The sequence below is a fragment of the Juglans microcarpa x Juglans regia genome, chromosome 5S (assembly GCF_004785595.1).
Source record: "Juglans microcarpa x Juglans regia isolate MS1-56 chromosome 5S, Jm3101_v1.0, whole genome shotgun sequence".
NCBI lineage: Eukaryota > Viridiplantae > Streptophyta > Magnoliopsida > Fagales > Juglandaceae > Juglans > Juglans microcarpa x Juglans regia.
In genome coordinates, this window is record NC_054603.1 from 9,545,853 (window position 1) to 9,607,345 (window position 61,493).

General features: G+C 35.3%; 3 protein-coding genes and 1 long non-coding RNA gene across 12 annotated transcripts; 1 reads left to right on the top strand and 3 right to left on the bottom strand.

The window, feature by feature from the left end:
• Positions 1 to 6,187: 6,187 nt before the first annotated feature.
• On the bottom strand, positions 6,188 to 9,524 carry LOC121267076 (LRR receptor-like serine/threonine-protein kinase GSO2). The gene is made up of 5 exons (XM_041170953.1): positions 8,961 to 9,524; positions 8,262 to 8,869; positions 6,728 to 7,193; positions 6,409 to 6,575; positions 6,188 to 6,251 (listed from the first exon to the last, which is right to left on the bottom strand). The coding sequence occupies exons 1-5, from the start codon at positions 9,522 to 9,524 to the stop codon at positions 6,188 to 6,190; spliced, it is 1,869 nt and encodes a 622-aa protein (XP_041026887.1).
• Positions 9,525 to 10,077: 553 nt separating this feature from the next.
• LOC121267728 (CBL-interacting serine/threonine-protein kinase 23-like) lies at positions 10,078 to 39,508 on the bottom strand. Of its 9 annotated transcripts, none has more exons than XM_041171749.1 (16): positions 39,311 to 39,508; positions 38,352 to 38,414; positions 38,053 to 38,124; positions 37,832 to 37,939; positions 37,550 to 37,630; positions 37,287 to 37,340; positions 37,066 to 37,191; positions 34,907 to 34,996; positions 34,703 to 34,822; positions 34,475 to 34,600; positions 33,827 to 33,943; positions 33,623 to 33,664; positions 33,226 to 33,282; positions 32,876 to 32,950; positions 32,540 to 32,612; positions 10,078 to 10,103 (listed from the first exon to the last, which is right to left on the bottom strand). In XM_041171749.1, the coding sequence occupies exons 1-16, from the start codon at positions 39,488 to 39,490 to the stop codon at positions 10,093 to 10,095; spliced, it is 1,395 nt and encodes a 464-aa protein (XP_041027683.1). In that variant the 5' UTR covers positions 39,491 to 39,508; the 3' UTR covers positions 10,078 to 10,092. The 9 variants fall into 9 exon arrangements, 8 of the variants coding, with proteins under 8 accessions (XP_041027683.1, XP_041027682.1, XP_041027681.1 ...); XM_041171748.1 differs by lacking the exon at positions 10,078 to 10,103 and adding an exon at positions 12,016 to 12,312; XM_041171747.1 differs by lacking the exon at positions 10,078 to 10,103 and adding an exon at positions 30,635 to 30,876.
• LOC121267730 (CBL-interacting serine/threonine-protein kinase 23-like) lies at positions 12,016 to 39,648 on the bottom strand. The gene is made up of 16 exons (XM_041171755.1): positions 39,507 to 39,648; positions 20,690 to 20,885; positions 19,087 to 19,149; positions 18,795 to 18,866; positions 18,568 to 18,675; positions 18,279 to 18,359; positions 18,014 to 18,067; positions 17,800 to 17,925; positions 16,609 to 16,698; positions 16,404 to 16,523; positions 16,175 to 16,300; positions 15,529 to 15,645; positions 15,325 to 15,381; positions 15,112 to 15,186; positions 12,787 to 12,862; positions 12,016 to 12,312 (listed from the first exon to the last, which is right to left on the bottom strand). The coding sequence occupies exons 2-16, from the start codon at positions 20,867 to 20,869 to the stop codon at positions 12,287 to 12,289; spliced, it is 1,371 nt and encodes a 456-aa protein (XP_041027689.1). The 5' UTR covers positions 20,870 to 20,885; positions 39,507 to 39,648; the 3' UTR covers positions 12,016 to 12,286.
• LOC121267731 lies at positions 28,441 to 49,887 on the top strand. The gene is made up of 2 exons (XR_005941070.1): positions 28,441 to 28,792; positions 49,816 to 49,887. It is a non-coding gene; the product is annotated as an uncharacterized LOC121267731 (long non-coding RNA).
• The last annotated feature ends 11,606 nt before the right edge of the window (positions 49,888 to 61,493 follow it).

A 61,493-nucleotide genomic window follows, 5' to 3' on the forward strand; every position in this document is an offset into this window, starting at 1 on the left:
TCCAGGAAAAGAAAGTGGGGGGAGGGGTATTGGGGCGCAGGGGGAATGTTAGAAAAAAAAATAGAAAGGGAAACTGGAGAAGGGTACTAGGCGCAGAGTGAAGTGAGAGAAGAAAATAAATGTGGGGAAAGGGGCATGGGCTGCGAAAGGGGAGAAAAGAAAAAGAGAAAAAAAAAAGAGAGGGGAGAGGCATGGGGAAGAAGGGAGAGAAGGAGAGGAAAAAAAAACCACGTGGCACACTGATAATGTGTTACATCAGTGTGTGGAGTTCTTTTGTAGGATCATTTTATGTCTATAGTGTTTTCTATTGACATATATAAGACCCGACTCATGGCGAAGAGCTATACCCAAAGAGTGGGTATAGACTATGAAGAAACATTTTCCCTTGTAGTGAGATTTGTTTTCATTCACCTTATTTTAGCTATAGTTGCACATCTAGATCTAGAACTTTTTCAAATGGATGTGAAAACTATATTTTTCAATAGAGAATTAGACGATGAGATCTATATGAATCAACCTGTTGGTTTTGAGGTTGAAGGAAAAGAGCGCAAAGTATGCCAATTGAAACGTTCTATTTGTGGCCTTAAACAATCGTCTAAACAATAGTACTTTAAATTTCATGAGGCCAATACTTCAATTGTCTTTGAAATGCTAGAAGAAGATCATTGTGTATATGTCAAACGTACATAAAAGAGTTTTTTAATTTTATCTTTGTACATGGATGACATCTTATTAGCTGGAAATGATATGGAGATAATTATCACTACAAAAGAGTGGTTTGTCCTCTACTTTTGAGATGAAAGACATGAGTGAAGCAAATTATGTGCTGTGAGTTAAAATTTCAAAGGATCGATCCAGGAAGTTTTTTAGTTTGTCTCAAAAAACTTACATTAAAAAAATTCTAAAACAATTTCGTATGCACAATTCCAAACCTATAGACACTCCAATTGAGAAGGGTTATACTTTGAGACTAACATGGCCCTAAGAATGATGAGGAAAAGAAAGAAATGACCATAGTTCCTTATGCAAGTGCAATTGGAAGTCTGATGTATGCTATGTTGTGTACATGACTTGATATTTGTTTTGCAGTTGGATTAGTCAGTCGTTACCAGAGTAACCAAGGATCTGTTCATTGGCAAGTAGTTCAAAGGATTTTTCGATACCTTCGTGGGACAGCAAGCCTCATTCTTTACTATCAGGGTGGAGACATGAAACTGAATGGTTATAGCGATACTAATTGAGATGGTGACAGAGATGAGTGAAAATCTACGATAGATTACGCTTTTATGCTTAGTGGGGGAGCTATTTCTTGGTGTAGCAAGAAACAATCATGTATTGCTTTGTCCACGATAAAGTCAGAGTACATTGCTTGTTCAATAGCTGTACAAGAGACTGCTTGGTTGAGGAGATTTTTTTAGCTCCTAGAGATTATGACTCTTGCAGATGAAGTCATTAAAATATACAATGATAGTATGACAGTTTTGACATATGCTAAAGATCCCAAATACCATGACAGAATTAAACATATAGACATTTGTTTTCACTATATTTGAGATGTTGTTGCACGAGGTGAGGTGATCCTACAACATATCTCTACTAGCAAGATGGTAGATGATCCTCTTACTAAGGCTACTAGTAGAAATATTTTTCAAAGTCATGTTAGGAGTTTGGGACTTCATCGGATTTGATATATATTGTATTGAGGATACCTTAAACTTTATTGTATATTTAACACTGTTAATATCTATTGCAATGAGATTATTGTGTTTATCTCATATTATTAATTAATTGATACTAAGTGAAAAGCACACATTATAAAGAAGTCATAGGCAAAGATCAGTCCACTCACATAGATGATCATCTTGGTGCTAGAGTAGCGAACAAGATGAGACAAGTTGATTACTTTGGCATTTGAAAAGCGAGCTAGTAAATATCTTAATGCTTTCATTTAATATAAATTTAAAGAATGTTATCTTAACTTGGCTAAGATGAGACTTATAAAAGTCGTATATGAAGTATTTGCACAACTTCATGATCCTGATTAAAGTGGAATGTGAGGTTTTAGGTAGACGTTGGATGAGTGACTGTGCTAAGAAACTCAAGTTAGAGCGCATTTGTGGCGACTAGACTAAGATTCATATGACGTTTTTAATGTGACAAATCCAATTAAGTGGGAGTTTTGCCATAACATACATTTCATGATGTATGTGCTGTAGACAACCATATGAGGGAGTGATCAGATGGGTCCATACTGCATCACTATGCGAGCCCTAATGGATCAATAAATGATCTATTTATGTGCCCTTGAACCTAGAACTATGCCATGAAATGAAAACTTGATATTGCTATTTTAGTATGTTTTCTTAGGGCCAGGAATAATACGGTCTCACAGAGCATGTCTAGGAAAACAGTCAAGTCTAATTAAATTGACATGAGTGTTTTGGAAAGATTGTTTGGATTCTTACTTGTTATTTTATGTCTCGTTGCCTAGGCGATTGTGTCATTTTGACTCGATATAATCATGAGCATATTATATATGTGAGGTCAAGAATTGCTTTGAGTTATAAACTCATGAGGGATTAAGGACACTTGACCTGACCTGGTGAGATCAAATAATCTGGGGCATAAACGAGATATAATGAGTTATGTTAGTATGATGATGAATTAATATAATACTCATACCCTTTGTCTTCTCATCAGGTTGTACGTTTCATTTTTTGTATGAGGGATAATTGATTAAGAGATCAGGAGGAGATTGTTAATGGACATAACACCCATAATGGACAAGTGGGAGATGTTGGTAGTGGGTAAATCCCATTACTAAGTTGTGTGCACATGGGTGGAGAAATTATTTATTAACTCTCCATCACTACCACAACTTTAGGGAAGTTAATTAACTTCCAAGTATGAAAACTCTTTAAATAAGAATCTATGTACATTAAATGTGGTGAGTGAATAATAAAAAGATAAAAACTCTCATCTCTCTCTTCATCTTCCTAGAGAAACTATCTAGATCTCTTGATCTTGAAGCTTGAAATTTTCTAGGAGACTCTAGTAGCCTCCTAAGCACCGTAGAAATGCAAACAACAAAGTGACGTGAGCTGTAAGACGAGTAAAAATCCGACCTTGTAGAAATTTCGTTCCTTGAAGTAATTCGATTTAACCTTATTTAATACCAAGCAACAAGAACCTTGGTACGGTGCATTGGCTCCAACTATAAAAAGCGAACTTATGATATTTCAGCCTTTCTCATTCATCAATATCCTTTTCTTTGACAATGTTTTAGGATCAATTCAACGTTCCCGACTTGGAATTCACCACCCAACTCAAAAATCTTATCAAGAAAATACTTAAGAGGGGAATCCTATATAACCTCAATTGACTATGATTAATTTTTTCACAAAAATATAAGAGATAGATGTGTAACAAAGAATTCAAACTTTCCACTGCTTCATTCCCTAGTTCCCGAACAATGTCTCTTCAGCCCAGCTACAAGAATATTATTATAGAACCACAATGTTAAGATGATTAATTGCAAACTGAGCTGATAAGGGGGAAAAACGAAATTGTTTTATAATATGGAATAAGAGCACTATCTAAATGAAGGTTATCCAGTCCACCCAATATGTTGGGATAAAGTTTTGTTTTTGGCTAATGCAATGCAACTTAGTAGCCACTGTAAAAGATAAACTCTCTATGCTGTTGATATCAAAGTTTTTGGTACCGTACCATACCGAATATCGGTCAAAATACCAGGTGTACCAGCCGGTACTTGATGTTTCGGCCGAAACATATATTTCGGCCGGTACGAGATTCAACAGCTAGTTTGAGTCTTGACCGTTTGATGGCATTTTTGAAATTTTAGTAAACGCTTAGGGGCAATTTTAGAATTTCACGTAACATCCTTAGGTTTTGTTTCTCTCTTTTCAGTTTCTCATTTTTAGCCTCTTTCAGTTTTCACTTCCAGTTCCAGCGATTTCCTTCAGCTAGCAGCAGTAGAAGTGCAGCACCCCTGCACTTGAGTCCCAGACGGCCAGCCAGCAGTACGTCAACTCCACCATCGTCTCCTCCATCTCATCGCACATCGCTCGGTCGCCGTCTGCCGTCATCTCGAATTCTCGGAATCTCGATCGGTATTTTTTTTGTTACTTTTTTTAATAAATAAATCAAAATTGTATTTTTATAAATGTTTTAGATTATATTGTTATAGTGTTTGTTTGTATTTTTATAAATATTTTAGATTATTTTTTTATAGATGTATTAGATTATATTGTTATAGTATTTGTTTGTATTTTTATAGATGTTTTAGATTATATTTTTATATATGTTTTAGATTATATTGTTATAGTGTTTCTTTGTATTTTTATAGATGTTTTAGATTATATTTTTATAGATGTTTGAATCTCTGATTAGTTCAGTAGCTTTAATCCAGTTTTACTAGAAAATAGTTCTTTATCCAAAAGAGAATGTTAAACTGGCTTGTTTGTTTTCAGAGATGGCATGAGATGAGTTGAGATTAAAGTTAAAAAGTTGAATAAAATATTGTTAGAATATATTTTTAATATTATTTTTATTTTGGGATTTGAAAAATTTGAATTGTTTATTTTATTTTGTATTAGAAGTTAGGAAAGTTGTAATGATTAGATGAGATGAGATGACATGTTTTCTGAAAACAAACGAGGCAGTTTTAACTTTTAAGAACCCTGTTCGAGTCTAGGATGCATATATGCCTGGTGTTTTTTTAAAGCTAATCATGTTTAGATTTGATGAGTTTCTTCTTAATGGCTTACTTATAAGTGTTAATTTTTTATACTTTAATAGATAAAAATATCTAGTTGTCAATCAACCGGTGGTATGACTTCAACTCCAACACTTGCTCCTGTAAGATCAGAAGATCCAGTATGGGTCCATGCACGTGCTGTGCTAGGGGCAAGAAATAATACTGCATGTTTATATTTTAATAAAGTAATTAGTGATGATATTCCAGGTGATGTAGAAGCATGTAAAAAGGTCTCCGAAGATGTAAAATGGCAAATGAAAGAGTTGCTTGATGAGATGAAAAAAAGTAAAGAGAAGAAAAAGAAAAATAAGGTCAGAGATTGGAGGCGATATATATTTAACATCTGATGATATTGATGATAGTAATAGTATGGAGGGACGGTCTCAGCTTTCAAAAGGTAAGGGGAAGTCGAAAGAATCTGGAACTGGAAAGTCAGTAGGAGGATTGAGTAGATTTTTGGCTCTAAGAACAACTCCTGGGACCTAACCTTCAATTAAGAGTTATATGCGTTCAAATGAGATGATTGTAAAAGCAAAGAAAGTTGTAGCATGCTGGTGGTATGATGCTAATCTGCCTTTTAATACGGCTCAATCCAAGTTTTATCAACCAGTTATCGATGCCATGACTGCCATTTGACCAGGATTCAAGGCCCTTCTTTGTATGGGTTGAGAGGAAATTTATTAAAGATGGTTGTGGATGAGATTCAAGATTATTTGCAACAAATTAAGAAGGTTTGGAATGAGATCGGTTGTTCACTAATGGCAGATGTTTGGACAAACCAGAAGCAACAATCAATAATCAACTTTCTAGTTTATTGTCCGAAAGGTACGATGTTCTTGAAGTCTGTTAATACATCTGGCCTTAGAAAAGATGCTAAAACATTGTTTAATATTTTTGATGAGGTTGTTCAAGAAATTGGAGTTGAGAATCTTGTGCAGTTCATAACGGACAATGATGCAAGTTATAAAACTGCAGGAAAAAAGTTACAACAAAGTATGGCTCTTTCTACTGGTCCCCATGTGCAGCTCATTGCATAGACTTCATGTTGGAAAATTTTTCTGATCCAAGATATTTTTTTCCTTATTGATGATACTATAAAAAAGGCAAAAAAGATAACAAAGTTTATCTATAACCATGGTTGGATTTTGGCATTGATGATTTGGATTGGGCAAAAAATTGTTTTACAATATGCAATAATAGCACTATCTAAATGAAGGCTATCCTGTCCACCCAACATGCTAGGATACTGTTTAATTGGTTTTCAGCCAACAAAGCAATGCTACTTTACTATAAGATACACTCTCATAATATTGCTTTATATCAACTGTGTGGAGGGTGTATCCTTTACACCGGTTTGTAAATATAATTTTTTATTTTAAAAATGCACAAGCTCACTCTATCTTAAACTCACAACCACCGTCGATAAGTCACAAGATCTTGATCTTTCTCATCTTTAGGTATATCCATTTCTCTAGAGATAAATAGGATTAAGAAACTCAAAACTTTCTATTACTCAAGTCTTTGGGTGTTTCTATTTGAGCCATACAAACTCAAATACTATTCTCAGAGGGAGATCAGTTCGTTGAGTTAACTCATATCAAAATATTACACTTAAAATCAAGACATACTGCAGCTTGCTCAATTTTTGGATGTGAATATCAGAATCTACAAGTGAATTTAGAGCATAAAGCTTAGCACGTATCATGTGCTTAAGCTTAATATCCGGCCTATGCAAAGAGGTGAGTACATCATGAGTAAGACCAGCCCTGATCTCCTCAGTTAGCAACACAAAGTACTGGAACAAAAAACAGAAAAAAAGAAAAGAAAAGAACTACTAAAATAAATAAAGTAAGAAGGAACCATGCATGCATATGAAGGAAGTTTCCTTTGTCGATAGCCTTAGCTTCTTCTCCCCAACTTCCTCTGTAAAGGAGATATTCCTTTAACCATAATGAAAATAGCAATCTTGTCTTTCAAATTATCAAACATCCGAAAGTAAGCGAGCCTCCATGATGTTTTAACAATAAGGGTCCCGCAAACTCCCCAAAATCCAACAACAAAACCAACTGCCACAATTAGGTAGAACAATAGTGAGTCAATTCTATCTTCATTATCTTCGTCCACCTTGCCGTCATCAATCGGTGCTGCATGACCAGGTTCAGTTTCATCCCACGGGCACTTTGTCGGAAGAGGATGACCACAAAGTAAAGAGTTGCCTTGATAGATAGAAGGGTCATTGAGTGTTTGAAGTTGACTCCCACGTGGAATCTTTCCAGACAAGTTGTTGAATGACAAATTTAAGTAGCTTAAGAAGTGCAAAGAAGATAAACTGTCGGGGATAGAACCAGAAATCCCATTTCTAGAGAGATCAAGTGATTCTAAAGCATTCAAATTTCCAATAGTCTCAGGAATCCTTCCATTCAAATGATTTCTTGATAAATTCAAAAATCACCAAACTTGAAAATTTTGTTATGTTATCAGGTATTTCTCCTGATAGATTGTTGCTTGAAAGGTCTATGGAACGAACAAGATGAAGAGTTGCTTCATACAAATAGTCTCTTCCCTTTGAAACCACCATCATTTGCTCGTAGTTAATGGCAATAAACATTTTGTCACGGTGGCCTTCACTAAAGTCCCCCAAACATGGAGGGATTCCTCCTGAAAACTCGTTGTGTGCAAGGTCTAAAATTCGAAGACGAAACAGAAGACATAATTGTTGAGGTATGTGCCCACTGAAAAAGTTTGACCTAAGGTTTAAGCGTAATAGAAAGGGTAAGCTTTCTCCTATCCACGTTGGTAGGTTTCCAAAAAATCTATTTCTTGAAACATCAAGGCTTTGCAATCGAAGGTAGTTTCTAAAGAAAGAAGGGAACTCTCCTTCAAGATGATTTTGTCGCAATGATAACACATAAAGTGAAGTCAAATTTTGCATCGAGCTTGGAATATTTCCAGATATACTATTATTTGATATAACCAAGAAATATAAGTGTTTTAAATCTTCCCAATGAGGAGGGAGAGGCCCGGAAAGGTTATTGTTTCTCAAAACAAGAGCTTGCAATTGTATCCGCATTCCAATACAAAGCGGAATTTTTCCATTAAGAAAATTTGAAGAGAGGTCCAAATCAGATAACATAGGTAATAGTTCACCTATGTTCTCGGGGATAGGCCCAGAAAACATATTATCATTAAGATATATCTTGCTCAAATTACTAAAAAAAAAAGTGGGAGGGGACCCTCAAAATTATTGGAACTCAAATCGATGTAATAGGCCAAAGGGTGAATTTGAAAGTATGGTACCTGTCCATATAGCTTGTTACCAGACAAACTCAATTTGGTGATAGTGGAGCAGGAATTCCAAAAGCCATGTGGAATAGTGTCAGAAAGACCAACATTGTTGAGGTTAAGGAATTGGATTTCATCTTGAGTTTGAAGCCATGCAGGAAACCGTGGTCCAATATGTACGTTATGCAGGTCAACATACCGTATCTTGAAAGGAGGAACCCAGTCCTGATGTACTTCTAAAGCCAATGTATTTGTAGGCAAATCTGATGACAAATCCAACCACTCTAATCGAGAGAGGTTCTGAAAATGTGCTTCTTTTAAGATACCGTACCAAAAGTTTTGGCTCAAATCCAACGACAAAAGCTGTGATAGTCTCCCAATGCTTTCGGGAATGCTTCCATTCATCTGATTGTTCAGGAGGTCAAGTCTTCTTATGGATGACAAGTTCCCAATAGAAATGGGAATTAAGCCCCAAATAGAACAGTGCCTGAGACGAATAGATTTCAAATTCTTCAATCCTCCCAATGTGTAGGGCATGTTTCCCCCAAGTAATTTATTACCACTCAAGTATAATGATTCTAGGTTGCTGTTGGAACACTGAGACAAGCCATGCAAAAGCTCAGTCACCTCCCCACCTATATCGTTGAACCCCAGATCAAAAGTTCGCAAGTTGCAGAGGTTGGCAAATGATCTTGGTATTACACCGGTAACATTGTTTCTAGGTAAAGACAATTTATGCAAATTGGTGAGATTTCCCAGACCAGCTGGTAGTGGACCTTCAATAAATTCATTCCTTGAAAGATCCAACTCTTTGTAGGGAGTAAAGATTAGCAAATGCATCGGGAATGGCGCCACGAAGGGAACTGCTAGCAATATTGAGTATCGAAAGGCTACTCACATTTGACAACCAATAAGGTATTGGGGAGTGAAATTTGTTGCGAGAGAGATCATGGACTGAAAGCAAAGTGAAGTTGATGAAAGAAATAGATTGGGGAAGACTAACAAGGCCACATTCTCGTAGGTGTAACTCCATTAAGGAAGGGAGCATATTCACCGCTTGTAGCCAATCTGGCACTTTGTCAAGATCAGCATTCCCCATATTAAGGTACTCGAGAGAAGGAAAAGCAGTAAGCCATTGTAGGCTTTCAACTTGCAATCTCGTAGAATCCCAAGTACTTGGACTAAGGTCAAGCTTGACCACATGTCTTGTGTGGTAGTCACATTCAACACCAGCCCATTTACAACAATCTTCACCAATCCAAGAAGAAAGTTGACCTCGTGGATCTTTGGCACTTTCTTTGAAGGTAAGAAGTGCTTTCCTCTCCATCTCCAAGCATCTAGGATTGAGGGTCTCGGTGCATGAAGCCTGTTTAATAACTTCTAGGTGGGGAGGTCCCAACAGAAAGAAGAGAAAAATGGGAAAGAGATAAGCAACGCACATGAAGTTGAGGGTGCTAGCCATTTTTCTAAATACTTGAACAGCTAATTAAAGAAATCATCCCGTGCGAAATCTGCATATAAAGGTGGGAGGGACGGCCTTACAATCGCCTTCGCATGCAGGAAATTATGGACGTTTTCCAACAGATGGGGTTGGCTTTATTTGCAAGTTTAATGCATTTGACAGCTTTGGAACCATTGATGAGCACTAAAGTGACTTCCATAAAGGCCATTCACTACAAACAAAATTTGACTTCTCTACCCAATAAAATTTCAGTAGTGATCTTACACAAATTAATAGGGCACTGGCACATGTCAGCACCACATTAGTCCATGTGAAAAAATCAGGAATTTGAACATAATAAACTTATGGTGGATGTCAGGTTATTTGAGAGAAAAATAAAAAAGCCATTGCAGGCTTCCGACTTCCAATCGGTGACTTAAGTCAAGCTCGATTGCATGTCCTCTTCGGTTGTATCTTGCAGTGTTAATCCATCTACAACTTCGACCAACCCAAGAAGAAAGTTGACTCGACGGATCTTTCACAGTTTCCTTGAAGGTAAGATTCAAGAAGTCATGTTTTCCGATCTCAATCACAGAGCATCTGAGATGGAGGATGTCTGTCTCTGGATCAGGCTCGTTTGACAACCACAAAGTGTGGGAAAGTTCCAACATAAGGCCATTTACAACATAAAAAATCAGAACTTTTTTAATGCTAATCTTTACTTTCTTGTGACGCCCGCCCTATGGACTTGATGCTTTTCTGCTTGGTTGCTTTTGCGACTAATTCTCGTTTGGTTACAGATGAGATCAGAAATCAATAAACAGTAGGGAGATAGTTTATGAATAATAAAATGATTTAAATTAAAATATTTTATAAAATTTTAAAACATAAAAGAAAATAAATTGAATAAAAATATTATAAAATTATAAAATTAAAAAATTATTAAAATATAATTTTTTTTTTTTTTTTAGATTTGAAAAAGATAAATTATTTTTTTTATTTTGTTTAAAAGTTTAAAAAAATTGTAATGATTAGATAATGGTTACATTAAAAAGTTGAAAATTGAAAAATTTAAAATTGAGAAATGTTTGTGTTTGAATGATGATTAGATTTTGAAAAGAGATGAGATATGTTAAAATTAGGGGCGGCACCGACTTAGTCGGAGTCAAATTCTCCTAAATTTGACTTCAACTCCGATTTCAACTTGTGTAGCCTCCAATCTAACTCTAACTTTGACTTGTCGAAGCGAAATTAGATTTGGACTTTCAGCTTTGGGATTCATTTTTTTAGCTTCATATTTAGTCTATTTAAAAAAAAAAAACTTTTTGTGGGTTTTCAAATATCAAATTTTCAAAAAAAAAAAAAAAAAACTAAATCATTTGCTATTAATTTACTTCTATACTAAAATCTAATTTATTTTTATGTTAGATTTATACTATACTGTCTAATTACATGTTATCATACTATAGTATTACATATTATTTTTAGTATCTAATTACATGTTATTATACTATAGTATTACATGTTATTATAGTATACTAATATCTAACTTATTTCTATACTAGACTTATTTCTAGTGTCTAATTACATGTTATAATAATTTAGTAAATTTGTATTATGTTGTTTTAACTTTTCAAAAATAAAAAAAGTAAATTTGTATTATGTGTTATGTACTTATTAGACTAGACTTATTAGTTATTTATATACTCGTGTCTAATTTTTTTCTGTACAAGATTTATACTATATTGTCTAATTACATGTTATTTTACTTTAGTAAATTAGTATATGTTTTATTATCTTATTATACTAGATTTACTTAAATAATAGTGTCTAACTTATTTCTATACTTAATTAGATATGGTAGTAATATTATGATGTTTACATATACTTAACTATCATTAGTCTATTTATATTAAAGTATAAGCATATTATTTTATAATAATTAGCTCGTACTAATATATTATTGAATTTAACTATATAAATTCTAGTTATATAACTATACTAGTATAAATGATAAATATATAGATAAATATATATATATATATATATATACACAATAATGAAGTTGGATTCGAAGGGTAAAATTGAAGTCGGAGTAAGGAGGATAAAGTCAGACTTAGATCGAATTGGAGTCAGAGTCAGTCCAATGACACCTTCGACTCCGACTCTAATGGAAAAATTAAAAAGAAATCCAACTCCAACTTTGTCAGAGTTGAAACAGAGCCGGAGTGGAGTTGGAGCGGAATCGGATTCGGAGCCAAATTTTCGGATTTTTTTTTCTCAGCCCTAGCTAGTTGAAACCGTGTGAAACCAAACGGGTTCAAAAAAAAGTCATGGCAAAGTGTTCCTTGGGTTGTTTAATGAAACTAAACTGATCCGAACACTGAATTGATTAGAGTTTAGGGAGAGAGATCATTTTTTATACAATAAATTAGACATAGTAACGTACATCTCTTATCGGCCATATCTTTTCTTTGACAGTCTCGTATGGCCACTTTAACGTTCGCCAAACTGAGAAGTAATACCAACTTAATACTCCAATCCCAACCACAATTGGGTACATCAACTTTTTTCACAAAAATATAAGAGAGAGATGATACCCAATTGAACAAAGAAGAAACATCCACAGTGTCTTAAGAACCCAGTTCAGAATCAGAGGGCCAAGTGATCAAGACGACACACTCAAGATGCAACACTGCAAACCATAATATATCAATTCGAGTAATTTCAACCGGAAGCTCAGGGAAAACAATCACAACATAAATGCCAGATGAAACAACCCCTTATCCAGATGCTACAACACCTTCATCTGTAGAATCAAAGCCAAGGGGAAAATAGGAAGCAAATTAACCAGATATTTGGAAAGCATATGTAATTTGCTTACTTTTCTGATACATAAATTCATCAAATGCACGACACTAGCAGACGTCCCGAGATCTATGTAAGCCCCTGGGAGTTCATATGATATAACGTTTGCTTTCAGGTTAAGAAAACTTGTTTTTTTTGTTAAATCCTATTAAGAGCAATTCACAGCAAGTTATTGGCTCAGAAATATTGAAAAAAGAGGCTCAGAAATATTGAAAAAAGAGCCATTCATAGCAAGGTTACACATCAACTGGCAGTTAACCATAAGAAAAGCACAATCAACGATACTCCAATCATTTAGAAATCTAAGGAGGCTCTGTTTTGAGAATCTTGCAACGGCCAATAAGATGCAATAAAGAAGCCCTGTGAATTAAAAACCAGCCCAATGCAAAATTAATGAACGAAAATGAAAACTAACCTTCTTTTCTTGCCTCTGATTCATCATCAGTTTTCCAAACAATATCTTTCAGCCCAGCTGCGAGACTCTTATAGAACTGTAATAATAAGACGATTGATTGCAAACATGAGCTGATGAAACAGAAAAGAAATTATTTTACAAGATGGAATAATAACAAATATCTGAATGAAGGCTTATCCGGTCCACCTAACATGCAAGGATAAAGTTTGGTTTCAGCCAACATAGAAGTACCATGGACTCAACAATTTGGATTCCATTTCCAAATTCATGCATTTCTATAACTTGGGCAGGGAAGTCCAGATCCAGAGCATGCACTGGGTCCCAGTCTTGCTGTGAATCTCATGTACCATGATTAGTGGAGGCCTAAAAGCTGCCATGGTTCATCTCTGATGGAAGCAGGCTGAGCAGGCCTGGAGCATAATATATTTAAAAAATTCTCAAGCCTTTATGACTCCACGGCATTGAAGTAGTTAGTCACACACTTGCACCTGGTCTAGATCAGCAAATACCTCATACATGGACGAAAGGAGAGGATTAAGGTCCAAGGATATGGAGGGCTGTGTCAGTAGAAAGAACTTTTCAATCTAATGTACTACAACAAGCCACATCAATTTATGAACATACTTTTGTGAGATCTTTTTGTGAACCAAACATCTCTTTTGATATATATATTTCGGAAACCAAAAGCTCACTCTCTCTTACACTCACAATCACCATCGGGTAAGCCACAAGATTCTCTCTCTCTCTCTCTCTCTCTCTCATCTTTAGATATATAAGTATCTTTAGAGAAAGATTGAATAAGTTCAAAATTTTCTGTTACTCGTATCCGTTTCTAAGAACTTCTTGAAATTCCAGGCAATTGCAGATATATAAAAACAAATGTTGCAGAGATGGGATTAACAAGTTGCCCATCCTCGGTTTGGAAAGATATGCGGAAGAATGAGTTGTGGCACATGCAAGCTGATGGAGAAACACGCCCTGCATGCTCATTTCTTTTATATCCCTAACCCCTGGGCCTATGTACTCATATTGTCCATTGGCTACACTACACATGCATCCATATTAGGTGGCAGAGAAATCAGTACTATATTTGGTGGGAAGTCTAGGGATATGCCTGGAAGAGTTATGGATATTTTTAGATGTTGGACAGGCATTGGGGGAAATAAGAGGTGTTTTGAAGATCGGGAGCGTTCCTTGGAAGAGCTGAAGAGATTCTTTTATAATATATTATTTTCTTGGGCTTTGGTCATTCTTTGTAATGAGCACAATTTTCATAATTTGCTTGTATCTCTCACTAGTGCTTAGTGGTACTTAGGCATATTCTGTGTAGGGGTGCTACCTGCCCATGCGGGGGTGGTGTAGCCCCTTCCCCACACCCACATGTGCGGGTGGTGGGGTTTTCACCCCCGCACCCTACCCCTGGGATGTGGGGGCGGGGCATCATCCTAGGGGTGGGGTCCCTCGCCCCAGTGCAGCGGGTGGGGGTGGACCCCTTATCCGCCCCGCCCCTTGCCCACTCCAATAGTGCCTATGGTCCACTAGGCACAAAATTTATTCTTGGGCCCAAAAGTGACAACAAACACTTTATTTTTTTTTTTTAACCTAAATTGTAAATTTAAACTTATAAATATGACCATAATTTAAAAACTAATAACAGAGTTTTTAAATTCTCAATATTCTCAAGGCATAATATTGAGAATACTCATTGAATAAGCAATTCAATAGTGCAAGTTATAGTGTGGCATAGTGTATGGCAAGGCAATAGAAGAGTCTCACATTGCTTAAGCGAGACACTTGTATTGCCTTGGCCTCCTATATAAAGGAATAAAACTATACCACTCTATAACTTGCACAAAGTATTAAGTAAAAATTATACTTAATACATATTACTATATTTATATATAGTAAAATTATCAACATATATTTAGAAATATGTATAAATTTATATATATATATATATATTTGCATAAAATATATGGTAAGTAGGCGGCGTGGGGGGCCGGGGTAAGGCCCCGCTGGGGCTAGCCTGCCCCCGCCCCCGTATGTGTGGGCGGGGTTGCCAGGCCCCCCCCCCCCCCCCCATGCAGAGGATGGGCAGACGAGGGTGGGGTGCGGGCCCCTGCTGCCCACCCCTAATTCTGTGTATACTCCCTATATACTTGGGTTGTGCTTTTTCTATTAATAAAGTTTTACTTTTTTAATTATAAAAAAAAAAAGGAAGTCTAGGGACCATGGCCTATAACATTTGAGGAAAGAATTCCTCTCAAGAGATAAATAGTTTCGTAACAATTGATGCCACAAAGCGCAACGCATCATAGACTATACCTTGTGAAATTCTAGTGTATCTCCTCTAGACTTGCGAACCTCAACCATGTAGAGTGAAGGCGCCACCTCAAAAATCTGAAAGATAGATATTTTAGACTGTTCTGGATCAAACTACTTCTAACGATGCTCATAGGAAGAGAAAGAAAAGAGGGGGGGGGGGGGGGGGGGGGGGGGGGGGGGGGGGGGGGGGGGGGGGGGTTAGAATAAATATACCTCCGTTGCCACAGCTAAATGACCTTTACGTCCAGTTTTTTCACCATGAAGCTTCAACTGAGACAGGTAAAAAATGAGGGAGAGAGAAGAGATTATCAGAAGTGGAAGATAATTGAAGACTTGACTGATTTAAGACTAAAGTTGAATTTCTTTACATTTAGAAGACAGTTACAATAATTTCATGGTAGAGAGAGAGTAATGCACCTTGAAGTTACTTTTCTTTACATTGAAACCAAGAGGCATTGCTGCTTGCTCAATTTTTGAGATTATCTCGTTAGCAGGAGATTTGGATGTGAATCTTGTTTCCCTTTTAACAAAGCCCTGGTACCAAGGAAATGCCAGCCAAATTTAATGTCTATGACTCAATCCAAAAATAACAAAAGAGGACAAGAAGTTAGTTACCTTTCAAAACTATAGAATTTTAAAGATAAAATTACATGACTATTTCTATCAGCACTTACTTTGAAATCTCAACCAGGCTTAATTTTCACATTTAATTGGAGAATATCAGAATCTACAAGTGAATTTTGAGCACAAAGTTTATGATATGTCAAGTGCTTAAGCCTGGTAACAAAAGGAGAAGAATCAATTGCATCCTTTTGAAAAGCCTTAAGCAATTAAGCCCAGCAATCATCATTTTTTCATATGATATAATTTTTTTTATAAGCAATAATCAATTCATTAAAAACAAAAATCCACAATCCATCTACAACGAGGTGTGACAAGAGATTATCTCACATGATATATAATGAGGTGTTTCCTCGACACAATTAAAATATCAGGTTTTCATGACAAGTAGAACCAAGTCAGATATCTTGATACCAAGTCCAACAGCCAAAGACAAGCATACCATCTGCTTCTCAAAGAGACTACTGAGGTTGAGGCCCTGAGATGTAGAGATGAGCTGAAATGCATTCATGGTGACTGGTGCCACGGGCCCTTCTTCCCGCCTCTCAACAACAAGCTCTCTGGAATCCTATCCAAATGGGAAACAGCAAGTACAAAATACATGATAGCACCACATAACAAATAAATTAAACAAAAGCCTAAAGTTTATGTATGTAGAAGGCCAATCTTACTCCTATTTCATTGAAGATAGCATCCACATCGACAAGACTGACATCAGGTTCCTCAAAACTAGGCGGCATGTATCCTTTCTTAAACCACTCGTTCTCAATGACCTCAGCAATTGTAATCCGCTGTTTCATTCAATTAGCTCAAATATTCAATACACATGAACTACATGATAGTAACAATAAAATTGCGAAAGAGACAATGACATACTGTTGAGGGACTAGGGTCCAGAATTCTTTTAATTAGTTTCTTTGCACTTGAGGAGAACCATGGGGGACATGTGAAGTCAGCCTTGAATATCTGTAGTTTACAGGTAAAGATCATTAAAGACAACTAAAAAAAATTCCCACTTCTCTGGGAGCTGTACTCTTTTTCCATGAGTATTGTATCCAGAGCATTATTGAAGAAAGGATGCAAATGCAATAAGATTTATGAATTCAAAAACTAAAGCTTCACACTTGAAGGGAGAATGTCCTATCAACTCTACACAAGACCACTGGAACCTAAAAACTCAATGTGGGAATGCAACTTGGATTGGGCTCAGTCAAGGTCACATAAGTCAAATCAATATTTACGTTGAGTCTTGACTTGGAACAAGGAAGCAAAACCTCGAGAACAGATAAATTGGGTAAAATTTCAGTGAGTGGATTGATAAATTATTATTATTTTTTTTTTATAAGTAATTGGATTGGTAAATTAATTCAATCCAAAGCATAGTTTCAGAGTGCAGTGAACATTATGCACTTGTCAAAAAAAAAAAAAAAAAAAGGCTCAGCAATAATGTTAAGCCAAGAAAGACCTAAGGACGGCATGTTTGCAAGAATACTATATTTTTCTTTCCTAAATAAAAATGAGCAAAAGCCGACCATTGTTTTTCTCCCTTGCTCTGCTGCCTTACAAGAAGCATCGATTCCAGAAAGGGGAACACAGTATTTGGTTGATAACCCCCAATATTCTCACACTCACTCTCTTTGAGGTCAAAAACTGGCACATGTTAACCCTAACCTTTGCCAAGAATGCAATATTCTGCACTATTTGCTCCACCCTCAAGTTACATCACAAAACATGTATGAGCCATATAGCATGTAAATAGGATTTCAAACACACAAAGTCACACTCTCAATAACACAAAACATTGTTTTATTCTTAAAATTAGATAATGCACTAGAATACAAGTGCAAGTTTGATTGCTCAAAACGTTGGGAATCCTAACAAAGATTAAAAAACATTACTATGGATTTGGATGAGATTCTCGCTCAGAAAAAATTCGTAGCAATATATTTGACTGTACAAAAAGCTAATTGTTTAAACAGAAAAATTTAGTTCACCAGGATCAATAGGAATTTAGACACTACTTAAACTATGAAGAATGAGTCAATAGAAACAGAGACAGCAATTAACCTTTTTATATAATGCTGCGAGGTTGGATTCTTCAAAAGGTAAATAGCCAGCCATTAAGACAAAAAGAATCACACCGCATGACCACAGATCTGCCTTTGCTCCGTCATAGCCTTTGTTGTTGATCACCTAAAAAGGCAAGGTGCCAACCAAAAAACCAAAGGTTCATGAGATTAAAGAAATGGTAGTTTACACTTTGAACCAAAAGCTAATATACCTCTGGAGCAACATAATTTGGCGTACCACATGTTGTATGGAGCAACCCATCTTCCTAAAGAGAGAGAAGATTATCAGAAACAAGACTACATAAATTGCTTACGTAAATCTACCAAATAATTCACCATAGTATCAATAAATCCCAAAGCATCATGGTAGGCATGAGCAAGTCAGAATGAGAAGTGGGGCTTCTAGGGACCAGTGGCGACCAACAACTCTTCAAATTAAGTTCAGGATAACATTTTTTATGATATGCTTTTACTCACTCGAACTTGTTGTGGTAGCGCACTCAATCCAAAATCTGAAACCTTAAGAACTCCATTAACATCCAGCAGTAAATTCTCTGGCTGCAAAATGCCAAACCGTGATAACATCATATTTCTCTTCTTTTAGGGATAGGTGCAATAACATTGGAACGAACATACATAAAAACCAGTCTATCACCTTCAACTGCACTACTAATGTCAAAGCAAAAATAAATAAGAACGTGACGGTTAACATTATCAAAACATTAGCCAGCAAGTGGATAGCAAATGCAACAATGAGGAATCACACCTTTAGGTCTCTATGAAATACGCCTCTGCTATGACAGTAGTCCACAGCATCGATAAGTTGCTGAAAATACTTTCTAGCTTCATCTTCCTTCAACCTCCCTTTACTTGCCTGGATCAAGAAATATAGCACAAAAACCAGTCAACCATGGAGGATTATTAACAGAATGAACAACGTACTTCATTCCAGATTGCATAGGATTGTCATCAGCAGTAGAACCACTATCTTACAATTTTGTCAAAAAGTTCTCCGCCAGTCACAAATTCCAAAACAATGTATATCTTCGTCTTGCTAGCCATTGCCTATACAAGTAACACTGATGGGAATCAATTCAGATGCAGAAATAAATAAAGAAACATTATAGGGTAAGTACTAAACATGTCGAAAATCCAGGGCAGAGAAATAGATCAGGTAAAAAGTTTATACCAATATCTAGCAGTAAAGCACGAAGACCCTGAAATCACAAATAATGCCACAACAATGACATAAGGTAAAAGTAAAATTACGAAGGTGCTCTTTTACCTCGTACATACGGATAACATTTGGGTGTCTTATCAGTTTCATAGTTGAGATTTCACGTTTAATCTGCACAGGAAAAACCAGCCAGAAAATAGTTAAGGTAAGACACATTGATAAGCAGTTTGAAAGAAAATCATTTTTCAATTTCAACAAAATCTTTGCACGCCCACATATCAAATAATTTTCTGAGTGCCAGAGTGGGTGTAAAGAACTCATCTGGCAATCAAATTGTTGCTTCTTTTCTTTTTCTTTTTTTCTTTTTACATTTTCTATAGCAACAGAAAATTAGACATAAGAAAGGAACAGACTCTCACACGTAAGACAAATCTGAGTCTCAATATTTGTACACGAGACAAATAAATTACAACGGACCAAAAAGTTGAATAAAAAATATTATAAAGTTAAAATATTATTGGAATATTGTTTTATAATGAGTAAAGCTATTCTCACCGCTCCCATCTCCCGCTAGGAGCTCCCGCTGCATTTTTTTTTATTTTTTTACTTAATGATTAAGTAAGTATTTTTTTAATGATATTATATTTTTTTAGTTTTTTAAAAAATATTTATAATTGTTAAAAAAATACATATAAAAAAAAGCAAAAAAAAAAAAAAAAAAAAAAAAAAAAAAAAAAAAAAAAAAAAAAAAAAACAACAATTACACTAACAGTAGTTCCGAGCGGGAGCGGTGGCTATAGAGCCACCCTTTTATAATATTATTTTTGTTCGGGTATTTGAAAAATTAGAATTGTTTCTTTATTTTTTATTTGAAGTTTTGAAAAAGTTGTAAGGATTAGTTTGAGAAAATTATAATAATTAGTTTAAAAATTTTGTATTTAAATTATGTTTGAGAATGGAATGTGATTAAATGAAATGAGAATTTTGAAATGAGACTTATTTCCAAATGGAAAATGATACATGTCCCGCTGGGGCTACCGCTGGTAGCTCACGCTCCCAATTTTTTATTTTCTTTACCTTTTATTTTACTTAATGATTAAGTATGTATTTTTTAATAATATTATGATTTTTTTTATTTTTTTAAAAATATTAAAAAATATATATATAGGAAAAAAAAAAAAAAAAAACAATCCTAAGACTAGCGGTGGCTGCTTTAGAGCCACTCTTTCCAAATAAGCCCCGAGTTCCATGAGCATTTAATTCTGTATTTTCCTTTTTTTGTTACTAAAAGATACTACTTCAAAAAGACGACTTTCCACTATTTCCCTACTAAAATACAGTACAAGAACAATTCATTTCCCTTGTGAAGAGGAAAAAATATAAAACAATCAATACAACTTATACGCCCTGTACATTGATTGATATGGTCACGAAATGACAAACAGATTATGTCATCTCGCCGAGGTTGACATTTTCTGATTTTGATTTAAAAGTAAAGAAAATTCTTCCCCGGGCTCCGAGCTCCTAGCTATTTTTCTCGATAAACAAACAGTCAATCCCCGGTATTATCACTCCAAAATGAAAAAACAATTAAAAAAACGTAAATTTTCAAAACATAAAAATTTTAATACTAACGCAAGGGATTCAGCGAACGAAAAAGAAAAACACATCTCACTTCTAACGCAAATTAGATAAAAATTAGGATTGAGACCTGGACGATCATCTTGTGCTTGAGAAGCTTTTCTTTGTCGAGAATCTTGATTGCCACATTCTCTCCGGTCTCGACGTTCCGAGCGAACTTGACCTTGGCGAAATTTCCCTCGCCCAGGGTCCGACCCAGCTCGTACTTCCCCACGCGTGTCCTGCTGTTATTACTGGACCGTGACGCCATCTTCTCCCTCTCCAACCTCAAAATCACTCCACTCCACAATCGAAACCCTTCACTTCCTCAGTTTCTCCGCCCTCAATCTCTCTCTAAAATCCTCTCTCTCTCTCTCTCTCTCTCTCTCTCTCTCTCTAGAATCTAATTCCGCTCTCTGAAGAGCTTACGAATCAAGATCTCTTCTTCTTGCAGGGTTGCCATACCTGAGACTTCGCCATCCTCATTTTTCCTCTGTTTTTCGAAAACTAAAGTTCAAACGTAAACCAAATGGCCCTAAAATCCCTCTTATTATCTCTTGTCAAAATCAAACCCGGGCTTCCAGTTTTACTCGGAGATACGAGAGGGAGACACCGGGCGTTGAATCAGACATGAACCCCACGAATCCAAATCCAGGAACAGGGAAACTATAATAATAGTAATAATAAAGCTCAAAGGCTGTGAGAAAACAGCACGCTATGGAAGTGTGAACGAATTAGTCAAGAGAAGGAAATGAGCGTCCGAGATCAACAAAAAGGAAAGGAGAAAAAAGGCGAACTTTCGAGAGGCAGAGATCTCGAGGGAGAGAAGTTTTCAGATTTCTTAATGGAATAGGAGCAGGCGTAATGGATCCGGACATGAATTGAGTGGTTTTCGGGAGCTGAACTGAACTGAGCTGCGCTGAAAGAGCTTGAAGATTTGAAGGCAGTGTCAGTGCTATTGGGACTCGGGTCGGTGTGTTTCGTGGTTTTACTATCGTTTCATCGGATATATATCCGTTCGGCAGAGTGGTACCGGGTACGAGGAGCACGGAACTGCAATTGCAATCGCTCCGCTTCGGGCGTCACTTGGTGCTGACTTTTATCGAGCACTCGTGTCGCTCTCTAACTGGCTGTGCGTCTCACGTCTTGGCCGACCAGGTAGAGCCCCTTCCGTGATGTGTCACTAATCAGCGAGCGTGTTTGCAACGTGGTCAACTCTGAACAGTCCGCCGTTTTCAAGTTATAAAAAGGATATTATGGTCATTTTAATCACCTTTTGAAAATTTCTAATCCATGAAAAGTTTAGTACCAGGGGTTATAACAATCAATCAATAAATAAATAAATTTAAAAATCAATAATTATATTCGAAATTCTTTATACCACCTTTGATTTTAAATATAAAATTTAAGATTTTAATTTTATAAAATAAATTATATAATGTAAATGTTGTGTTATAAAATTCTATAAATAACATAACTAAACAGTTTCTATGGAGGGCACTGAAGTACAACGGTACAACCTCTCTACGAAGGTTCAAAAAGTCTGTGGTGAAAGATGAAATATGTCCAATATGCAGCAGGGAAGTAGAAACCATTCAACATGCCCTGCAGCTAGTGGTGTTTGGGCATGGCATTGTGAGGACATAGAGTTTCCCTGTCTATGGGAGAAACTGAAGACCCATTTCAAGAGGGAGCAAATGGAGGAGCTAGCAGTCATATTTAGCTCTCGTTTGAATTCAAAACTCATCTCATCTCATCATTACAACTTTATCAAATTCTCACACAAAATATAATAAACAATTCAACTTTTTCAAATCTCAAAACAACTTTTTCAAATTCTCATACAAAATATAATAAATAATTCAACTTTTATTTTATTATTCACAAACTATCTCAACTCATTTCTGAATCCAAACCACTCCTTAGAGGCTTGTGAATTCGAAGGAAAAGATTTATTTTTTAAAGTGAATTTGAAGATCATATTACTCTAATTCAAAGGGTCTTGACGAATTTAACAGACTTTTGAGTGGCACAAAAGATGGATAAGGGGGTGGAAAAGCAAGTGAGCTTGCATAATAGAGTAATTACTAAATGGAATGCACCACCTGAAGGCATTAAAAAAGTCAACTTTGATGCTGCAATAGATAATGATAATAAGAAGATTGGAATTGGTCTAATAGCAAGGAATGGCAGGGGTGAAATTAATATGTTCTCAGCATGTACAAGCAGACCTTTTATTGGTCCTTCCGGTATGGCTGAATGTCTTGCAATGCGAAGGGCAATGGAATTATGTCATGATATCGATATCAAATAGGTGATTTATGAAGGAGATGCAAGGAGTGTCACTCAAGCTGTTAATGGCAAGGCTCAAGACTGGACAGGTTTTGGGCTGCTGGTGGAAGACATTAAGAACATCCCATCCATAAGAAAAGGTTGAAAAGTTCAATTTATTTACAGGGAGGGTAATTGTGCAGCTCACGTATTAGCAAAAAAGGCAGTGCATATGGAGGATGATAGATTATGGATGGAGGAAGGACCAACAGACATTGAGGCTATTGTAAGAAAATGATTGTCATGTATGAGCTGATTTTGAATTATGAGTTGTACTATATAGAAGCTCATACCCCTACACACTACTTAAAAATATGTGATTTTACTTTTTTATCCTTATATTTCATATGAGGATAAAAAAATAAAATTATATGTTTTTAAGTAGTGTGCAGAGTGTGAGACTTATGTCTAGAATTTTTCTTAAATTATTAATAAAAGGAAGGAATTCATAAAAAAAAAAGTCAGTTCAAGAATACAACCGTCGTTATTAGATATTTTCAAATTACTTCACTATTATTTCACTATTATTATCACTATTATTCACATATCATATAAGATATTCTTAATATCCAAACGAAGCCCAACAAACTTAATAACTTTCCTTGCATTCCTCCACATTTGGAGCAAATGAAGATCATAAATGCAAATAAGAATGAAATTCCTTCCACCCACGGAAATGGTACATTATTTGGTATGTGAATAAGACACTCTGGGCTGATTGCCTATGGAGGAATTATATTATCTCCAGTTAGGGATCATGTGTCTTGGATTAATAATTTATAGGTTCTTGATTAAATTTAAAAGTTTAAAACGAGAGAAATATATATGAAATAGGTTTTATAACATTAAAGTCCCGTTTGGACAGTTAAAGTATTTTATCACATATCATCATTACAATTTTCTCAAATTCTCACATAATATAATAACCAATTCTATTTTTTCAAATCTTAAAATAATAATAATATTAAAAAAATATTTTAATAATATTTTATTCAATTTTTAACTTTTATCTAAAATCGTCTCATCTCACTATCCAAACCACACCTTCTTAAACATTTATAACTAACTTCATGAATCCGTCCTCAAGTTCAGATCTGAAACTTAAAATTGTCCAAAATTGTTTATTGGGCATAGTCTATCATCAAAATTGCCTAGAAAATAAAGAGAAGAAATAGTTTGTTTTGTCCAAGTTCTATGATTGGATGCCCAGAAGATTGAACCTGGAAAAAAAGTTGGTGGTGAGAAGAGAAAACAAAGAACTGGACTTAAAATAGCCGGATAATGTATAAAATGTCGAAAAAGTCAAGAAGAGAGAACGTGAACATACAATTTAAAAGAAAAAAAAAAAAGAAAAAAAAGAGAGAAGAGAATAGAATAATGAAGGAGTAAGAAAAAAGAACAAAGTTTCCCAATAATACATGTATTATAACCATAAGATATTAGTATTTTATTGAAGTGCAAATGGACCGATTAAAGTATTAAAATGATGCCACTTTGAAAGGGAAAGAACATAAATAAAATAAAATTGAGGTATAGTACGGTGGTGCCTGGCCCCGAAAGTGTGCTGAGCAAGAAAATTCAACAAAAGTTTGGATATCCGAAATGTTAGTGCCATCTGTAGTCTTTACATTATTGATGTCTTGCATTATTAACCACGAAGAATCGAGATTTAAAAAGTCAAGCCATAATCTTGATGCATATCAATTATTACGTGAGTTTTATATTATATAAAATTATTATATCTATAAAGAGATTTTAAAAAAATAAATACATAAACTGACGTGATTTTATGTCATCTGTTATGTTAATGATGTGTTTCACACACAAGTCACCAGGCTTAATCACTTGCAATACGAGGAAAGTGGAGGCTCAGGTTGATAACACACCTTCAATGCATAAGCTAGTTTTCAACTCCTTAGAGAGAATTTCTGTATATGAGAGAGAGTAATTGTAACCTAGTCCTCAGCTTTTATACGACCAGTCTAGGTAATCCTCTGTATCCCGTGTATAGGTACCTATATTTCGTACGAGACACCACGTTGTCACCTTTAATGCTACGTGGCCTCCTCGAGTTACGTCTTTATGGTAGGTTGGTGAGCGCGGCCAACCTCCGTGCGTTCTATCAGAGACAGTGGGTTGTGTCGTGCACTCTATCAAAGACATATCCCACAGATGACGCCATTGTTAATGACATATTTTTCATACTAATTATCGTGTTCAATCACGTGCAACGTAAGGAAAGTGTGGGCTAAGGGTTAATGAAACATACCTGATGCCTAAGTCAGTTTTCAGCTCTTTAGAGAGAATTTTGTATATGAGAGAACGTAAGAGAGTAATTTTAACCTGGTCCTCAGCTTTTATAATGCCTGTCGAGGTGATTCTTCGTATTTTGTGTCAGAGGTGTCTGTATTCCATACAAGACAACACATTGTCCCCTTTAATGCAACGTGATCTCCTAGGGTTGTGTCCTTGTGGCAGGTTGGTGAGCGCAACCACCTTTCATGCATTCTGTCAAGAACAAAGGGTCATATCGTGCACTCTGTCAGGGACAGGGGGCCTGACCGAGATCCCTCCCCGCATTCATATTTGTCCATAAGTGCGGTGTGGCCTTGCACTATTTGCGTGTGCTGGGTGATGTCCATAAGCCTGGTAAGGGATCTAAACATCCATTCTATGTTAGATCTACTTTATAGTAAAACTAACTTTATACAATATGACGTATCATATTAAATCATATCAGTTTATAAATTTACTTTGATGAGATCTCTTTATAACTGACGTGTTTACCTTGTAAAAGCTCACATGTTATCTCCCCCTCTCTCTATTTTTCTTTTAGTTAAATTTTGTTGTAATCAATTGCAAAGGTTTTAGAGGCAGAAAAAAAGGAAGCTTAGCTTTAAATTCGAATTAAGTGTGTGATTTTCTGCCATGTAAGACTCCATTTAATTTTTAGTAGATAACGTGGTAATGTAGTCATGACTAGATTGAAAAGTCCTCTACCTACTTTTTTTAATTAGAGAAAAAAAAACAACAAAAAGGAAAAAGAGGCAAAATAAACATACAAGCTTCGGTGAAAATAGTAAGTATATACTAAGGTCACATCGATTTTTTTGGGTAAATCTTAGCTTATGTTCATAACAAAATATAGGTTTGGACTTAGGATATTTTAGGGTATAAAATAGGAAAAAAAATATATAAGATAATGAACCTTATATCCTGAACAATATAAAAGATTAAGAAATTAATATAAGATCTGTTTCATATGTTATGTCTCTTTCGTTCTAAATCATATTAAGTTTTTTGTAATTAAATAACCAATCAAGCACACTGTAGATGTGGGGGTAGATGTAACACCAATCAATCTCTGTAGATTTCGATTATGCCTACGTACGTACAATTTATAAATTTAATATAAATAGCAATCCCTAGATGCTTCCTTAAGGTCAACATGTAATAATTTTGACAAAATATAGATCTACCTCTCAATCATCAATATTTAAAATATAGACAAATTCAAGAAAGTCTTAAGGTCCAATTGAATACAGAAATGACTTTATCTTTATCTCATCTCATATTATAATTATAATTTTTTTAAATTTTCACATAAAATATAATAAATAATTCAATTTTTTTAATTTTGAAATAATAATAATATTAAAAAATAATATTCTAATAATATTTTATTTAACTTTTATTTAAAACCATCTCATTTCATCTCACTATCTAAGCGAGATCTTAAGATAGACGAATCCAAGACAGAAAAAGCAAAACTTTTTTTTTCTCTCTTCTCTTCTCTATTACGAGGAAAAGAAGAGTAAGAGCTATTTGTATTAACACAATTTTCTGGAAAAAAAAAATCTTAGAAAAAAATCTTAAAATATTAGTAAATGGGAAGATATGGGTTATACAAATCTAAAAAGCTATACAAATCATATCTTTTTGGGTTATTTATATTTTGCTCTTTCAAACTTTCACTCAATTCACAATGTTTCTCTGAAACTACTAATTACATCAAAGTGGACTATCAAACTTTCAAAACTTCCTAATTCCCATCTTTCATCTACTAGCAGCGTTAAATCTAACAAAAATTCAATGCACGTGCTATTAATGTTGATAATATTCACTGTAAAGATGTAATTTTCATCTAATTTATTATCATTGACCATATAAAATATAAAATAATATATGCTATTAATTAATAATAAATCATTAATCATTGTGAATATTAAATAATTTAAAATAATGAATATTAAATAATTTCATTGTGTACATAGATTATTCATACTTGTTTGCAACTTAAGTATACAATAATTTTATATATGATTAATGATTTATGATTTATTATTAATTGATAGCATATATTATTTTATATTTTATATAATTAATGATAATAAATTAGATAAAAATTACATCTTTACAGTGAATTTTCGTTAGATTTAACGTTAGTAGTATATGGAATGAGAGATTGAAAAGTTTTGAAAGTTTAAGGATCCATTTTGATGCAATTAGTAGTTTTGAAAGCACATTATGAATTGAGTGAAAGTTTGAGAGGGCGAGGGGCAAAGTGTAATTAGCCCTATCTCTTTAAAGCATTAGGTTCTGTTACAGATTTTTCTTCTTTCAAATGCAAAGTGCAAGAATTCCAAATTTGTATGATGGTTTGCGCTTTGCTCACACTTGAGACTGATGGGTTGGATGCAATTTGCAGCAGAATTTGGTATTGTGGTGTGAGACTCCCCACTTGTCTTAACGTTGGTTAGGAAATAAGGGCCTACCGTGATGAGGTTTTCACTTTTCATGATGGGTAGATTAAGCATGGGCACGCCACGGGCACCATGCGTGCGTGCATGACAAGCACGCCAAAGCTGGCACACGGCGACCTACTCTCGCCGCAGGAGTAGCTTGAGTAGTCTACCGACAGTTGACGGATTTGAGACTGAGACCCGTATCCAACCCTCAAAACTAATCATTTTCTTGAGATTATAGATCCATTTTGCTAACTTCCCTTGCCTATATTGTTCCATCAATTAGAGACTGTTCGCTTTGGAGACTCGATGCAATTATAAAACATATTCATTTAAGGGCCTCTATTTCTTAATTCTATGGTCAACTTTAGTTGATTTTTCAAAGAATTATGTTATTCTAACGTTCTAACACCCTCATAACTACATTATCGAGATGCATCCTTTGATATGAAAGAAAAAAATAATTGACTTAATTGCCTGCGACTCTGGTAGTGTTATGACGTTTTTACACTTTGGGTGCTAATTTTAGAATTTTTCTTATTTATAAAAAAAAAAATTAGAATTTCTCTTTATTAAATAACCCGAAACTTTCAAACGATCAAGGATGGAAAGTTATTTTTTGAAAAAGTTAAAATTTAAAAAGAGAGAATAGAAGTAATCAGTAGCTTTGTTGCTGCCATCATACTACACTGCTAAATCACCCAACTCTTTTATCATTTTTTTTTTTTTTTGGGATTCTATTGTTTCAAGAAGTTCTTGACCAATAGAAGAAATACATAGGTTGTGGACATTTCTTATTTAAAACAACATGAAAACATAGAAGCTTATGGAGAGCCTTCATTTTCTGGACTATAAATAAATTGATCATAACAGCATGCATGGTGAAGTTTGGAGAAAAGGAGGGTTTAAAGAAGGTAAAAAGTGAAGGGAAAGAAAGCTCTTATGGCTTCTTTTTCTCTTTCCCCACTTTCTATAGTTCTCCTGAACTGTGCTCCTTTCCAGCCATTGCTAAACCATTACCAATGTCAGTTTTCTTTTTAATAGAGAAAAGATCTATGAATAGTGAAGATTACAACATATATAATTCCATCCGTCCATTCGTTGCCTTGCACAAACAGGTCCTCTCCAGTCGCTTTTATAACGTGCTTTCTTCTAATATTTTGCTTTCTTTACCATACTCTTCTCATTGGTCTATATTGTTGGGCTTGTTTGTGTATAGTGATTTATTTTTGTGGCAGCCTAATTTGATGACCTGACCCGACCCGGCAAGAATTTATTGCGATTTTTTGGTAGATTTTCAACGAGACTTGAGTCATGGAGCGCAAGCTTTCGCTATTGAGCCAATTTGACTCGACCATTAATTAGGGTTTATCCGCTAATTAGATTTCACTATATATATTGTTTTATTTTGTATGGCCGCTAATGTATTGCCGCATTGTGTGTTCGGCTTTCATTAGAATAAAATTCTCTACAACTCCGAGGACGTAGGCATGTTCTCGAACTACATAAATCTTGTGTTTGTATGATTGATTTTATTTTTGCTTTACTTCTTCTCTTATTGTTCCTAACAAATATATTTTATTTGACAATTTCTTATGGCCAATTTAACATTCCCGACTTGGAATTCACCACCCAACTTAGAAAGTTGATGAAAGAAACACTAGAAAGTGGAATCACAACCTCAATTTGCTACATTTACTCTGCTTCATCCCCTGGTTTTCCAAACAATATCTTTTCAACTAGCCCACCTACGAGACTTATAATATATGGCCATAAGGTAAACAGTTGCCTTTGTAGATAGAATGGTCATCGAGTGTTTGAAGCTGATTCCCTTTTAGAATTTTTCTGACGAATTGTTGAATGACAAATTTAAGTAGTTTAAGAAGTTCGACGAAGATAAACTGTCGTTGATAGAACCAGAAAGCTGCCCATTTCTCGAGAGATCAAGTGATTCTAAGAGTACATCCTTATTTCCAGTATCTCAGGGATTCTTCCATTCAAATAATTTATAGACAAATTCAAGATGACCACACTTGAAAGACTTGTTATGGTATGTATTTCTCCTTATAGATTATTGCTTGAAAGGAAGCCATCAAACAAGACATGGAGGGAATTGAATCATACAGGTAGTTTCCTTTTAAACCACTTACTAACATTTGCTCATATTTACGGGCAACAATTATTTTGTCACTTTCACTCAAGTTTCAAGTATGGAGGTCCGGATAGTAAGTTGAGATGAGACGAGTTGAGATGAAAGTTGAATAAAATACTGTTAGAATAACATTTTTTAATATTAGTATTGTTTAGAGATTTGAAAAAATTGGATTATTTATTGTATTTTACGTAAAAATTTAGAAAAATTATAATTATGGGATGAGATTATAATTTGGAACTTATTGCTCTTCTGCCTGGTTGCAATATCTTTGGGTTTTGGGGTTGATATGCCCCCAAACCCAAAGTGTGTGTACCTTGAGTTGTTTAATGAAACTAAACTGACCCGGAAACTTGATTAGAGTTTAGAGAGAGAGAGAGAGAGAGAGAATTTTTTATAACATTCTATAACGTACAGTGAGCCCATCCCTCTTTTCTTGTCTTCACAACATAAAACATTTTTTTTTTTTTTTGGAAAAAGAAACAAGAAAAAAGAGAAACTAGGACCAAACCCTGAAAACTTCGAAGAAAATTAGGATCTTTTTTTCATACATGTAGAAGAATGGAGTATTTGTATATGGATCTTTTTTTCATACATGTAGAAGACTGGAGTATTTGTATAATGTGCTTTCTAATATTCGCTTTCTTTACCCACATCTCTCATTTGTCGACATATCTTTTCTTTGACAACCTCGTATGGCCACTTTAACGTTTCCGACTTGGAACCAACCACCAAACTGAGAAGTTTTACCAACTTAATACTCCAATCCCAACCACAGTTGGGTACAAAAATATGAGAGAGAGAGAGAGAGAGAGAGAGAGAGAGAGAGAGAGAGAGAGATGATACCCAATTGAACAAAGAAGAAACATCCACGCAGTCTTAAGAACCCAGTTCAGAATCAGAGGGTCAAGTGAAGACGACACACTCAACATGCAAACAGTACAAACCATAATGTATCGTTTCGAATAATTTCACATGGAAGCTTAGGGAAAACAATCACAACATAAATGCCAGATGAAACCCTTTATCCAGATGCCACAACACCTTCAACTGTATAATCAAAGGCAAGAGGAAAATTATGAAGCAAATTAACCAAATATTTGTAAAGCAGATAAAATTTTTGCTTAATTTTCTGGAACATAAATATATCAAATTAGGTCCGAGCAAAAATCTAAAAATCTAACTCCAAATTCGCTCAGATTTTTTTTTTTTTTTTTTGGTTAGAGTCGGAGGTGTCGCTGATCCGACTCCAACTTTGCCCTCCGAATCCGACTTCAATAGTATACATATATTATAAAAATATGTATTTATTTATATATTTATCATCAATTCTAGTATACTTATATAGCTATATAACTAGAACTTATATAGTTAAATTCAATAATATACTAGTATGAGATTATAAAAGAATATACTTCTAATATGATATAAATAAGCTAATAATAGTTTAGTATATATACGTAAACATCATAATATTACTACCATACATAATCAAGTAAAGAAATAAGTTAGACACTAATATTGAAATAAGCTTATAAAAAAAGGTATTCAAATAAATCTAGTATAATAAGTTAATAACACAAAATACTAATTTACTAAAGTATAATAACATGCAATTAGATACTAGAAATGAGTCTAGTGTAGAAATAAGCTAGACGCTAATATAATATAATAACATGTAATACTATATTATAATAACATGTAATTAGACACTATGATAACATGTAATATAATAGTATAGAAACAAGTCTAATATAATAAGTTAACAACATATAATATTATAGTATAATAACATGTAATTAGACACTAGAAATAATATGTAATACTATATTATGATAACATAAAATTAGACATTATAATAGAAGTCCAGTATAAAAATAAGTTAGATATTAACAAAGAAGTAAATCAACAATAAATGATTTATTTTTAGTTTTTAATTTTTGGAAAAACTAAAATTTGAAAGCCCACAAAAGATTTTTTTTTTAAAAAAAGAAAAAGAATAAATTATGAATCTAAAAAAAACTCAAATCCGACTCACCTCTAACAAGTCAGAGTCGGATTAGAGACTATACAAGTCGGAGTCAGAGTCGGATTCGGAGATCAAATTTGAACTTCGACAAAGTCGAAATTGGAGTCAGATTTAGGAGAATCGGACTCCGACTATGTCGGTGCTTACCCCTACATCAAATGCATAACAAACATCCCCGAGATAGACCTTGTTTGTTTTCAAAGATGAGATGAGATGAGATGAGATGAGATGAGTTGAGATTAAAGTTAAAAAGTTGAATAAAATATTTTTAAAATAAATTTTTTAATATTATTTTTGTTTTGAAATTTGAAAAAGTTGAATTGTTTATTTTATTTTGTATGGAAATTTGAAAAAATTGCAATGATAAGATGAGAGGTTTTCAAAATTTTCAAAGTGAGTTTTGAAAGCAAGCCGGGCAGCCTCCAGGAGTTCAATGATATAATGTTTACTTTCAGGTTAAGGGAAGGAAGAAAAAAAAAAAAACTCTTAATCCTATGAAAGGCAATTCACAGCAAGTTATCGGCTCTGTTTTAAGAATCTTGCAACGGCCAATAAGATGCCATAAAGAAGCCCTGTGCATCTAAAAACATTTTGCATACTTTTAGCCTCAAGCAAAAGACCGATAGATTTTTGAAGAATCCAAAACCGGCACCATGCAATTAATGAACGAAAATGAAATCTAACCTTTTCTTTCCTCTGCTCCATCTCCAGTTTTCCAAACAATATCTTTCAGCCCCGCGGCAAGAGTCATATAGAACTGCAATAATAAGATGATTGATTGCAAACATGAGCTGGTCAGGAAGAAAAGAAATTATTTTATAAGAAGGAATAATAACAAATATCTAAATGAAGGCTATCCAGTCCACCCAACATGCAGGGATAAATTTTGGTTTTCGGCCAACATAATAATAGTACAATGGACTCAATAATTTGGATTCGATTCTAAATTCATGCATTCCTATAACTTGGGCAGGGGAGTCCCAACCCAGAGTGCAACGTGCAACGCATCATAGAATATACCTTGTGAAATTCTAGTGTATCACCTCCAGACTTGCGAACCTCAACCATGTAGAGTGAAGGCGCCACCTCAAAAATCTGAAAATAGAAATTTTAGATGGTTCCGGATCAAACTACATGCATCTAAGGGATGCTTCAAGGAAGGAAAAGCGAGAGTTTAGAATAAGAGTAATTCTACATATAACAGTGAAGTGCACAAATGCGTGTAATCGCTTTGAAAAAAGTGAATAAAACATAAGATCCATATGAAAAAAATAATAATTTTTTAATAGTTGACCCCTCTCTTTTTCAAAACAATTACACGACTATGCACTTCACGATTGTATGTAGAATTACTCTTAGAATAAATGTACCTCCGTTGCCACAGCTAAATGACCTTTACGTCCAGTTTTTTCACCATGAAGCTTCAACTGAGATAGGTAAAAAATGAGGGAGAAAGAAAGGGATTATCAGAAGTGGAAGATAATTGAACGCTTGACTGATTTAAGACTAAAGCTGAACTTCTAGATTTCTCTAACTCAATTCATCCAATATGTTTCTCAAATGCTTCAACTATGAGAAAACAAACCTAAGATATTTTTTTTAATAGGAAGTTAAGATTTTATATAAATCTCACTTGGAGATAGAACTTAGCACTATAATTTGCACCTGAACACATTTTCACAGGTCTTTATATGTAACCACGCAATAAAATATTCCATCTAAGAATGCCAAGGAGTTCTGGCTCGAATGATAATGGTACTTCCTTACCCAATAAAACTGGCATGGAGGATGAGATGGTGACTTCAAGACCTACCAGTTGCATGAGTAATTACCAATCGAAAAAAAATCCCATACAGAGAATCAAGAATCCAACAAAAGAAAGAAAAATCGATTGATACTTGTTGAGAAATCAATAAAATAACTCACCCCCCAATAATTTCAAGGTAGAGAGAGAGAGAGAGAGTACTGCACCTTGAAGTTATTTTTCTTTACATTGAAACCAAGAAGCCCTGCAGCTTGCTCAATTTTTGAGATTATCTCGTTAGCAGGAGATTTTGATGTGAATCTTGTTTCCTTTTTAACAAAGCCCTGTTACCAAGGACATGCCAGCCAAGTTTAATGTCTATGAATCAATCCAACAATAACAACAGAGAACCGACAAGTTAGTTACCTTTCAAAACTATAGAATTCTAAAATAAAATTACGACTATTTCTATCAGCACTTACTTTGAAAACTCAACCAGGCTTAAATTTCAAATATAATTGGAGAATATCAGAATCTACAAGTGAATTTCGAGCACAAAGTTGAACATATATCACATGCTTAAGCCTAGTAACAAAGGGAAAAGCAGTCACATCCTTTTGAAAAGCCTTAAGAATGCAATTAAACCTAGTGATCATCATTGTCTCATAGGATATAATTTTTTTATAGGCAATAATCATTTCATTTAAAAACACTAAAATGCACAATCCATCTACAATGACGCGTGTACAAGAGATTATCTCATATGATATATAATGAGGTGTTTCCTCAGCACAATTAAAATATCAGGTTTTCATTACAAGTAGAACCAAGCCAGATATCTTGATACCAAGTTCAACAGCCAAAGACAAGCATACCATCTGGGTCTCGAAGAGACTACTGAGGTTGAGACCCTGAGATGTAGAGATGAGCTCAAATGCATTCATAGTGACAGGTGCCACAGGCACTTCTTCCCGCCTCTCAACGACAAGCTCTTTGGAACCCTATCCAAGTGGGAAACAGCAAGTACAAAATACATGCTAGCACCATATAACCAAAAAACTAAACTAAGCCTAAAGTTTATGCATGTAGAAGACCAATCTTACTCCGATTTCATTGAAGATAGCATCCACATCCGCAAGACTAACATCAGCTTCCTCAAAACTAGGCGGTTTATATCCTTTCTTAAACCACTCGTTCTCAATGACCTCAGCAATTGTAATCCGCTGTTTCATTCAATTAGATCAAATATTCAATACAAATGAAATACATAATAGTAAACAATAAAATTGAGAGAGACAATAACATACTGTTGAGGGACTAGGGTCCAGGATTCTTTTAATGAGTTTCTTTGCACTTGAGGAGAACCATGGGGGACATGTGAAGTCAGCCTTGAATATCTGTTGTTTACAGGTAAAGAGCATTAAAAACAATTAAATAAAATTCCCATGAGTATTGTATACATAGCATTATTGAAGAGAGGATGCAAAGTAATGCAGTAAGATTTATGAATTAAAAAAAAGCTACAGCTTCACACTTGAAAGGAGAATGTCCTAATAACTCTACACAAGACCACTGGAACCTAAAAACTCAATGTGGGAATGCAACTTGCATCGGGCACAGCAAGATCACATAAGTCAAATCTATATTTAATTTTAGTCTTGACTTATAGAACAAGGAAGTAAAACCTCAAGAACAGATAAATTGGGTATAATTTCAGTGACTGGATTGGTGAAATAATTCAATCCTGGCAAGGCATGGTGTCAACGTGCAGTGTGCATTGTATTATGCACTTGCCACAGAAAACAAGCAAAGACAAAACACTCGGTGATAATGTTAAGCTGAAAAAGACCGAAGGATGGCATGTTTACAAAGATACTCTATTTTTCTTTCCTAAACACAAACGGGCAAAAGCTGACTGCTAGTTTTCTCCCGCACTCTGCTTCCTTACAAGAAGCATCACTTCCAGAAAGGGGCACACGATATGTTTTTTTTATAAGTAAGACAAACATTTTATTAATAGAAGTAAATAGCATAGCCCAAGTACACAGGAGGTTACAAACAGCATACACCTAGTTACATTACAAGGGAGCTGGAAAGGGATACAAGAAAATCATTAAAGCAAGCTCCATTGAGTACACACGAGGATGCCCAAAAAAAATAATGTATGGAAGAAGAAACTTCTTAGCTCATCCAGAGAACGCTCCTTGTTTTCAAAACTTCGACCATTCCTTTCAATCCATAAGCGCCACACGATGCATAAAGAAATCATCCTCCATATATCCTCAATATGTGAATTGGCTCTGCATGTTTGACAACATGCAAATAAATCAACTACCCTTTTGGGCATTACCCAAGCAATGCCCGCTCTAGAAAAGATCTCCGCCCATAGAATTCTTGCCACCTCACAATGGAGTAAAAGATGGTTCACCGATTCCCCATTCTTCTTACACATATAACACCTCACAATGGAGGAAAGGGGGGCAAAATATTTCGTTGATAACACCCAAGATTTTCACACCCACTCTCTTTTAGGTCAAAAATTGGCACGTGTTAACCCTAACCTTTGCCAAGAAGTTAAAACGTCATTGTTAACAACTCAGTCTACATTGTGATGAACAAAGAAGAAACATCTAGTCCTAAAATATACTTTGCACCAAATCATTTTCAAAGCTAACAAAGTCGGAAGCCAATGCAATTGTGCATCACTTCATTGACCATCATTCAGTTTTGTTCCAATTTATATTGAAGAAATGACATGCCTACTTCATCTTCATATGTTACAACAAGTTCCCTCCTCCACCATCAAGTTACATCACAAAACATGTATGAGCCATAGTGGTTGTAAATAGGATTTCAAACACACAAACTCACTCTTACATACACAAAACATTATTTTATTCGAAAAATTAGTTTCTGGTTCTACTGTAGGTAATGCACTAGCATACAAGTGCAAGTTTGATTGATTAAAACGTTGGGAATTCTAATAAAGATTAAAAAACATTACTATGGATTTGGATGAGATTCTTGCTCAGAAGACGTTTGTAGCAATATTCTGCACTATTTCCTCCTCCACCATCAAGTTACATCACAAAACATGTATGAGCCATAGTGGTTGTAAATAGAATTTCAAACACACAAATTCACTCTCTTACATACACAACATTATTTTATTTGAAAAATTAGTTTCTGGTTCTACATCAGGTAATGCAATAGCATACAAGTGCAAGTTTGATTGATTAAAACGTTGGGCATTCTAATAAAGATTAAAAAACATTACTATGGATTTGGATGAGATTCTTGCTCAGAAGACGTTTGTAGCAATATAATTTGACTGTCCAAAAAAGCTAATTGTTTCCACAGAAAAATTTAGTTCACTAGGATCAAAACTATGACTGGACTCAAATGAGAATTTAGACACTACATAAAACTTTGAAGAATGAGTCAATAGAAACAGAGAGCAATTAACCTTTTTATATAATGCAGCAAGGTTGGATTCTGCAAAAGGTAAATAGCCAGCCAGTAAGACAAAAAGAATCACACCGCATGACCATAGATCTGCCTTTGCTCCATCATAGCCTTTGTTGTTGATCACCTAAAAAGGTGAAGTGCCATTGAAAAAACCGAAGGTTATGAGATTAAAGAAATACTGAAATAGTAGTTTACAATTTGAACCAAAAGCTAATATACCTCTGGAGCAACATAATTTGGCGTACCACAGGTTGTATGGAGCAACCCATCTTTCTAAAGAGAGAAGATTATTAGCAAGAAGACTATATAAATTGCTTACGTAAATCAAACAATAATTCACCATAGTATCAATAAATCCCAAAGCATCGTGTTAGGCATGAGCAAGTCAGAATGAGAAGTGGGGCTCCTAGAGACCAGTGGCAACTAACAACCACTTCATACTAAGTTCCAGATTACATTTTTTATGATATGCGTTTACTCACTCGAACTTGTTGTGGTAGCGCACTCAATCCAAAATCTGAAACCTTAAGAACTCCATTAACATCCAGCAGTAAATTCTCTGGCTGCAAAATGCCAAACCACGATAACATCATATTTCTCTTCTTTTAGGGATAGGTGCAATAACATTGGAACATACATTAAAAAACAGTTTATCACCACCAAATGCGCTATTTAATGTTAAACCAAAAAAAACATGACGGTTAATGTTAAATCAAAACATTAGCCAGCAAGGGGATAGCAAATACAACAATGAAGAATCACACCTTTAGGTCTCTATGAAATACACCTCTGCTATGACAGTAGTCCACAGCATTGATAAGTTGCTGAAAATACTTTCTACCTTCATCTTCCTTCAGCTTCCCTTTACGTGCCTGGATATAGCACAAAAATGAGTCAACCATGGATGATTATTAACGGACTGAACAATGCACTTCATTCCAGATTGCATAGGATTGCCATCAGCAGCATATGACCACTATCTTACAATTTTGTCGAAAACTTCCCCACCAGTCACAAATTCCAAAACAATGTATATCTTCATCTTGCTAGCCATCGCCTATACAAGTAACACTGCTGGGAATCAATCCAGATGCAGAAGTAAATCAAGAAACATTATAGGGTAAGTACTAAATATATGGAAAATCCAGGACAGAGAAAAAGATCAGGTAAAAAGTTGATATCAATATCTAGCAGTAAAGCATGAAAAAGACCCTGAAATCGCAAATCATGCCACAGCATTGAGAGAAGGTGAAAATAAAATTAAAGGTGGCTGTGCTCTTTAACCTCATACATACGGATAACATTTGGGTGTCTAATCAGCTTCATCGTTGAGATTTCACGCTTAATCTGCACAGGAAAAACCAACCAGGAAATAGTTAAGGTAGACACATTGATATGCAGATTGAAAGAAAACCAATTTTCAATTTCAACAAAATCTTTGCACGCCCACGTTTCAAATAATTTTCTGGGTGCCAGAGTGGGTGTAAAGAACTCATCTGGCAATCAAATTGTTGCTTCTTTTCTTTTCTTTTCTTTTTTTTCTTTTTTAGTTTACATTTTCTAAAGCAACAGAAAATTAGACGTAAAAAAAAAAAAAAAAAAAAAAACAGACTCACATACACAATAAGACAAACCTGAGTCTCAATATTTATACACGAGACCAATAAATTACATCTAATCATAATACACAAAAATTCGCTTAATTTGATTCAAAACCAAATCATACATTAGTAAATTGTGTAGGCTTAATAGAATTCAGCTCAATTCATTTGTTTGGTATAAAACTGAATTGACTGAGTTTCATGTGTCTTTAATTCTGTTTTTCCTTTGTTTTGGGAACAAGAAAAGATACTCCAAAAAGACGATTTTCCACTATTTCCCTACTACAATACAGTACAAGAACAATTCATTTCCCTTGTAAAAGTTCAATACAACTTAACGCCCTGTACATTGATTTGGTCACGAAATGACGAACTCATTATGTCATCTCGCCGAAGTTGACCGTTTCTGTTCTTGATTTAAAAGTACAGAAAATTCTTCTCCGGGCTCCGAGCTCCTAGCTATTTTTCTCGAAAACCAAACAGTCAATCACCAGATATTATCACTCCAAAATGAAAAACCAATTAAAAAAACGTAATTTTTCAAAACATAAAAATTTAATCCGAACCCAATGAATTTAGCGAACGAAAAAGAAAAACACATCTCACTCCTAACGCAAATAAGATAAAAATTTGGATTGAGACCTGGACGATCATCTTGTGCTTGAAAACTTTTTCTTTGTCGAGAATCTTGATTGCCACATTCTCGCCCGTCTCGACGTTCCGAGCGAACTTGACCTTGGCGAAATTGCCCGCGCCCAGGGTCCGACCCAGCTCGTACTTCCCCACGCGTGTCCTGCTGTTATTGCTGGACCGCGACGCCATCTTCTCCCTCTCCAACCTCACAATCACTCCACTCAACAATCGAATCCCTTCACTTCCTCAGTTTCTCCCCCCTCACTCTCCCTCTAAAACCCTTCCTCTCTAGAATCGAATTCCGCTCTCTGTAGAGCTTACGGATCAAGACCTCTTCTTCTTGCAGGGTTGCCATACCTGAGACTTCGCCATCCTCATTTTTCCTCTTTGTTTTTCGAAAACTAAAATTCAAACGGAAACTAAAAGGCCCTAAAATCGGTCTTAATATCCCTAATGAAAATCAAACCCGGGCTTCCAGTTTTACTCGGAGAGACGAGGGGGAGACACCGGGCTTTGAATCAGACATGAACCCCATGAATCCAAATCCAGGAACAGGGAAACTATAATAAAAAAAACTCCAAGGCTGTAAGAAAAAAGCACGCTAGGGAAGCGTGAATGAATTAATCAAGAAAGAGAAATAAGCGTCCGAGATCAACAAAAAGGAAAAGAAAAAAAAATAACGGCGAACTTTACGAGAGGCAGAGATCTCGAGGGAGAAAAGTTTTCGGATTTGGCAATGGAATAGAAGCAGGCGTAATAGATCCGAACACGAATTGAGTGCTTTTCGGGAGCTGAACTGAACTGAGCTGAAAGAGCTAGAAGCTTTGAAGGCGGTGTCACTGCGATTGGGATTCGGTGTTTTTTTCGTTGTTTTATATCGGTTTGGCAGACTGGTACGAGGAACGGAACTGCAACTGCCACTGCAATCGCTCCGCTTCGCGCGTGACGCGGTGGTGTCTTTTCTCGTGATTTATTTCCGTACGTTCCCATCATTTTCATGAACAATACGTGTATAATTGTATTTATCAAAATGAATTATTTATAAAATTTAGAATGAAAATGCGTATTCTTTCACATAGTTTCGATTATGGAAATGTAATCAATATATTTTATCATTATAATTAATGTGTACAAATTATCTTTTTAAATAATTATTGTGTAAAAATCAAAGAAAATACGTGCAAATATTGACGTACAAAGTCATAGATAAAACAAATAATGAAAGATTATCTTTCGTTATGTTATAAGCGTCGAGAAATTGAAACTTCTCCTTTGTCCTTTGTTTTTATAATTTATCTGATCTTAACTTATCTTAATTTATTAAATTTAATTGTTATAATTTTTTTAAATTTTTATATAAAATAAATAATTTAATTTTTTTAAATTCTAAAATAAAAATAATATTCTAAAATTTTTTTATTCAATTTTTTAACTTTAATTCTAACTCATCTCATCTGTAAAAACAAACAAGATATTAAAAACTTGTTAGGATTTAGAAAGTATCTCAATTTATCTCATTTAATTATCTCAATTTATCTCACATCCTCTTCAATATGCCGTAAGGTCTAAAGGCTTACCCTTTTTTTTTTTTTTTTTTTTTTGCAATGATTTCTTTGCATAAATTGAAAGTTTGTAAAACCATCAGTTGTTTATTAAAAAGCTTCCAAATAAGAAATAAAATATAACATAGAAAATTAAGAATAAAATGTTGTGAAATCGATGCAAGAAAAGTAAAGTAAAATAATAAATCAATTACACTTTATAGATTTATGTGGTTCGATTACGTTTATAAGATTGCAGAAAATTTTATTATCTTGAAAAATGATAAAATATACTTTTGAACAAAAATACATTGCTTTAGATGGTTATAATGTTAATAACAAGCATATATATACATATATGGTTGTGCGACGGGAATCTTAATTTCACAATTATTAAATTATTTGTTTAAATTAGTCTTGAGCGAATTCTCTTTCTAATATTTTCCCGAGTGACATATTAAATGAGTGTCAAACAAACTCTCAACCTAAATCTTATTAAAATTCTACTAACAAACAATAACATCATTGTCATCAGACCGCTACAAAAATAAATTAGACTACACAAACTCAACAGGAAATAAATGACAAACCAACGTACAAATAAACAAATTATGAAAGTAGGAGTAGAACGGATAACAAAGATAAGGATTATATTGTCAAAAAGATAATAAATTAAGATAAGGATTAATACAAAGGTCACATCAATTATAAGAGATGATTGGCATAATTATGCATCATGTCAAAGATGTTACTGGATTGTTATAAACTATTAAAACTTCGTTTGGATTTATAATTCTTTTTAATTTATTTCAATTTATTATTATAATTTTTTTAAATTTTAATATAAAATATAATAAATAATTTAATTTTTTTAAATTCTAAAATAATAATAATGATAATAATAAATAATATTTTAATAATATTTTATTAACTCAACTTAACTCACTTCACTGTCTAAACGTAATCGAAGTATAACTTCCTTTTAATCATCATTATTCATCTTTCATGATTGAAATATTAATAAATGGATGCTGGAGTGGGACCTCCATAGCATTGGGTGACAATGAAAGATCCTATTTGCGCAGACTTCTAAACGGCACCAATAAAGTAAGATGCAAGTAAAAGAGTAGAGAGTTATTTGAGATAAGGTAAAAAGTTGATATCAATATCTAGCAGCAAAGCAAAGACCCTGAAATCAATAGTCAAATACTCATAGAGGGGGGTGAACCAAATTTATTGCACTATTTAAATTAGATCACAAGAAATAATTAATATTTTAATTTTAGTAACCAATTGAAAACTCATTTGAATAATGCCTTCAAAATCTAAAATAAATTTGGGTGTAAGTCATTACTTAAAATTCAATATAAAAATTTATAAATTCATTACAAGTAATTTAGAAATACTTAGTAGACCGTTGAAAAAATTAAGTCTTGTTGTAATGCCACGAGGATCCCACACGAGTTCTGCACCCTGGCAGCTACGAACTATCAACCTTTTGTAGTTTTATCATGAGCCCCAACTCGATTTCTGCATACAAGCAGCTCCAAAAATCCTTCCGACCAAAGAATACGCCCACACCAATGAACTCAACAACGATCCAACACGAGCACAATGTGATGGAATTTTGTTTATCGAGAGAGAATTGATCTTCAATATATTATGGATCTTCTAGGATTTTCTCTAAAAAATGCAATGAATATTACAACTCTGGCCTTTATCCACTATCTAGAAGTTGTGCATATTATTCTATATATACTTGGGGTTTAAGTAGGCCACTTAGAGAGTCCAAACCTTAGTGCAAAATTGATTCTCGATATTTTCACTCGAGCAAATTGTCAAGTAAACTTTTTGTCCCATTTTTCATCCTGTAAATATTGGAATTTGAGGATGCTTTTGAAACATAAATTTGTAGATAATTGAGTTAGTTTCCCAAAGACACAAAGATCACCCCAATCATATATGAGACTAAAAGATTATGGCTGATTTACTCCAGCTTGGTCGATCTTATCAGGTTTGCAAATTTGTCATCTTTGCATTTTTTTTTTCAATTGCAACTTAGACTATACTCAACATATTTATAATTCAATTAAACTAAATTTTGTCATAAAAGCGTGCCAATATATTATTTTCATACTAACAACCAAAAATACCCTTATTTCTTCTCTCCCCCTTATCTCTTGCCGCTCACATCCTCTCCTTCTCCTCTAGCGATCGTATCTCACTTCATCTTCTTCTTTTTCTTCTTCTCTCTGTCTCCTCCAATGGCCAAGCCAAAATCTTCTTCATCTCCTCCTCCTCTCCACCTTCTTCTAGTTTTCTTCTCACAGACCCATGATCATGGGTCACTCAAACTGGTTGTGGCCTAAAAACCTATAGTCAAGTTGTGGTCATAGGTTGCAAAAACTTACGACCATGACTTGGTCATGGGTCTACACAGAGACTGTGATATCTCATAAGTTATGGATAAAAGTATGTGGTCTATGAAATCTCACATTACTTAAAAATTAAAAGTTCTTGCTCTTTATAAGGTTCCAATAGAGTTCCGATTGTATTATTAACTAGTCCTTTTAAAGTATAAGTTATGTGGTTTGGGCCTTCCATTGAGACGTTATAGAGACCCAAAGCTATGGTTTGGCCATTTGTGTCCCTTTGCGAGACCCACAAACAAGACGTGATCATGGGTAAGATGTTTTTGGATTTTCACTACAGACCTTTCTTTTTATAATTTATGGTTGGATTTATGTATTTAAGGTATTAATATGAAAATTTTGGGGTTGGCTCTGATATGAGTTAGTTATAACTTTGTACATCTAAATTCTAGAAGGGCAAGATACGGGCAATGGGTTGAAAAATCAGCCCATTCGTTAAATGGGGGTAGACGGACAGTTATATATGCTAGTTGAAAAATTTATAGTGATAACAAGAAATGTTGTATGGTTAACTTTATATATTTAAACCACCTAAAACTTTTCCTTTTGTTTTGTCCAAATTATATGATTGGATTCCGAGAGCATTGAACTCCAAAAAAAAAAAAAAAAAAAAAAAAAAAAAAAAAAAAAAAAAAAAAAAAAAAAAAAAAAGGGGGTTGTGGTGAGTGTAGAAAACACAGTGCTGGACTTAAAACAGCCGGATAATCTATAAAATTCAAAAGAATAAGTCCACAAGAGAGAGCATGGACATGTGGTAGGACATACAATTAAAATAATGAAGGGGCCGGGAAAGAAAAAGACACAAAGTTTCCCAATAATACATCTATCATTATAACGATAAGGTATTAGTATTTTAAGGAGGTGAAAATGGACTGATTAAACCTATGCCACATTTGAAAGAGAAAGTGACAAAAAACAATTTGAAGTATATAGTACAGTCATGTCAGCCACCTGACCAAACAAAATTCAACAAAAGTTTCGATCACCTATATATATTAAGATTATAGGTATACTATTGAACCAGTTGGGCCTCACTGGTGTTGATATTCTCTACAGATAAATATTTAAGAGACAGCACTCTATCTAAACAGATATTTAATCTCACTTTTCATAAAAATAGAGGACTCAACTTCTATGAACAAACTGTTTAAGAGACGAACTCCTTTTTTTTTTACTATATAATAAGGAAAACAAGAACAAAAAAAGATGGATTACAGTTTTTATCAATTTTGGTAGACTTTGATGGCGCATGAAGGTAACAAGTTTGTCTTTTTTTAGCCACAAAATTCAGATCTGATAAGATCTGGTGGTGATGATTCTGGCGATTTGGCTCGTGTGACGCTTGTAGACCAAATACAGTTGTGAGCGGCGCATGAAGACCACTTGTGGTGATTTTAATAAAACCGCCACTATCTTCCTAAACGGTTTGCGGTCTTGGAATTTTTTTATACTGTGCGTGTCTCTCGAGAGTTGTCGAAACACTGTAAATCTAACTTTTTTAACCTTAAGAGAAGAAAAATAAACTAAGAAAATAGGGAATGAAAGAGAGAAGGCGGAGAAAGAAGAAAGAAGGGAATGAGAGGGGGAATGAGAAAGAAATCGAGGCCTCCTGCTCGAGAAAACTTAGATCTTATTTTTTTTTTTCTTTTTTGTTTTAAAGAGTGAAAGAAATGGTTCTTGAAATGAAAGATTCTCTGAACCTTATATCTTGAACGATATAAAAGATTAAGAAATTAATATAAAATCTGTTTCATATATTATGTCTCTTTCGTTCTAAATCATATTAAGTTTTCAATAATTAAATAACCAACAAAGCACACTGTAGATGTGGGGAAGATTTAACACCAATCAATCACTGTAGATTTGGATTATGCCAACATCTTGATGAACCACTAGCACCAATTTATAAATTCAATAATAGCAATCCCTAGATGCTGCCTTAAGGTCAACACACTTAATAATTTTGATAAAATATCATATCTACCCCTCAATAATTGCAATCATACGATGAAAATAATAAAATAAGTAATAATTTAGACAATCAATTACACTTCATCATCATTTAAAATATAGACAAATCCAAGAAAGAAAGTGTTTTTTCTCTTTTAAGAGGAAAATGAGAGGCAGAACTAAGTAATTGTTGGGATATTTAAAATATTTATGAATAATAATAAAATAGTTTGAGTTAGAATATTTTATTAAATTTTGAGAAAAGAAAGAAAATAATTTAAATAAAAATATTATAAAGTTAAAAAATTGCTTAGATATAATTTTTAATATACTTTTATTTTAAAATTTAAAAAATTTATATTATTTTTTATATTTTTTTAGCAGTTTGGAAAAATTGTATGATTAAATAATTATTAGATAAAAAGTTAAAAATTTGATATTGAAAAGTATTTTATATTTGAATGATATTTGAAAATAAAATATTAAAAATACTTGAGAATACGCACCCTAATTGTATATGCACAATTTTTGGGAAAAATATTAGGAAATAATCTTAAAATATTAGTAAATGGGGAGACATTGAAAATATTATAAGATCTAAGATATTATAAGATTATTTGTAGATGGAGGAAGCAAATATATTTATATAAAAAAGGGTACAAATAATATTTTAAATCATATAGAGAAATAATATATAAGCTGAAGTTGAATACATTTCAGTCATTTAGTTAAAATAGATAAAATAGTGTTTTATCATTTTCAATTAGAATGTACTTGAACCATTATGAATGCTCAAACTTAGCAGAAGCTCCCGCTCTTCTGCATGTTCTGAGATGAACAAATTTTTATCCTAGCCAGGTAAGGAAGATGCATATTCACAGGCCTAAAGGCTAGAGTTCTGAGCTTCACCAATCCTTGGATACAATAATTCTTTGGAATAGAATTCAAGTGGCCACTCTTCAATGTAGGCATGCTACCCGCACCCCCGGAGCGGGGTGTCCCTTTCCCGTATCCCGCCTCTGGCTTGCGTAGAGGTAGGGACTCTATCCTCTAAAATTTGGTCCTGCATCTCGGCGGTGGGTGCCCCGTTCTCCTGCCGGGGGGCAAAAGGCCCTTGACTTCATCCGTGGGAAACACAAAAAAATCTCAACTCTATTCGCAACAAATCTATAGATCCATACACATTGTATTTAAAAAAAAAAAAATCAAAATAACGATATGATAGAGAAATTCCTCGAGGAGAGAGAGACCGAGAAGGAGAGAGATTGAAAGAGACCGAGAGAAATACTTCAATGACGAAGAGACTCTAGTGAGATTGAGAGTAGTGAGAGCCATAGACGATGAGAGAGTAGAAAGAGATCCCGGCAGGGGTGTAATCGGTCCGGTTTAGTCCTGTTTTAGATAAATTTTGAGAATGAATCGGTATATACCGATTTTGCATTTTCAAGAACCGATACTGCATCTGTTACCCTTATAAACCGGTACTTCTGGTCTGATTTTTTTATTTTTAATATATATTAAATCTCTAATCTCTTTTACTTATATATATATTAATATATATAAATATTAGTAATATACTAATACTATTAGCATATAGTAATATTATTGGTATAGTACTATTACTATATGTTAGTGATAATATAGTAATTAATATACTAATGTATATTAGTATTACTAACACATTTATCAAAATGAATATGTTGAGAATTTATTAAGCCATAAAATGTAATTAATATATATTTTATATTTAAAACATATGATCAAATAAATGTTTATATTTAAGATTAAAATTTTATGTTATAAATTATAATATAATATTATTTCATATATATTTATAATTTATAAAAATTATATATAATATTAAAAATTAATAAAAAAAATATATAAATATGCGAATAGTCCAATCCGGTCCTGTCCTAGAAACATATTACCGAGACCGGACCGGTTATGACCGAACTAACCGGTCTGAGCCCCTTTTTCGATTTATTTTTACAGCCTTAGACCCGCGCGGGGGGGGGGGTGGGGAGAAAGACTAAACCTAACCCTAAACGATGTCGTTGAATTATATACGATGACGTTGTGTATATATATATATATATATATATAATTATAATTATTTTGTACTGTAGGGTATGGTGTGGGCGACTGGGGCCTAGCTTGCCCTTGCTCCCGTTGCTTTTCACAAATACAAACACTATTTAATTTCAAAATTTTAATTTATTTTATCTAATTATTACATTTTTTCAAATTTCTAAACAAAACACAAAAAATAATATTACTTTTTCAAATTTTAAATAAAAATTATATTATAATATATTTTAACTTTATAATATTTTTATTTAACTTTTTCTCACATTTCTCAAAAACTAATAAAAAATCTTAATTCAAATTATTTCATTACCATTCACAAATTATTTCATTATCATTTACATAATTCTCATTTAATCTCACTTTCCAAACAAGCCCTTCAAAAGTCAAGAGCACAAAGTGGATAATCCTTTATGCTAATAATTTAGAACCACCTTAGTTTTCTTTGTTGATTGGGGCATTGGAAAGTTTATTATTGGGCCACTTTGTTGAACCTTTTCGCTTTGTGTTTTCTCTATATTTTCAGGCAACTAAAGGACCAAGGGCGACTTTGGTTGTTCGACCAATTGCATCAAGTTATCAACAATAATGTTTAAATTAATGTTAATGCTTGTCAAAATTTGTGAAAAAACAAGTTCTTGTAGTATCATTAACATTATATATTAAGTTATATGTGTTTTCTAGAAATCAAAAGCTTGTAAGAAAATTACGATATTAATCTTTAAAAATGAATAAATTAAATCTAGAGAGAAGAGAAATATGATTGACAATAAATCCATACTTCAAATTTTAATCCAATGCGTGTTTGGGCCAGGCCCATTTGTTGCCAGTCCATTTGAGAGTTCCCGAGCGATTTCCTCCCTTGCCTTGGTATCAGGTACTTCTTTTGTCGTTTCTTTCTTTTTAGCTAAGAGAAATATTTTAATCATAAAAAGATTACACAAAAAAATAATTTACAAATTTACTTGCTTAATGAAATACGTTAGATTATAAAGTTACTTTTATTATAAAATAGATCTAATTAATGGATTACGTAAAACCACGTCATTTTGTAAATTTACTTTTGTATAATCTCTTTGTGTCTATAATAGTTTTCACTACTTAATAACTATGGGATGTTATTCATAACAAAAAGTAATAATTACTTGTATATTTAAAATAGAACAATGTTATATAATTATATACAGTTTTAAGGTGTGCAACTCTAACATATTTTTTTTTTTTTTAAAGAAAATGCGATGAACTTGCATATATATATATATATATATATAAACTGCACAAATAATCTCTTTTAAAACATTAGGTTATGTTATAGGTCTTTTTTTCTTTGAAGTGTAAGAATTCCAAAGTTGTATAATGGTTTGCACTTTTCTAACATTTGAGACTGATGGGTTGGATGCAATTTGCAGCAGAAATTGGTTTTGTGGTGTGAGACTCCCCACTTGTCTTAACATTGGTTACGAAATAAGCTGGGCGTATTGTTATGAGAACATGGCACGCCTAGGCCGGTGCACGGTGAGTTGCTCTCGCTGCGGGAACAACTCGAGTAGTCCGGCCACTAATAGTTGACGGGTTTAGGACTGGGAACCCGTGCCCAATCCTCAAAGCCAATCATTTTCTTGAGGTTACATATTCATTTTCCGGACTTTCATTGGCTACATTGTTTCATTGACTAAAGGTTGTTCACTTTGGAGACCTGAGGCAGTAAAAATATTCATTTAAGGGCCTCTATTTCTTAATTTTATGGTAAACTTAGTTGATTTCTCAAAGAGTTTTGCTATTCTAACGTTCTAAGGATAACACGTAACATTATTGAGATGTAGCCATTGATATGAAAGAGAAAAATCATTGATTTAGTTGCCTGCAACTCCAGTAGTGTGACGACAATGCTATCTTCCGGGTGTTAATTTGATCATTTTTCTTACTTATAAAAAAAAAAAATTCAATTTCTCTTTATTAAACAACCAGAAACTCTTGAATGATCAAGGATGGAAAGTTATATTTTGAAAATTTTCAAATTTAAAAAAGAGAATAGAAGTAATCAGCAGCTTAGTTGCTGCCATTATACTACAGCACTACTGTTATATCACCCAACTCTTTTATCAATTTTTTTTTTTTTTTTGGGCTTCTATTGTTGCATGGCCAATAGAAGAAATACATAGGTTGTGGACATTTCTTATTTAAAACAACATGAAAACATAGAAGCTTATGGAGAGCCTTCATTTTCTCGACTATAAATAAATTGATCATAACAGCATGCATGGTGAAGTTTGGAGAAAAAGAGGGTTTAAGGAGGTAAAAAGTGAAGGGAAAGAAAGCTCTTTAATTTGGCTTCTTTTTCTCTTTCCCCACTTTCTGTAGTTCTCCTGAACTGTGCTCCTTTCCAGCCATTGCTAAACCATTACCAATGTCAGTTTTCTTTTTAATAGAGAAAAGATCTATGAACAGTGCAGATGACAACATATATAATTCCATCCGTCCATTCATTGCCTTGCACAAGCAGGTCCTCTCTAGTCTCAGCAAGTCTTGGTCTTCTGACCAATTCTCCAGGGCGCCTTTAGCAAAAGAAGAAAAAGGAAAGAAAATACATGACAAAGCGCTCAAGGCTTACGAGGCTTTCGATTTTATTTATTCAGCCTTCTTGGCTCTCAGTGATCAAAGAGCGAAAAGGATCTGTGAACTTCTTTAAGAGAGGCCTTGCAGTCAGCAGTACTAGCAATGGTGGGAATCGAAGAAGAAGAAGAAGTTCTTGGAGATGCAGCACGAGAATTGTTGGGGTCAGCATCTCTTTCTTCTTCATTTATTGTATCCAACATCTTCGATGCTCTGTGCCTGATGACACTAATAAACTGCAGTGGTGCAACCTCCGAGACAAACCTTGCATGCAGGAATTCGCCATTTTTTTTTTAGGTGAAACACAGAGCAAAGGATGAAAATATAAGGTGATGTTTGAATCCAAGAGAGAGAAGGCCATGCAAAGAGGTAGGCTTTGTTGGGGATGAGCATGAAGTACCCAAGGCATGCAATGGGATTTATAAGGCCATGCTAGGCTTAAACAGAGACAATAGTCCAAGAAGGGTTTCAATATCATATTTGACAGTTTGTGCCGCCTCTTGCTTTTGATATTAATTGCAAAAATCCTGGTTTCCTGGTTTTCTAAGAAATTTCCAGGAGATTACCTTCGCCTGGGACCATTTATTGGCATCTGCCTGCAGGAAAATGAGAGATCTCAAAAGATAAGCTTCTTGTTAGGATAGATAGTCTCCAAATTTGCACTTTTCTGATCAGCAAAACTACATGACCATATATTGGTATGTGTCAGAGTGTGGATGGAAAATGAGAGATCTCAAAAGATAAGCTTCTTGTTAGGATGGATAGTCTCCAAATTTGCACTTTTCTCAGTAATATTTTGGCCCATTTTAACTTTTTCATGATCTGACAATGATTTTTGGTACATTGATTGGATCCAGTAGTGTCGTTTTAGTAGCTTATCCTGTTTCTTTTACTTTGCATTGGTTGTTGTATTGATTGGTTTGTGATAACAGTTCCGATTAGGGACGGTCGGGCTGATATTGGGAGTTTAACAGCCTCCAATCAAAACAAGCCAAGTATAAAGTTTTACATTAGACACAATGAATCTGATATCATCTGATTAAACCAACGGAACTCTAAATTCAGAAGAGAAACGAGTGCCCAAATTCAACACTACAAAATCTACACGGCCATAGTCTACACAAGAACCAGATCGCCGCCGCACCAAACCAAGTCCATCGCCGCTACAGCCGGACAACGTCGTCGCACCCACAAGTTACGTCGCCCCCACAAAGCTCTTTCTCCCTCAACTTGTTCCGTCACCCATCACATCCTTCGCCCACCTGGGCAACTGTCGCCCACCACATTAGTCGTCCTTGTCGACAGAGGTCACGACTATCGCCCACCACAACTGTCGTCAGCATGGTTTGATTTTTGCACTGACTTTTTCACTGAATGATTTTCGCACTTATTTTCCTCTTATACTTGCCACGCATGCCTCTGAAAATAACTGGGGTAATTAGGATTGTGGAACAGTCAAGCTGTGGATTGTATGAATTACGTAGGAAAATGATAATGGAATGTATATTGAATTCTGATAAAGCTCTCTTCGAGGGGAGCACCTCCAAATTGTAACTGAATTATATTGAAAATATTCTGGATCCTTCTTTCCGTATAGTTTGTTAGGCTCTATACTAGAACTGTAAAAGACTAAACTGTCCTCACTACTCGGGCTTGTGGATCTTTATTACATAGAAATGAATTAACATCTAAGAGTTGGGTTAAGCCTAACGTGAAGGTCTTTCCGTGAAGCCCATTGAAGCCCATTAGCCACCATTTCTTCTAGGTCATCTGGGACATACTTTCTCTTCTGAGCCGCCGCACATATCTTCTTCTTCTCTCTATGTTACTCTTCATTCGTCCTCCATAGCTTCGTGACCTGCAGCGTATAACAGATTGATTAGAAATGTAATGGAATGGATGTTTTTGGGTTCCACGAATTTCTTGGCAAAATAGAATATGGAATATTTCTAAATGATAGAATATGGAACGAACATGGAAGAAATTTCTCAGCTATTTTTTTTTTTTTTTTTCGCTTTGCTTATTATTGGTTGTTGAGATTAAGGCATAATTTTGGGGGGTTTGTGATTCTTTCTAAAACCTTTGAGGTACTGGGCTGGTTTTTTGGCTGGTAGGTGAAGTTCTTATACGAAGAAATTTTGAGCACTTATGAATTTCACAGCTATGGCTATCTTTGCTGCACATATTGGTTCTTTATATGAGATAAAGGCCGTCTCTTGTTTGATTATTCATTGGACTGTTTCCATTAGTTTATTCTTGCTTGAAAATTCTTAGCTATTTACTTTTATCTTCTATCTCTTTTCGCTTTGCTTATCGTAGGTTGTTGAGATTAAGGTGTCGTTTGGATTCGAAGATGAGTTGAGATGAGTTGATATGGATTGTGAATAGTAGTGAGATGAGTTGTGAATAGTAGTGAGATTTGTGAGTTAAAGTTGATGAATAGTAATAAATAGTAGTGAGATGAGTTAAGATGAATTGTGAATACAAACCGGGCCGTATAATTTTGGGGGTTTGTGATTCTTTCTCAAAATTATGTGGTACTGGGCTAGTTTCTTGGCTGGCATTTGAAGTTCTTATTTTGTGTTTCTTATTCTATAACGAAGGACCAAATTTGGAGTTCCGATAGTGATAAAGTTGAGATAATGATAAGTCACACATGTGTAGAAGGTGATAAAAAAACACATTTGCAATAAAAAAACACATTTGCACTATCAATCACTGATTTATGGATTCTCTAAGGATCTTCTACCTCTTAAAGAGAGAAAAAAAAAACAATGGTTTTCGTTATAACAACAGATTTAGAAGAACTTTTATGTAATGCAAATAAAAAGGAAGACGAAGCATGTAGAAAACAAAACGGAAGGAGACGAAAGAAAACCGAAGAAAAAAGAAAGAAAGAAGAGGCCAACGACAGAAAGAAAAGACGGAAGAAAACTCACACACGCCGGGAAGAAAAATCAAGAAACAACGCAAGACAGAAAGAAAGAAAAATAAAAGGGAAACTTTCGGCTGGGGGGAAAACACACACGTGGACTCCGCACGAAGAAAGGTTGGACGCAGAATGCAACACTCACGTTGAGCCTTTGGTTGAAAAAGAAAAAAAAAATTTCTTCGTGACTGTGAAATTTGCTCTGTTTTATGGAAGAAAAACAGAGGTGGCTGGTCGTGCATGTGGGTTGTGCAAAGGCTTAATATACGATGGCAGTGGATGAACTGGGTGGAGGTCTATGTGAAGATGGAGGAACTGGCGGAGGTTTACGTGAAGGTGCAGTTGCGAAGTGCAGGTTGTGCATGCGTGTGTATATTCGATATTCCATTATGTCATCTTTCTGTTTCTTAGAGTTAAATAAAACAAAACAAATTGATTTAGTTAGTTTACTGATTTTCCATTCATTTCTTTTTTCGCAGGCGTAAGGATTAGGAGCTCCTTGGTACTCCTCATAGACAGCAACAATGCCATGCTCACTGTTCTGCATCGCAAGCTTCTTCTTCATCGTGCTAAAAACTCACAATTAAAATGTTTGATAAAATGTTCGATGGCGTAGTTTGCTTTCTCCTCACAGTAGCCTGGGCTACTTTCTCTTCTTCAAGTCATCTTTCGTCTTTTTTTTTTGGCAATGGCTCCAAGAGTTCAGTAAAGCTTCTACACATTGACGAAGAGCTTAACTATTTTGCACTTAACTTCGTTACACCTTTGATGAACCCGATCTAGATGCTTGCAAAGAAGCATGCCTAGGATATTGTTCTTGCCTCGTGCTGTTCTTTGAAAGCTCTTCTGGGACCAATAAAGAAGAGCTGCTGCGATGGGGTTATCTTGTATTTGGAGTCTTAAAACTTCTTGTTGATTTGGTTGTATAAGAAAGAAACAGTGTAAATGTAGAAGAGCTGCTGCGAATTAAAAATGCATGTAAAATGTTTGATAAAATGTTTGAACGGTCTGCGATGGCTTAGTTTGCTTTCTCAAGTAATCTTTCATCCGTTTTTTTTTTTAAATTTGACGTGGCAAAAAGATTGCACCGCAGTTTCTTACCGCGGTTGTATGTAGGAGCTCTGTTAATTAAATGAGATAGAGTATAGAATTAAGATTTAAACTTAGAATTTTTATTTTGATATCATGTAAAATCACTATTTATTCTAAAAACTGAAACTGATAAAAATAAATTATTATTTATTTTATATCTTAATAATTGGAATTTGAAATGAATGACTCTTTCCTTTTCTTTTCCGGATCGGTGATGCTCTGGAGCAACATTTCCCAGAAAAGAAACATCACATTAGAGGCACTACATGCATGCAGCAAAGAAAAATTTACAAAATATTATTTACTCCCTACATGCAGCAAAGAAAAAGCTCGTTTACAAGCATACAACTGACAAGAACAGTCGAGGCTAAGCCAGTTAAGCACACTGGCAGTCGGGAGGACTGTGTCTATAGCCCGACAAGGACTTCGGCACTTTTAAGAAACACGTCCACCGGGTGGACAAGAACGATGCTGCTGCCTGCAGCTGATCATATATCTCCATGGATTCGTTTTCCTTTTCTTCTTCATAGATTGTTTCCAAGGACGTTATCTGGAGCCTGGAAACTGTGAGAAAACGAGGCGGCGCAACCGCAGAGAACGGGGTTAATGGTGAAGCAGGGGAGAGAGTTCCTTGGCTGATTACTGGCAGTTGGGATACCTGCGTGATAAGGATGTAACCCATGGTGTTTTTGGGGGTTCAAATATGCCACTCAGAAAACCTCTTAAGTGTTTGTATTCATGAAAAAGCAGGGAGGATTGAGCTCATTTGGCATTCCGGGTTCAGTTTATATAGGAGCTGTAACGACAGTGTGCTTTTCTTTTGGGTGAATTCAGAAACCGCGTCGGCCGCAATACAAACAAGAGTAACATGACTCTGCTTTATGAGTTAAATGCAAGTTTTGGAGCTTACTCATCTGGGGTCTCTTTCAAATTTGGTCCTTTTTCTCCACTAGTTGGGTAGTTTTCAATTTGGATAAGGGTACTTCTTTCAAATTTTTTAATTTTTTTTTTTATTTCTTAAATATTTTTTTAACATTCTAAATAAAAATTTAAAAAATATATAATTTCACTAATTATTTTCTTAACAATTAAATAAATAATAAATAATATTATCATTATCCTTTCAATTCTGGAGAAGGCGGCTACTACAATCAGCCTGCACTGCAGATGGGAAGTCTGTCACTCCTTTTTTTTGGGGGCGGGGGAATTGGGATGGCCGTCTAAAACAGAAAAATCCCAACAATCAACCGTCCCAATTTCTTCAACTTTTGTTTTTTCAAAGCTTTCTGAATTAATTACGTTCCCTGGTCTTCACGACATGAGATGCCTATCCCTCTGCAAAATTATAGCGACAGTGGTTTTGGGCGGTGGCTCTAATCATGGAGATTGAGGATTAGATATGACAAAGGCAGGAGGACTGCCCACGTAGTACTGGCAGTACTTTAGCAGCTGTGGTTGGTTTCCGGCATGCGAGATTGTAATTTTTTTATTTTTTTATGGTACTGCACTGAGTATTTTTAAACTTTTATTGCAACCTCTTTGATTGATCCAAGTTATCCTGTGGTTTTTATCTCCGAAGTGGAAAATTTTCCAGTACTGGTTCTCTTGGTGTTTTTGATCAATTTCTTGTCTATTTATTTTCTTCAACTTATTCCTTAGATGATTATCTCGTCGTAAATATGCATTTACATCTAACATCTGCATCATCATGCGCCGCCGTGCCGTCAGCACCGATTGATGTATCATTGTCATATTTGGTCGACAGCTGCCCCCACGTGATATGAGAAAAGGGAGTGGAAAGAAACGAACTTAGCAAGTCCCTCAAAAAGGTATGATTTGGTTGAAAAACAATATTTGAATATTGACTGTTCATGCCCTGGCTAAGAGGTCAAGCTGTCAACACGTTTGTACATGGCGAAGAGGATGGATGCCATTGTAACGGGGGCATCCCCATTAACGAATTGTCCTAATTTCCAGGCAGTGATTTGCAGGAACATTGGCAAAATCAATTCGTACGTACGGTTTGGTACCGTATATGCTGTCTTTGGCTCACGAATATCCTTTTTTTTAGGGTCGATCAAAATCCCATCATCTCTGCCCTGACAGATCTCTGGTATCAGAAAGCATAACTCAGTTTTGTTCGATCCTAAGCGACATGGAACAAAGAAACTCGTCTGTTATCACTTTCTGGTTTAGTACTTGATCCAAATGAGAAGAACATAACTTTTTGCAGATTTTGGAGAGGAAATCAAACGGAGCATTTGATATAGGAAGTGATCATTGCTCATAATAAGATGGTAAAGAAAGTCAAATAAAGAAGGTAATCTTTAGAGGGTTCAATGTAATCTTGCTTGGTTGAGTTGTTACGTCTTATTTGATTATATAGATGAGATGAGATGAGATGAGATAAAATAAAAAATTTATAAATAATAGTGATATAGTTTGTGAATAGTAATGAAATGATTTAAGTTAAAATATTTTATGAGGTTTTAAAAAATAATAGAGAAAAAATTGAAGAAAAATATTATAAAGTTAAAATATTATTAAGATATAATTTCTTAATTATTTTTTTTAGATTTGAAAAAGTTAAATTTTTTTTTATATTTTGTTTGAAATTTTGAGAAAGTTGTAATAATTAAATAATGATTAGATGAAAATTTTAAAAATTTGAAATTAAAAAGTATTTGCATTTGAATAGTATTTTTTTTAAAGAAAAACCATCATCATTCATTTATCAGAGAAACTTACATCCATGCTTAGATACATTCTGGAATGTCCCCACATCAAACATGACATCATAAACCAAAATAATACATTTGGAGCTCCACCAGTACACTATTTCTTTCTGTGACTGGTCTGGTCTTCACTATTACTTAATCTCTCTACAGACAAACGTCTAAGAGATAACATTCTCTACCTAAACAGAGACTCAACATCACCCTTCATAGAAAGAGAGGACTCTACCTCTACAGACAAACGTCCGAAAGATGAACTTTTTTTATTTTAATTAACAATAAGGAAAATAAAAAGGAAAGCAGTAAAATAGATGCGAAAAAGGACGAATTATAGTTTGGACCAACTCCGATAGACTCTAGAACCTATGACGGCCCGTGAAGGCAACACACATGTCTTTTTTCAGCCACAAATGTCAGATCTGAAAGGTCTGATGTTGGCGAGTCCAGCGATCTGGGTCGTGTGTCTAGAAGAGCTGCTGAAAGGGGCGATGCATGAGAACCACACGTGGTGATTTTTGCAACACCACCACTTTCCTCCGAACGATTTTCAATCTGTGAATCTGCTTGTGCCGCGCTTGTCTCTCGGGAGTTGCCAAAGAGCTGTAGATCTATCTTTTTCAGCCTTGAAGAAAGTAAAATAAAACTAAGTAAAAGAAATATTAATAGACAAGGTGGGTGAATGTAGGAAGGAGAGGGAGAAGGAGGAGGAAGAAGCTGAGGCCTACTCGTTCTTCGACAAAAATAAAATTTGGAACCCTTAATTTTTTAAGAAAGAGAAAGAGAGGGGAAAAAAAGGCGCCTAGGGTTTGAATGTTGAGATGAGATAAAATGACATGAGATGAATTGATACCATCTATAAAACTAAATGAAGCTATTCTAAAAACATCTTTCTTAATCCATGAGTACTGATTTGGGATTGTTAAAAATTCCATTTACTATTTATTCTTTGCTTAAATATGTTAGAAAAACTCCATCTTGCCATTAGCAGGTGTGAAATTACAACTAATACCAAAAAATTAAGTTGATGAGAAAATGTAGATTTTATTATTTATTTTATATGTTAACGCTCTCTTTTACAAGTAAGCTAAACTTCCTTGAAGGGGATAAAATATCTCAAGCCTAAATAAATCAAGCCTAGCTTGTCAAAGGGCCCCACTAGAAGAAAAAGAAGAAGAAAGAGGAAAAAAAGATAAAGAGAGACAAATGAGGGACAAGAAAAAAGAGAGTATTAGAGGGGAAAAAATGAAGGGAAAAAAATAAGAGAAAATAAATAAAGGAATGAAAGCAAGTCAGGCATGCCAACGAGGAGTGGAATAAAGTTGCCATCCATCATCACTCCTAAGGTGAGGAATAAAAAGGGATCAGATTGGACGAGAAAGGGATTCGACTCCGACTTCTTCTTCAACAGTTTCTTCAACCTCACGAAGAGAGCTCCAGTGAGAATATCTCATCTGCCAAATAGATCTCCAACTCCCACTGTACAATGAGAAATGAGAGGCTACGAGAGACTATAAAATAATCATATTATAGTGGATCTCCCCTCCCTAAACGTCTGTGGACGTAGACATTATGTCGAACCATGTAAATCTGTATGTCTCTTTCTCCTTTATTTTTCCTGCATTTAATTTCCATTCACCGCCATGGATGTACGCACCAACGATGTATAGTCACATCGGACTACTGCCGGGGGCTCAAGACCACACTGATCGAGGCACAAATCGTCATAACGGGCAAGAAATAACTATTTCTTCCCTTTTAGCTTGTTGTGTAATTTTTTCGGCATTAACAATTGGCGCTGTCTGTGGGATCTGAGTTATTTTCCACACCAGAAGTGGAAGAAAGACAATTTTTCAGCATGCTAAATAATCCCTGAATAAGCAGATGAAATTTTTCCAAATAAGTATTCTCAGTCTTTCAACCTTTTTTATGAACAACACTGTCGCAAAATATGGGCGATTGAATCCTTTTTCAGCAGGCAGGAACCCAAGTTACTTGCCACTTAAGTTACAAATGCTCAGTACACTATGCAAAAAGAAGGGGGATATGTGGGTTAGTACTGTGCACTTAGGTGCACGATGCGTAACAAACCCTCGACAGGCCACTGTGCATCATGCACTACACGCACAATGCCATGCAAAGCAACCCGACAGGTGCATAGTGAGCATCTAGAAGTTCCCTGGCCCCTCCGTGGCACGACAAAAGGGCGGCGGCGGCGGTCACCATATGGATCACTGGCGTCTTCTGTCTCCTGTAGGGTGGTCCCCGTTGACCCCCTTTCCCCACTCAGAAGTGGCTTCGCCATGCGAACCATGTGCACAGGCTCACACGTCATAAAAACCACTCGGCTCGACTCTGTCGTGCCACATGAGGGACTTTGGCAACCATCAGGTGGACCGTCGGTGTCCTCTGTCTCTGCCTGAATGGCCCCCGCCCACTGTGGCCATGCGCACGTAGCCCAGTGGGGGCATGGAAACATTCACTTGAGATTTATCTCGAGCTAACTCCATGAGCCCAACAAAGCAGACCGATGGCCACCACGAGCGGCGTTGGCATTTTCTGCCGCAGTCAAGGTGGTCCCTGGTAATAGATAACTTACACGGTGGGTAATGGGTGCATGTTGCCCCATGCACTTCGAAAGGAGCCCCATTTCCCGTGGCCCCCACAAGCCGGCAAGTAGCTGCTTGCCATCACCAAGACTGCGACGTACGTTGCCAAACCACTCGGTGGCAGACATCTCTATCACGACCATGCACTTAGGCCACATGAAATGTGGGCCAGGGCAAACAAGCAGCCATATGCATCTCGGTAATGCATCTCCCACCAGGTGTATCTCGACCATTTTTGCTCCTCCGTGTCCGTCCCAACCATGTTTGTCCCGGCTATGTGCATCTCAGTCACTTATCCCAGCCACTGCATGTGGGCAAACGAGCAGCCATATGCGTCACGGCCATACACCTCCCACCATGCATGTTCTGGCCCTGTTTATCCTAGGATTGGACCACGTGCACACTTTAGACAGCTGCACATCCCGACATTGGACCACATGCATGCAACAGACAACCTCCATCTCGGCCACATGCAAACAGGCAGCCACAGGCAACCATCTCGTCATGCATCACTACCTCACCATCTTAGACTCATGTATCACTTCCTCACTTGCTCAGACTCATGCATCACACTCCTCGGTCATGGCTCAAACACCACGACAATAGTCAGCTCCAACCTCGACCAACATTAGGATTCCTCAGCCACGACTATCCCTCCACACACACTAATTGGCACCTGCTGCGCACAAAGTTTCTAAACTACTGGAAGTTGCACGGCTTGAGCTTGGTTGGGCTCCTCGGTCAACAAAGTTCCCCGGCCCCACTTGCTCGAACATGAAGTTTCTCGCCTTAGTTACTCGGACACAAAGTTTCTTGCCACAAGCTCCATGGCAACAGGTTCATGTTCCTCCACCCTATGCTTTTGCCCATGTTGCGCGCATGCACCATACATAAGCCATGTGCGACACACGTAATGAAGCACTGGGAATAACTCGATCACAGGCTTCCAGGTTCGGAGTTGACCAACTAGGAACCACCCAACCATGGAGTGAGTTGCCCGTCCACATAGCCCTCCTCAAGCACAATGTGCTTGGCCATAGTGCTTTATAAGGCCACTGTGGATTTTGCTTCATGATGAAGTTAAAAAAGGGCGGAGGGGAAGGGGGAAAGAACAATATCCGACATCAAACAATTTCAGTCAAGCAAAAAATTGACTACAACAGTTAAAGCACCAGGATTTTTCTTTTTCAAAATTTCTGTGAATTTATTTTTACTAATAGGATTGGTTTCTGTGGTGTGAAAAACCTACTACATAACCCCACTTAGGCGTCGTTCAGGCGTCTTAATATATCTCTTTCAGAATACATTGTCTAGCATCATGGGCACCCGAATCCTCTTCATCGCCGAAACATGGTTGCCCACAGGCCTTACCGACATGCCTCCAACCTTTGCCACTCTCTAGCAGAGTGATTCACGTTTGCAAACCTCACATTTGTCCTTTTGGTCATTTATGCTAATCATGTTGGCTTTTTTAGCATGGACAAGTATATTCGTCAACAAAGTCGAGTTTCTTGACTTGTCATGATGCAAAAGTTGGACACAAGTCCCTTAGTTTCCCAACCCTCATGCCAACAAAGCTAAGACCCTTGACTCGTTGTGATACAAAAGTCACACATAAGTCTCTTGATTTGCCGACCCTTGCGCCAACAAGCCAAGTCCCTTGATTTGCCATGAAGTTTAGGCCGGACACCAATCCTTAGACTTTTCCAGACGGCCTGTTAGACACAAGTCTATTGACTTACCAACTTTTGTAACATCGTGCAACAATCCAAGTCCCTTAACTCGCCACGAAGACAGGGTGAGCACAAGTCCCAGGACTTGCTCAGACGGCTAGTCAGACACAAGTCCCTTGACTTGCCGACCTTCATGCTCCAAATCAAGTCCCTTGACTCACCACGAAGTCAGGCTAGGCACAAGTCCCAAGACTCTCCCAGACGGCCCGTTGGACATAAGTCCCTTAACTTGCCGACCTTTGTGCTACAAGCAGAGTCTCTTGATTCACCATGAAAATTAGGTCGAGCACAAGTCTTGGGACTTGCCTAGACAGCTAGTTGGAAACAAGTCCCTCGACATGCCGACATTTGTGCTACAAATCGAGTCCCTTGATTTGCCACAAAGTTTAGGTCAGGCACAGTTCCCAAACTTGCCCATACGGCCAATCGGACATAAGTCCCTTGATTTGCCAACCTTCGTGCCACCAAGCCGA

Bases quoted from the DNA above. Each gene is read 5' to 3' on its own strand.
- LOC121267076 (XM_041170953.1), bottom strand. From the start codon at position 9,524: ATGGCTAGCACCCTCAACTTCATGTGCGTTGCTTATCTCTTTCCCATT. The intron at 8,870-8,960 runs GTGAGTAGCCTT...CCCTACAAAGAG, and splicing joins TACCTTATTGGTTGTCAAAT to TTGGATCTTTCAAGGAATGA. The intron at 7,194-8,261 runs GTATGTTGACCT...TTTGAATGGAAG, and splicing joins GTTCCTCCTTTCAAGATACG to GATTCCTGAGACTATTGGAA.
- LOC121267730 (XM_041171755.1), bottom strand. From the start codon at position 20,869: ATGGCGTCACGGTCCAGTAATAACAGCAGGACACGCGTGGGGAAGTAC. The intron at 18,360-18,567 runs GTGTGATTCCTC...GGCATTTTGCAG, and splicing joins TATTTCATAGAGACCTAAAG to CCAGAGAATTTACTGCTGGA. The intron at 16,301-16,403 runs GTAAGATTGGCC...CCATTTGGATAG, and splicing joins CTATCTTCAATGAAATAGGA to GATTCCAGAGAGCTTGTTGT.
- LOC121267728 (XM_041171746.1), bottom strand. From the start codon at position 39,490: ATGGCGTCGCGGTCCAGCAATAACAGCAGGACACGCGTGGGGAAGTAC. The intron at 34,601-34,702 runs GTAAGATTGGTC...CCACTTGGATAG, and splicing joins CTATCTTCAATGAAATCGGA to GGTTCCAAAGAGCTTGTCGT. The intron at 33,665-33,826 runs GTGCAGTACTCT...TGCAACTGGTAG, and splicing joins TAAAGAAAAATAACTTCAAG to GTCTTGAAGTCACCATCTCA.